This window comes from Rutidosis leptorrhynchoides, chromosome 5 (genome assembly GCF_046630445.1).
Source record: "Rutidosis leptorrhynchoides isolate AG116_Rl617_1_P2 chromosome 5, CSIRO_AGI_Rlap_v1, whole genome shotgun sequence".
In the NCBI taxonomy this organism is placed as follows: domain Eukaryota; kingdom Viridiplantae; phylum Streptophyta; class Magnoliopsida; order Asterales; family Asteraceae; genus Rutidosis; species Rutidosis leptorrhynchoides.
In genome coordinates this window covers 459523722-459595810 of record NC_092337.1, presented here as the reverse complement: position 1 = coordinate 459595810, position 72089 = coordinate 459523722, and positions in this window count along the sequence as shown.

The window sequence follows — 72089 nt, the reverse complement described above, 5'->3', positions numbered from 1 at the left end:
CTCATAACTTATGGTTTTGTGTCACCCACTTGCTAACCTTGTATTTGGAAAGCAACACGTCCAGTTTACTTGTCCCGTATATTACCTTTCGGTAAACTACCGTCCGGTTGTAAAGGAAAGCGTTGAACAAGCAACTGTTAAGGCAATGTCCCCTGACATGCTTTTAATTATGGTCTATAACGTGTCAGACGCAATTACTATCCTTGGTAGGAGCAATAGTAAAGTTCACCCTTATAATTTTTCGGTCTGGCACAAGGTCCTGTCTTTGACCATGCTATGCAACCACCGTTCTTACGGTTGACACCCGATTTAGTTCAGGTGACCTAATGAATTCCAGGTGAATTCCTAGGATTTTACGTTCAATGGTAATGAACGCATTGAAAATGGGTTTTCAGAAAACAAATCGGTTTATAATTTGATCAAAATATTTTCTCGTTCAGGCTCGAGTTTAGATATCATTGAATTCCATGAGTTTGAATTCTCAATCTTTAAGGTCAATCTCTAGGATTGAGTAATATCAGGCTTAAAAGCTGATTTTTAATCTTTAAGGAGATTATCCTTTCTGGGGATCTGATTCACGAGTCTTATCCAGCTAATTTGCACGGTGCCCTCCCCATTTTACAAGACAGATCCTCTCATGGTTAGGATAAGTCTGACCACTTGGCGACCCTGTTTAATGCTGAGGTCCGTGGATTTCCTGCTGATTTTAGTGATGACTTTTCTAGGTTTTTCGTCAACCTACAGCTGGTCTGGACGACAAATTCCTGACCTAAATCAAGAAGCGCGTTTTTTTTTCGGAAGACTATACTTCCTTTTAATGATGGAATTGATTCATCGTGTAGATCCATCTTTCTTACAGTGAATCAGGTAAAACTTTTTAGTTTAGTCCAAAGCAAAAGTATTTTCAGTTATTTGTACAAAAATATGTGATATATGTTTTGAATAACTTGGAGAATTTTCCCACACTTGGCTTTTATTTTCCTTTTTATTGTCCTCTATTCCATTTTAAATGAATTTTAACATTTTAGTTTGTTTCTCAATTTATGTCCTTTCTGAGGTAACAATAATTTCGGTGTTAACACCTAGTTTTATCGTTCATAAATATGTATAAACATGATTTTGAGTTCATTTAATTGAAAATTTTGAAAATTTTTACTAGAATTGGGTAGTCAGTATATAAGACTAGGGCTGTTCTTTATTATCAGAGAGCACTAGATTCTAATACAACTACTACTTTACTAGTATTTTTAAGAGTAATCAAGTTTTTATGATAAATTTTTTTTTAAAAAATCCGAAAGAATTTAACCCCTTCCCACACTTAAGATCTTGCAATGCCCTCATTTGCAAGAAATCAATAAAAATTTAAATTATTGAGGGTGATTTGTGTGAAAATGATTACATTTTACCAAAGTTTCCAAACATATTTGTGTTTGCTTGCTGAATGATAAATGGTGCACATCATTTGTTCTTTCCGTCTTGTTGTTATTTCACATATATTTTGCATCTTGTCGTCAAAATTAGTTGCTTTTGCTGAACTTAATGCCAGTCTTTGAAAATGCGTTGTTTTACCCTGTTGTGTACATAAGATAAACTGCAAACATATATACATATTTTTGAAGTTTGGTATATTACCCCACATTCAAAAATTATTAAAATCTAAGAATAAAAGTTAGAAAATTATAAAAACTATTACAATATTAACATAAGTATTAAACGTATCAACATTACAAATTACAAAATAAATAAAACTAAATAGACTAGGGATGATACTGATACCAGTAGGGGTTCCATGCATAACCATAGGTGCTATAAAATGCTTCGGCAGGGTTATACGTAGGATACGGTGGTTGCATCTCTATAGACCAGGGAGGGAATATGAGCTTTGGAGTAGGAATATAGTTTCTACCTATATGTTGGCAATAAGCTATGATTTGGTTTTGATGAACTTGCCAATCTTCAAATGCTCTCTGTCTAGCATTTTCGTACTCCTGTGCAGCTATAAACCTTTGCATTTCTTGCATTTCATTTCCCCCTCCTACATTACCTTGCTGTTGGTTTCTCTCAACCTATGGATGTCTACCATGGTATTGTACTGCGGCGTTATTTCGCCTCTTCAAAACTTTTGCACCATGGTATACATTTAAACCTATTGTATCGCGGGGTTCTGGTTCTTCGACTAATAATCCCCCCCGACTTATATCCACACCGAGATACTCAGCAATCAAAGTAATAAATATACCACCTCCTATTATGCTATGCGGTCTCATCCCCCTAACCATAGCTGATAAATAATAACCCACACAATAAGGTATACTTACAGCGCTTTGTGGGTCTCAAATACACATATGGTAGAACAAATCCTGTTCATTTACCTTTTCCTAGTTCTTACCTCTTTGTGTAATCGAATTAGCTAAAAACCTATGAATTACTCTTAATTCAGGTCTATCTATATCCAAATAAGAGTAATTTCCCCCTTTGAATCGGTGATGGCTTGTCATTTGACTCCATACACCGTGTGTATCAAAATTTTCATCTATCTTTCTACCATTTAGTATCAACCCTCTACAATCGGCAGATGCTAACTCCTCAGGCGTATATATACGTAAAGCCTGAGCCATGTCTAGTAAACACATGTGGCGCATCGAACCTCCTAACAAAAATCTAATAAAAGATCAATCGGTTAAACTAGCTACCCGATCATTTAATTCTATACTACATAACAATTCTTCACACCATACTTTATATACAGGTCTACGCATGGTGAATAAACGTACCCAGTCGTTAAAAGTAGAATTACCATACCTCTGTGCAAGTAATTTCCTAATTGGCCCGGCAAATTCTACAGCTTCTAATGGTCCCCATTCTATGACCCTAGGTACCTCAACAACTTTAGAATGAAGAGTATGCAAACCCCTTTGGTATTTTGGATAATCTATCGAAAGTCTGTCAAATCTCAGGTTCGGGTGCAAATCTTCCAAGTGCATATCAGAAAATGTCATGACTGGATGAGGTATATCTTGTTTGTAATAGTTATCCACCTCCTGTTGTTCCGTATTCTCAGCAGGAGCATTGCGAGCTTGGGATGAAGATTCACCCCTTTCAGTCTGCAAAACACATCAAACACAATTTTTGTGCATCCAAATATGCATTAGTGTCAGCAAAATCATCAATCAAAATAATTACAATGACATGATCAATTTATATCAAACTTAATCTCATTTTCATATTTTCATCAAATCTACACTTTTTCAAATAAGCATATACGAAAATGTTTGCCAAGTTCATAAGCATTCAACTCAAATAACATGTCAAAATAATCATTAGTAGCAATTAAATAAGTTTCAAATGGCATTATCTCTCAAAAATCAAGTTCATGAATTTTAGACTTGAAAAAGTCCACTTTAATTCTCAAAATCATGTTTAGGCTCAAAGTTTGGATCATTTAACTACCTAAACATGTTACACTACTTAATTTAGCAACAATTCATGACAAAAATCGGCCATAACCTGTTTATATCAAAAAAAGTCCCAAATTGCTCAAGAACACAAACCCTAGATTACTCAAAATTTGAAGTTTAAGGCTTCTAATCATGTTAAATAGCATCAATCTAGGTTATACAAGCATAATACATAAACAATTTAAGCATAATTACACTAAAAAGCATCAAAATCAAATTGGGTATAAAATTGCTCAAGAACACTAATTTTCAGATTAAATGGTGTTTAGGTGTAGAAATTTACCGTTTTTCTTGAGTAATTCCTTGATAGCATCCTTCTCAACATGATTTTAATAAAAAATTTGATGATTAACGGTTAAAAATTGTGATTTTGGGGGTGTTTTCTCGTGTATTTTCGGGTTTTATTTTCGCTGTATGTGTTTTTGTGGTGTGTGGACTGAGGATACTGGTCAGTTCGTCCAGCTTTTATTTTTTTCTGGATTTTGCAAGCTCCGCGAGTCGCGAGGTTTAAACCTTCAAACTACGCGAGTCGCGGAGTTTGTTTATTTTTTTTTTAACATCTTATACTAATTAAAACAATTAAGTAATTAATTTTAAAATTTTGTTTCCCTTGTTATTTAGGACGAGGTCATTTCGGATCGATGTCCTAGTCCGTCCTTCGACAAAATTTTAAAATTTGTCTTTTTGTAGCGATTGTTTTAAAAGCTAAGATTTTTGGGTTTTTTTAATGTTTTTGACATACTTTAATTCAATAAATTAAAAATAATGATAATAAAAGTTCTCGTCCCTCCTTCGGGTAAAGCAATTTCGGTTCAAAGACCTAGTCTTCAACTTACGACGAAGTTTAAAAATCATATTTTTAACTTAATGAGATAAAGTAAATTTTTGTTTTTAAATTCGCACCAAACTTAAAATAAAAATACATAAAATTTAAAATTAATATTAAAAATTCACACCAAACTTAAAATTTAAAATGCATAAAAATAAAATTCATATTTTAAAAATTAAAAATTCACACCAAACTTAATTTAAAAATTTATATTATAAATTCACACCAAACTTATATTAATTTTTCAAATATTTACAATTTTAAATATATTGTTTTTACAAAGTTTACAATATTAATTTAAGATTTATATATTAATTTTAAAAACATGGTAAAAATAAAATTAAAAATCTTTTTGGCTTTTTATCCCACTTTAATTAATCAAATATTATCAAAAATATGCGCCCCTCTTTTCGGTAAAGTAATTTCGGTTCCAAGACCTAATTTAACTCATGATGAATTTTTGAAATATTTTGGGTTGATTGATTAAAGATATTTATACCTTAAGAATAAACGTTAAATTTCGCAGTGATGTAATAAATTTTTGTATGATATCAACAATTTCGGTCGCCAAACCTAATTTTATTTAATACCAATTTAATACTTTATAGCGAACAAATTAGCGTTTATTATCAAAAGGTTAAAAATAAAAATAAATAAAAAATAAAAACTGTACAGACATACCTGTGAAATAGATTTCTTAGTTATATGATCTATCCCATTCATAAGATAGTCGGTTTAAATGGTTTTCCATGGCTACATAGGCGTAACCTCGAGCATTCAGTGTCTTTTCTTCTAAACATATGAACGGTCCGTCTCTGCATAAAGTAACAAATTCGGTGTTTGAATAGGTTTGATTATTTGAACATTTACCTCCATTTGACCATTTTCCGCATTTGTGACATCTTTCTAGGTGTCGTGCTCTTCTTTTTGCTGCGGATTTTGATTTCCCTTTACCAAATTGTAACTTATTATCTTCGCATCTGGATTCTTTTCTAACTCCGTCCATTCTTTCTCTGATTACTGATACTATTTCACTCGGAAGTGTGTCATTATTACGTTTAGTGATCAAAGCGTGTAGCATTAGACCATGGTTTAGTTCACAGGCAGTCTTCATTTTGTAAAAACCTAAAAAAAATAAAAATTCAGAATGGGGGGAGAAGACTAGTTCTTTAGGGTCTGCTAGGGAAAGACCATTCGGGTTCCATTTTCGAGAACTACATGAAAACAGACAATCTAACTCTAACAGAAATACATATTATCCTTTAAAGACTTGATTCTTCCCACACTTAGTTAGCTGTGGTATCAAAATTGTGATTAACTTCGTTGTCGACTTCCATCGGACTATCTATATAATGTTTAACTCTGTGACCATTAACTTTAAATTCAATCATATTTGAATTTATTAATTCTATCGTTCCGTATGGGAAAACTCTTTTGACTATGAATGGTCCAGACCATCTTGATTTCAATTTTCCAGGAAATAGCTTGAATCGTGAATTGAAAAGAAGAACTCTGTCTCCTTCTTTAAATTCTTTTGAACTTCTGATTCTTTTATCATGCCATTTCTTCGTTCTTTCCTTATAGATTAACGAATTATCGTATGCTTCATGTTTTAATTCTTGTAATTCGTTTAGTTGACTTAACCGTAGACGTCCGGCTTCATGTAAATCAAGATTACATGTCTTCAAAGCCCAAAATGCTTCGTGTTCAATTTCTACTGGAAGATGACATGCTTTTCCATAAACAAGTCTAAAAGGTGTGGTTCCAATTGGAGTTTTGTAGGCTGTTCTAAAAGCCCAGAGTGCATCCTCCAATTTAATGGACCATTCCTTTGGATTTGATCCTACGGTTTTCTCTAGAATACGTTTTAAAGCTCGGTTGGTATTTTCAACTTGTCCACTTGTTTGTGGATGATATGCGGTGGAGATTTTATGAGTTACTCCATATCTTTTAAGAACTTTCTCAAGTTGATTATTATAGAAATGAGTACCCCGATCACTTATTAAAGCTTTCGGTGTTCCAAACCTTGCAAAAAGACATTTTAAAAAGTTGACTACAACTCGTGCATCGTTAGTTGGGAGAGCTTGTGCTTCCGCCCATTTAGATACATAATCAATGGCTACGAGTATATATATAGATTATTATGAGATTTTGGAAATGGACCCATAAAGTCAATACCCCAAATGTCAAATACTTCACATACTTGGATGACATTTTGTGGCATTTCATCACGTTGACTTATTTTTCCGGTCCTTTAACAAGCATCACAGGATTTGCAAAGAAGGTGTGCGTCTTTGTAAATTGTAGGCCAATAGAATCCAGCATCATAAACTTTTCTTGCTGTTAATTGAGGCCCATAATGCCCTCCTGTTGGTCCTGTGTGACAATGGTTTAAAATTTTACTAGCTTCATCTCCAAATACACATCGGCGTATTATTCCATCGGGACAACTTTTAAACAGATGTGGATCTTCCCAAAAATAATGTTTTATATCACTGAAGAATTTCTTTCGTTTTTGGTACGATAATCCTTTTTCAAGGAATCCACAAACTAAGTAGTTTTTATAGTCTGCAAACCATGGAATTTCTTTATAATCTATCTTCAATAGATATTCATCAGGAAAGTTGTCTTGTATGGCCGATTCATTTAGAACTTCTAACTCAGGATTTTCAAGACGAGAAAGATGATCAGCGGCGAGATTTTCTGCTCCCTTTTTATCTCGGATTTCAATATCAAACTCTTGTAAGAGTAAGATCCAACGGATTAATCTTTGGTTTAGCATCTTGTTTTGAAAATAGGTATCTAAGAGCAAAATGGTCGGTATAGACCACCGTTTTTGCTAGAACGAGATATGATCGAAATTTGTCAAAAGCAAAGACAATAGCAAGGAGTTCTTTTTCAGTAGTTGTATAGTTCGTTTGTGCTCCTTGTAACGTCTTACTAGCATAATATATAGGTTGAAATCGTTTTTCAATCCTTTGTCCTAAAACGGCTCCCATTGCAAAATCACTTGCATCGCACATTAGTTCAAATGGTAGATTCCAATTTGGTGTTATCATGATCGGCGCATTAATGAGTTTCTCTTTAAGAATATTAAAAGATTTGATACACTCATCTGAAAAGATGAATGGAGCATCCTTTTCTAGGAGTTTATTCATAGGAGTGGCAATTTTAGAAAAATCTTTTATGAAACGTCGGTAAAAACCGGCATGCCCTAGAAAACTCCTAACTCCTCTAACATTGGTGGGATGTAGAAGTTTAGCAATTACATCTACTTTAGCTCTATCCACTTCAATTCCTTCTTTTGAAATTTTATGTCCAAGAACGATGCCCTCTTTAACCATGAAATGGCATTTCTCCCAATTAAGTACTAGATTTGACTGTTCGCATCTAATAAGCATTCGTTCAAGATTAGCTAGACATGTTTCAAATGTATCACCGAAGACTGAAAAGTCATCCATGAAAACTTCCATGCATTCTTCTATCATGTCGTGAAAAATCGCCATCATACACCTTTGAAAGGTTGCAGGGGCGTTACAAAGTCCAAATGGCATGCGTTTGTAAGCAAAAGTACCATAAGGGTACGTGAATGTGGTTTTCTCTTGATCTTCGGGTGCTATTGGAATTTGAAAATATCCGGAAAATCCATCTAGAAAATAATAGTAACTATTTCCGGCTAATCTTTCCAACATTTGATCTATAAAAGGTAAGGGAAAGTGATCTTTTCTGGTGGCGTCATTTAATTTTCTATAATCAATACACACACGCCATCCTGTTACAGTCCTAGTAGGAATAAGCTCATTTTTCTCATTTGTAATGACAGTCATGCCACCCTTCTTAGGCACGCATTGAACTGGGCTTACCCATGGACTATCAGAGATTGCATAAATTAGACCTGCATCTAGCAGTTTAATAATCTCTTTCTTAAATACATCTTGCATATTAGGATTTAGTCTTCGTTGGCGTTGCACATACGTTTTATGACCTTCTTCCATAAGGATTTTATGTGTGCAATACGAAGGACTTATTCCTTTAATATCATGAATCTTCCATGCAATGGCTGGTTTATGAACTTTCAACACAGAAATGAGTTGTGATTTCTCATTTTCAGTAAGAGAAGACGATATTGTTACAGGTAATTCAGATTCACCATGTAAATAAGCATATTCCAAATGGTTTGGAAGTGGCTTTAACTCTAATTTCGGAGGTTCTTCTATCGATGATTTGTATCGATATCTGTCTTCTTCTTTTAGCATTTGAATTTCTTCTGTTGTTAGTTCATATCCATTAGCTATAAGTGTAGCTAACATTTCAGCTTCATCAATTGGTTCATTACCTTCTCCTAAAGACCATTCTCCCGTTCCTTGTAATTCTGGAAATTCTTCTAATAATTCTGCATGTGCATCTATAGTTTGAATATAATAACATGTATCATCTGCAGATTGTGGTTGTTGCATTGCTCTATCAACTGAAAAGGTAACACTCCATCCTCTATACTTAGGGTCAGTTTCTTACCGAACACGTCTATCATTGCTTTAGCCGTGTTTAAGAATGGTCTTCCTAATATGAGAGGAACTTGAGAATCTTCTTCCATGTCCAGAACAACAAAATCTACTGGAAATACTAAAGTACCAACTTTAACTAGCATGTTCTCCATTATCCCTCTAGGATATTTTATTGATCTATCGGCTAGTTGTATGCTTATTCTGGTTGGTTTCAATTCTTCAAGGTCAAGTTTAGCGTATAGTGAATACGGCATTAAATTTATACTAGCACCTAAATCTGCCAATGCTTCTATTGAACTAAGACTACCCAGAAAACATGGAATTGTGAAACTTCCTGGATCAGATAGTTTTTCTGGTATCTTATTCAACAACACTGCTGAACAATTAGCGTTCATAGTAACAACCGAGAGTTCTTCCATTTTCTTTCTATTCGAGATTAGATCTTTCAAGAATTTAGCATATCTAGGCATTCCTGAAATCACATCAATGAAAGGAAGATTTACATTTATCTGTTTAAACATATCCAAGAATTTGGATTGCTCGGCTTCAAGTTTCTCTTTCTTCATTTTACTCGGGTAAGGAAGTGGTGGTTGGTATGGTTTAACATAAGGTTTAGCCTTAACTGTGTTATCTTCATTAACCTTCTCAACTACCGGTTCTTTTTCCTTATCTTGATTAGGTTGTGGTTCTTGTGGAGTAGGAATAGCTTCATCAGAAGTTACAGGTATTTCATGTGGTTTAAGTGTTGTACCACTTCTTGTGGTAATGGCTTTAGCTGTTTCATTCCGGAGGTTAGCATTTGTATCACTAGGTAGACTTCCCGGTTTTCTTTCACCTATTAACCTTGCTAGGTTACTTACTTCTTGTTCCAGATTTTGAATAGAAGCTTGTTGATTTCTAAATGCTTGAGCATTTTGTTCATTAGTTTGTTTCTGAGATGTGAAAAACTACGTTTGAGTTTCAACTAGCTTCGTCATCATATCTTCTAAATTCGGCTTTTTATCATCGGTTTGTTGTGGTGGTTTGTTTTGAAAATTAGGTCTTTACTGGTTGTAAGTATTATTGGATACTTGTTGATTGGTAGGACCTTGTTGGTTGTTGTATGGAATATTTCGGTTATAATTCTGGTTTTGATTGTAAATCGGTCTTGGCGGTTGATAATTATTCTGATAATTATTTCCAGGCCTTTGGTTTATGTATGAAATATTCTCTCTTTGTTCCATTGTTAATTCAATACTGAGACAATCTTTTGTCAAATGTGGTCCTCCACACTGCTCACAACTAATTCGTATTGAGTGAATATCCTTAGTCATCTTTTCCATTCGTCTCTCGACAGCATCTATCTTTGCGGAAATGGAATCTAAGTCATGGCTAGAATCGGCTCTAGCTGCTTTAGATGATCTAACGATATCTTTTTCTTGGTGCCACTCATGTGAGTGGGAAGCAGTGTTATCAATAATTTTGTAAGCATCAGTTTCGGTTTTCTTCATAATAGAACCACCAGCTGCTATATCTATGTCTTTCCTTGTAGTGATGTCGCATCCTTGGTAGAATATTTGTACTATTTGACAAGTGTCTAAACCACGTTGCGGACATCCTCTTAATAACTTTCCAAATCTTGTCCACGCCTTTTTCAACTAATACGTCCCATGTATCAATCGCCCCTTCAGGTAACGATTCCAACCAATCTTTGGCTTCTCCCTTTAAAGTCCAGGAAAATAACATGAGATATATCTGTTCATCCTCCACTTCTTGGATTTTAAATAGTGTGCAGATCCTATTAAAGGTACGTAGATGTTCATTTGGATCATCCTTCGGCGCACCACTAAATTGGCATTAATTAGTCACCATGTGTAGAATTTGTCCTTTGATTTCATAATCTGGCGCATCAATGTCTGGATGAGTAATTGCGTGATCTTGGCCAGTGCGTTTAGCTCTCATTCGGTCTTCCATACTTAAAGGTTCCAGGTTCTCCATAATTGAATTTGTTGAATCGGAATCACTAGAGGATTTTGATTTAATGGTTAGTTCCTCAACAATCTCTGTTTGAATGATTGGTGGTTCCGGAGGAAAATTTAATGGTTCAGGATCTATGAATCGTCCCTGAATATTCTCCGGATTCTCAATTATGAGGTCGGGTTCAAAAAATGGATTATCGGAAATTTGAACTGGAGTACTTGGTCGACTGGATGACGATTCTAAAGAAAAATCAACGGCGGTAATATTTGCTAAATGTCTTGATCTAGTTACAGGTGGTGAACGTACAAAAGGTGGTGAACGTCTTGCTCGGTGCATTCACTGAATATCCTATTAGTTTTTAAAAGGAAAGAAAAATTATAATAAGTTATCCAATCAATTGACTTTTCTGATTTTGCCCACGTTTCGAATAGCCAAAAGATGCAGCAGAGGGGCAGGATTCGTTTGGTCTCAATATAATTGAGGACTGTTTGGCTCCAATAACCCGGTCCACGTACAAATCCAATTATTACTACGAACCAGAAAATTTTGATGTCTATCAATTTAACCACTTAAAATAAATTTTCGTAATATTAAGAAATTTAGATAAGAAGTAGAATAAAAATGTATGTCCTAAAAACTAGAATAGCGAGAAATAAGAAAGAAAAAGAGTTCGTCGAAAAAGGTCGAAAAAGAAAAATGGTTGAAAAATAAAAGGTGACAGAAAAATAAAAGAAACTTATAAAACTTAAAAACACTTGACTAACCTAACCTTATTACTACAACTAACTTAAAATTATAATCGCAAATTGAGATTACTAATTGGAATGATAATTGATACATAGGTAAAAGTCGTCTAAAAATATTAATGCTTACAGGAAAAACTATATCCCAAATGGAATTAACTTAAAAAGAAACTAAAACTTAAAAAGGCGTCTCAAAATTCTAAAGTACCTAAATCTTAGTCTAAAGAAAAAAAAAAAAAACTTAAGGGATTTTATGGCAAAGCCTAAAAATCTATAAATAAAAATAACTATGGCGAAAACTAAGTTTAAAAATAAATATGAGCTAAAAATACAAATATTACGCTAAAACGATTAAAAAGGGACAAAATATAAAAATATACAAAAAGTTGTAAAAAGTACAATTTTTATAAAAATATTATTTTTATATTATTTATTTATTAAAACTATTAATTTTACAATTTAATTAAACTAATTTAACTAAAATATAAATTAAATAAAAAGTAAAATTAAAAATAAAATTAATTATAATAATAATAAGTATTTAGGGTTAATAATAATAATAATTAATAATTACTCCTAATTAAATGCAGATTAGGGTTTCTGTCGGTGTCAGGGTGTCTCCGCGAGTTGCGGTGCCCGAAGCAGAAAACTCCGCGAGTCGCGGGGTTCCAGAATTCAACTCAGGTACAGTTTTTAATTCGACGTTTTTTTTTTATATTTTCTGTTTTATATTTTTCTGTTTTAAAATCTAAATATTTATATAATAAAAACTTATATTTAAAAACTAAAATAAAAATAGAACTACTTTATAATTTTATAAATAAAAATCTTAAAACTAGATTTATATATATATTTTTTTTCGGTTTTTTTTATATGTTATAAATAAACACAAAATATTTAAATAAAACTTATATTTTTATAAAATACAAATAAAGAAACGTTACAAAACTTAAATATTTAACAAAATCTTAAAAATACTTATTTTTTTGTTTTTCTTTTTATATTTTCGAATATTTAAAACGTATTTTTATAAAAACGAATTTTAATAAAAGTAAACTAAAAATCTTTTTTTTTTTTATTTTTTTTATATTTAATTAGCGTTGCGCTTCCGGCTTTTAAGCTAAATTTTCCCCGGCAGCGGCGCCAAAAATACTTGATAGTTTGAGCAGAGTGTATATAATACTATTAAATTTTACAAGGAAATACTATTAAATACGATACAATTTTACACAAGATATTTATTTATTTAGAGAATGGATATACTTAAACCTTGCTACAACACTTATAGGCAGTGTACCTAATCGTACAATAGTGTAGTTTTTAGTAAGTCCGGTTCGTTCCACAAGGAAAATCTTTAAACAAAGCTTAACGCTATATTAGTTTACTTTTATAAAAATACAAATATATATATAAGTAATATTATTATTATAAAGGGGGGTTTTTACCGTTTAATGACCGGTTTGTCGATTTTAAAACTTTAGTCGCAGTTAAAACCAAATGTAAAATAATAAATAAATACAAGACTTAATTTAAAGCGTAAAGCAAATAACGATAATGAAATTGCGAATAATAAAAGTGCGATAAAATAAACTTGCGATAATTAAAAAGTACGATAATTAAAAGTGCAATTAAATACAATAACAATAAAAATGCGATAATTAGAAGTGCAATTAAATATAAAATAAAGGAAATTAAATATGAAATACAAGAATTATGCTTATTTAAACTTCCGTAATCATGATGTTTGACGTGTTGATTTTAGTTTTATGCCCATGGGTTAATTGTCCTTTGTCCTGGATTATTTAATATGTCCGTCTGGTTTTTGTCCATAACAGTCCATCAGTCATAAATATAAAGTGCGAGTGTCCTCGTCAAATTATCCTTATACCCGAAGTTAAATATTCCAACTAATTGGGGATTCGAATTGTAACAAGGTTTTAATACTTTGTTTAATGAATACACCAGGTTATCGACTGCGTGTAAACCAAGGTTTTACTACTTTGTTAACAATTACACCAATTACCCTTGAATGTAATTCACCCCTGTTTCAACAATTCTAGTGGCTATTAATCCATTCCCGTGTCCGGTTAAATGAACGATTATTCGTACATATAAATACCCCGCCCATCGTGTCCGATTGAGTGTATATGATTATTTATAGGGACGTCCAATTGTAAATCTTTATATTAAAATTAACAAACTATCATTTAGTTAAACAATTATAAAGCCCATTAATAGCCCATAGTCTAATTTCCACAAGTGTCGTTCTTTTGTTCAAACCCCAATTATGGTACAAAGCCCAATTACCCAATTTTAGTAATTAGCCCAACATCATGATTACTTCGGATTAAATAAGCATAATAATAACTTAGCTACGAGACATTAAATTAAAAAGGTTGAACATAACTTACAATGATTAAAAATAGCGTAGCGTTACACGGACAGAATTTCGACTTACACCTTTACAATATTCGCTAACATACCCTTATTATTAGGATTAAAATTAAAATTAAAATTAAAATATAAATATAAATATTTACGTATAGATATAGAGAGGATGGATATATGATATTGAAAATGATTAGAATTCGGTTGGCTTTATAGGGAATTGTGTTCAGGGGTACTCCGCGACTCGCGGCAATATTTGCCTTCAAACTCCGCGAGTCGCGGAGTTTGAAAATACAGCTCACCAACTTTGGAGTCTTTCTTGCCGACGGATTTTTATTATTTATATAATATATAAATAATTATAAGAATTATTTAAATATTATATTATATTTATGTGCATAGTTGACTTGTAATTTTTAGTCCGTTGCGTCGAGCGTTGAGAGTTGACTCTGGTCCCGGTTCCAGATTTTTGAACGTCCTTGCGTACAATTTAATATCTTGTACTTTGCGTTTTGAATCTTGTACTCTTGTAATTTCGAGACGTTTCTTATCAATAATTGGAACCTCTTTGATTGTATTTTGTACTTTTGAGTTTTTTGGTCGTTTGCGTCTTCAATTCGTCGAATCTGTCTTTTGTCTTCACCTTTTATTATTTAAACGAATATCACTTTTAAATAGAACAATTGCAACTAAAAGCTTGTCTTTCTTGGGGAATAATGCTATGAAATATATGTTTGTTTTTAGCATTATCAAAAATTCTGACACAACTGGAATATCGGTCACCTGCTTCTTTTATTTCTTAACATCAATCACGTAGGCTAAGAATGAATCACACCCTTTCGATAGCGCCTTCTGAGATTTCATTAGGGAAACCATAGGAAAGTTAAATCCACCGCGCTCCCCCAAGCTATTACTCGAGATCCATCGGCCAAACGGAAAGAAATCATGTTCTTATGGCACTTAATATTAGCCCTATTAGCTCTTAACCAATTCATCCCTATGACTACATCAAAGCTAGGTATAGGCATCAACAAACAGGTTAGAGGGAAAGGATGGCCATAAATCTCGATGGTAACTCCAGACACAGATGATGTGCATGAAACCGTTTTACCATCAGCTACTTCTATTCCCAAAAGTACATCTAACATTCTAATAGGCAACTTCATCTTATCACATAAGTCTAAGGTATAAAAGAACAATTCGCTCCCGAATCAAATAACACACGAGCTGGCAAGGAATTAACCAAGAACATACCGGTAATGACGTCATCGGTAGCAGTTGCAGCGTCTACCATTATCTGAAATGCCCTTGCCTTTGTTGTTGGAGGATTCTTTCTCTTCTGCCCGGCAGTAGAAGCAGAAGATCCCCTAGAAGTTTCTGACCTCACCCCTGACCCTGCCCCAGATCCAGATCTTGACGCAGAATGACAACTTGCTGATCTATGCCCTTCCTGATAACAACTCCAACAAACCTTGGCTTTAAAGGAACAAGCTGTTGCTCCATAACCTAACACTCCACATTTCAAACATCTTCTGGTCATTGGAGAACATGGGCTGGTATGAGTTGAATTACAAACATCACACCAAACAGTCTAACTAGAACCCGATCCGCTCATACCAGACTTACTCTTCTGTTTAAACCCGCCTGACTTCTTACCACGAAATCCCGATTGCTTACTTGATTGCTGAACAGACTGACCACCTGTTTGACCTTCTGATTTTCCCTCAAAAGATCCACTTCTAGAACTTTCTCTTTTCGCTGCATTGTGACACAGTAATCTGAGCCATCTCACGAGCCTGTGACAAAGTTGTTGCAAATCTTGCAACGGTTCTATATTCTGGCTTAATCACTCGCATAAAATGCTGAATTTTATCCTTTTCTGTCGGTACCCATTCATGGACAAACCTTAACTTAGATGTAAAATCTCTGAAAACCTCATCAATAGTCATACTTTCTGTCATCTTCATACGCAGAAACTCAGTTTTCAATCTTTCCAGCTCATACTCAGAACAATACTGCTCACGAACCTTAGCAGTAAATTCTCCCAGGTTATTTGGCTTATCTGGTCTTTGGACAAATATGCAGCAATAGAGTCCCACCATTCCATTGCTTCACCTTTGAGAAGCCTGCTAACAAATAACACCTTAGATTCAGGTTCACAAAAACATGCTTCTAATGCCCGCTCTACTTCTCTTAACCAATTAAGTGTAGTTGTAGGGTTTGGGTTCCCGCTATACTCGAGAGGTTTGCAGTCTAGAAACAGTTTATAGGTACACTTCTTCCTCGTCTCCGGAACTTGAAATGGATATATCATTTGATTCGAAAATGACTGGTTAAACTGGAATTGCATCTGAAGATGTTGATAGGGAGTTTGAGGAAACTGTTACTGGGAACTGCCTCCAGCTTGATTATAGAAGTTCGGGGGAAATGTTGTGTTCAACGCAGTGGAATTAGGATTCCATTGTGTCTGTTCTTGTTCTAGTACCTTAATTTTTTCCCTAGCTTCTTGTAACTGACTCTGGAGATCGATCACTTCTTGTGAGGCTTCTTCTTCTGAAGACACGTGTCCATCTTCATCGAGGGCTCTGAAAGTTCCAGTTCCAGGGGCAGTAGGGCCAGTAGCGTTATCTTCATTATCTGCCATGTCTGCACTACCACAACACTCACACCAAAGCTTAGTATAAATTCTGTTAGTACTAGCAACTAACACCAATCCTGCCCTAACACTCACTTAACCCATTCCCAGCATGTTATGTTTGAAATGACTCTACTAAGTTTGGGAACATGACATTTAGATCACAATGCACATGCTACCAAACTATGCTCTGATACCAACTTGTGACACCGCTAATTTTTTTTTAAACATGGCGGAAGCATTATAGTAAATAAATACAAAATAACTGGTAATTAACATTAATACGGTTCAACTGATGTCACGTGTCATTTCAACTAAATACATATTTAACTGGAAAGATCATATTCATATTGTATTTACAAAAAGCTTGGTTCAAAGTTAAATCTGGTCACAATGAGTCATTAAAAACAAACTAGGTCAACATCAGAGTTCAACTGGGTCAAACATAACACCTTCATGCCCGCCTTCTCCCCAAAAAAGCATTATCTACAAACGCTAACAACCTGAAGGGAGGAGATGAAGGAGAATTAGCACGAAGCTAAGTGAGTACAACTAACTACAGGTAATAGCATATAAAACTGTTATACTAATCATGTCACATAGTCTAACACATAAACATCACCCAGTAGTGCAGTTGATAGAGACTCCGGCGGTTCGGCCAAACCATTAACCACCAGTTGATCGGACTGAGGTTTACCGGAAGTTCCTCCTACATACCGTGTTGTATAAATCATCCACACGCGACGAACGCGTGATTCAAACATATACCACACGGATGCAAATAGGCTACCACATGAGGAACCCAACCCGCAGGTTGATCTCTCCTATCAAATTAGGCTACCACAAGATAGGGACGCACTGGGCTCCATCAACAACTAACAACTAACACAGAATCATCGCAGTACTAATTAAAGTAGTAGCATGTTAATTCTAACAAGCATGAAAATCATAGGATAACAAGCTACTCTATACTATTATTCTTACCAGCAAATGAGAAGGTGTTCAGCTGTCTAATCACTGAACCTTCTCTTTCTCCTTTTTTCCTAAGAAAGACGTATACACAAGTTACTTATAATGTCTCGATAACAACCTGACAACAAAACAATAACACCAAATACCAACATTTAAGCACTTAATGAGTGGTCTGCCAACTGTATGAGTAACACTCTCACTCGCACGTTTGAGAACACTCAATCATGTCGTTGATAACTTACTCGTACGTTTGGTCTATGACTTAACACCCATCAAAGAATTAGATGATCTGTAAAGTTCACCACACGAGTGACGAGTGACTCGTACGAGTCACATCCCAACCGTACGTATCATCTTAACCAAAACAATAGTTCCCCATAACTACTCACTCGTACGGTTCATAACACGGTTGACCACCCCAACCGTACGAGTGAAGGCTCACTCATGCGATTGATGAAGAACAGTAGCAGAAACTGTTTATATAGGTTTCAACTCGAAATACACAACATACAACATCAATACATACAGTAAATCAACACATACAATTATGTATTCACTATATGATAAGTCTACATCATAAACTCAATTAATAACGACACTCAATGAGTGCAAAACAAGACATACACTTTAAAATCCTTCTTCTGACCAAAATAAAGTTTGTCTAGTTTCTTAAACCTTATCATTGGAAATTATACCTCAAGACAATTCCAACGATAGTTTATTCATCGAAAATGGGGTTACGGTTTGAAAGTTTTGCCATTTTCAATTTTACCAAAAGCTGACAAGTGCTCAACCGCGTGGTTGAGCCCTCAACCGTACGGTTCAGCCCTCAACCGCGTGGTTGAGCCCTCAAACGCGTGCTCAACAACGTGGTTGAGCTATCAAAAGTGTGGGAGCTGAAGAACAGCTCCAGCTCGATGTTTTCGCATTTTTTGACCCCAAATCATGATTTTTGCAAGATCTAACACCAAAACCACTTCAAAAACAACGTATAAACTATATAGAAGCTATTTCTAACAACAATTGAGCATAAAACACTTAAGATCAAGAATCAAGCATCAAAATCACACTTTTACACAAGAACACAAAAATACCATTTTAACAAAGATTCAAGCATTAAAACTCGTGATTCTTACCTTAAAAGAATCAGTGGAAGATAAGAAACAAGATGGTGTGACTAATTCGAGCTCAAGAACACAATCTAACAATTAGGGTTTGGTTAGGTGAAGATGGAGGTACGGTGTGTGTGTGTGTAAAGTTCTGGAAAGTGCAAGAGAGAGACAAGCATAAGTCTTTTTTTTAGATTAAATCCCATACTGTGCAACACACGGGTATTTATCAGTTATCCGATATCTTTCGTACGTCATTAGGTGACCCAAACGAAGTACAAATTAAATAAACTAACCTGTTCTATGACCCTTGTCACAAATTGGTCCTAATCACATCATCAAATAATAATAAATGTTAAATTAAAATAAAAGCATATAATAAGACAACATAAACTTAAGGGCAAACTAGTAATCTTACAGCTAGGCCCGGTTGAGGATGTTACATCGATAAACTTGATAGACATGGAAAAGTTTTTATCATTCAAATTTTCTCTCCAGTAGCGATGAACTTGTAACAAGCTGAGGTAGTAAACCAGTTACAATGCTGAAATATCAGCTACAAAATGACCGGATAACCACCTCATTTAATCCCTATCCAAAGAGTTGTTTGAGGATTCGAGTAAAAACCCTGACTTTTAACCAAATCCATCTTTAGTTGTAGGGTTGACATCGAATGATTTTAGGTTTGTTAACCATATAACCATTCAAAATTGCAATTCTTACCTCGAGAGGAGAACCACTCGAAGATTTTTGCTTGGATCTTGGAGATTAACTTCGGACAACTTAGTATATTGTTACCAAACACGTAGTAATTTCAGTTTTTCCAGATAAAGTAACTTGTAATCCACACGACTGCTTGCCATATGGTCGAACCTGAAGTCGTATTGAGATTTGGATTAACAACTTTTGAGAGGTCTGAGAGGTTGGAGATTTATAGATTATCAAGATTACACAATTTATGAATTTGATTCCAAATTGTTGGGAAAAATAGAAATAATAATCTGATGAGTCAAAAGGGTTTTGCAGATTTTAGAGTCTGAAGGTTTAGAGTCTGAAGTTGCAGACTCTAGAATTGCTGGAGTAAACGTTTGAAGATTTCTTGAAGCAAAAGCCATAGAATATTCTGGAGATATGCTTGTTATTTAAGAAGATTTGTTTTGAAAATTTAATTTTATCTCCAGATGTTACTTCCTAGTTATTAGCAAATTTGGTTTGTTTTTAGTTTATCTTTTCCATATTTATAGCTAAGTAGTTTTGGAAACCAAATCTCCAGATTTGGTTTTTATCTGTATAAATAGGGACGTATGGTTCATTTGATAGATGTACTTTTTCACGATTAATATCATTTGTCTTCTATTCTATAATCGTGTTCTCTCATTCTCGGTATTATTAATTCTTATTTATTGTTTGAGTGAGAGTCTGGTGTTCATAGATCAAATACTGTGAACTAAAAACTGGTATCAGAGCGGGAAAGGTGTAAATCCTATCTCGGTGATCTTTAAAACGATCCATATTTTTCTTATCAGTACTATTACTACTCCAGATATGGCTCTAATTGAAAGGGATGGTGGTTCTAGCAAGTTTGAGGAAGATCTGAAAGCTGTTGAGATGATGGATAAGGACTCTACTTGCAATAAAGCTTCTGCCTATAAGGTACAAAACTTTGTGAATTATCTTGATAATGAAAAAGTGAGAATGTTTCAGTACTTGTTGCTTGACTTTAAGTGGTGTTTAGAAGATATTGATAGGTTAAGAACACAAATTTTTGATCTTAAAAATGTCATCAAAGACAAAGATGCTGAAATTAAAGACTTAAAAAAATGTGAGGTTGAACTTGACACCTATAAAATGGCATACACAGAAGAAACTAAAAGATTAAATATTGAATTAGGAAGATCAATTAAAAGGTCAAAACATTATGAATCAATTTGTAAATCCTGGTGTGTATCTTCCAAAAAGAATTCTGATGCTATTGCCAAACAAATTCCAAATGATGTCAAAGCTATACTAGGTGAAAACTACATATTAAATAATAATGTGGAAGTTGATCCAAGTGTATTTAAACCTGACATTTTACCAAACACATTTGTAAAATTTGATGGTGACAAAAAGATTTTAACTAATGCTTTTGTAAGATCTTTAGATCCTGTTGAACCTTCTGAGACTATAATACTTGAAAGCAGAAATCCACTAGAGTCTGAACTTTTGAAACCTTCAGACTCTAATAGTTTAGTCTCTCAAAATAATAGTGTATGTTCTGACCTAGAGTCTGACACCCAAGAGTCAAGTTGCAAGAGCAATTCTGAATCATCCTCTGTCACTGACACTTGTCCAGATCCAAAAAGGTTAACTAAAAGAAGGTCAAAGTCAAAACAAGCTAAGACTATTCAAAAACTCAAAAGGAAAATTTCAAAACTCAATGAAAAAATCAAGAGTCAAGAAAAACCTTCAGTTAAGAGAACATTTTGTTTTCCTAAGAAAATTGAGAAAGAATGGAAACCCAAAGTTTGTGAAAATAAAAGTGTCTTAAAATCTGTTAAGGACAAGTTGATTTGGATTAGAAACAAAGCTTTTGTTTGGAGAGTGAAGAGCACTCCAACTGAACCCACTGAAAAGTGGGTTCCCCTTAAAAACCAACTATTTGAGTAGCACCAACACCCTTATCAGTTATATTCTCCTCCACAACCTGATGCTCCCCCTCAATGTGAGCTCTCTTTGATTGCTCCCCCTCAACATTTGCAAAACCAGCATCTGCAGTACCTGCTCTCTTTGATTTCCTTCTTTAGTCAAATAAAGTTTTTTTTTAAATTTCGTTTTTAGGTTAAATTTTTTTTTTCTTTATTCTATTTCCTAAAATAAAAGGGTCAAATTTGGTATTAATGAAGGGAGTTAATGGTAACTTTTTAAATTTTTTTGTAAGGAGTATTAATTTGATAATGATTGTGTCAATCTTTTTGATAACTTTCTGTTATGATGCATTGGGTCAATCTTGGCCGTGCAGACCAACCTGCAGATTCTGAGCAATCAGAGTCAAAGTTGTTACCCAAGAATTGAATTGAATTGAATTGTACAAATTGCCATTCTCGAGTATCTTTTCCGTCCTACTCCGAAACCGGGTTTAGTTGGCTCGGTAATTTTACTCGACGTGTGGTTGTTTCGAAACAGGGAACAACTTTGAATACACAAGCCTGTAACCCGCAGATGAATCGCACACTAGAGCCTTATTGGGGCTAAAACCAGTAACGAGAGCCTTTTTGGTGATGTTCCACAAACAGAGCAGGCTGAAGACATGGGTGAGGAAATTCCACCTCACTCTAACCCATCTTCACCCACTGCTGCTGAGCAAATTATCCACTCAACCTACCTTATGAACCCACCAGTTCATACTGAGAATACCATCATATCTACAACCTTAGATTCTACAGCACTTGTGAATTCACCTCAAAAATTCACTAGGAAAAGTGCTGCACGTACTATTCCACCACATCTGCTAGAGGTTGGTGAGAAGAGTGCTTTAACCCAGCCTGAATCTAGTAGGTTAGTTACCTTGGATACCCACACTACAGTCGCTGAGAAAACCCACTCAGTTGACTTACATGAAGAAGTCCCAATCCTGGACTCAAATAAACAAATCCAACAACCTACTGCAATGACCAAGCCAACTGCTACCCCAGACTTAAGTCTGCCACTACTCACTCCAAATATTCCATCCTTACACTTACTTGCACAGGCTGTCAATATCACACTCATGTCACAGGGTGAGATACAGGCATCAAAATCTTCTATGTCTAAGGATCAGCTTTCTTTACAACAGGAAGGCTGTGAGGACATACCAACCCTACTCTTATCTTCTGGCACTACATCTCAGACTGAGGCACCAGTCACTATGCTTGGCCTACATCAGGCTTTGATCAAGTTGACTAAGGAATTTGATGACAAGCTCTCTGGTTTGCAGTCTAAGATTAATAATCTTAACTTTAATAATAATTTTGTTTCAAAAGATGAGCTGTTGGAGGTAAGGAGGTTGGTTGGGATTTGCAGGGGTTGTCTAGTGCAGGTGATTCAGGGTCTATTGCAGAAATTAATCACAGGTTGGCTGAGCTGGAGAAAAGGATGGTTGGTGTTGATGAACTGAGACAATGCTTTACTGGGTTTGCTTCTGATATTTGTTCCCTAAAAAAATCAACAAACTGAAATCTGGAAGGTCATATCTTCTCTGCCTTTAGATGATGTCAAAAAGGGGGAGAAAAGAAAGAGGTCAGATGATGCAGGTACTGCAGATGCTGGTTTTGCAAATGTTGAGGGGGAGTAATCAAAGAGAGCTCACATTGAGGGGGAGCATCAGGTTGTGGGGGAGAATATAACTGAGAAGGGTGTTGGTGCTACTCAAATGGTTGCTGTTAGTGGTATTGATATTCAGGGAAGTTCTAGTGCTGTTTTGGTTGCTGCTATGCAAGGAGATTAAGATTTAAATTGAATCAAATTGTTCGATTGGGTTTTTGTGAGTGGAAAGGCATAGTTGTGTGTATCCAGGAGTATACAGATGATCAAGTTATTGTGCAAGAAGTGTTGAAGAAAGTTTATATGCTGGTACATTTGGTATTTGAAGAAGGGTTTATAAGTTTTAAGGATTATGAGGTATTTTGTGGAATGTTTATGAAGGAGAGAAGAGCTAAGTGACATGTTGAAAGGTATGCTGTTCCTGAACATTTAGAGTTTGTTGATGATAAGTATGTTGAGTATTTGGATGCTTTGATGATCAAGACAAATGGAAATCAAAGGATGTTAATTATGTATGATCAGTTTGAAGGGGCTAGCATTGATATGTTGATCAGTTTACTGTCTAGATGTAAAACAAAGCAGACAACTCCTTTCAGGGTGCAGTTGTTAAAACACTTGCATAGCAAGCTGAGCATGTTGAAGAAAATTTCTCATATGAAGGGCAAGTGCAAGCTAATTGAAAGGGAGTATGCAAAGATGTTTGTTTAGGAGTACAGGTTGTTTTGACATCATCAGATAGGTGGAGATTGTTGGGAAAAATAGAAATAATAATCTGATGAGTCAAAAGTGTTTTGCAGATTTTAGAGTCTGAAGGTTTAGAGTCTGAAGTTGCAAATTCTAGAATTGCTGGAGTAAACGTTTGAAGATTTCTTGAAGCAAAAGCCATAGAATATTCTGGAGATATGCTTGTTATTTAAGAAGATTTGTTTTGAAAATTTGATTTTATCTCCAGAATTTACTTCCTAGTTATTAGCAAATTTGGTTTGTTTTTAGTTTATCTTTTCCATATTTATAGCTAAGTAGTTTTGGAAACCAAATCTCCAGATTTGGTTTTTATCTGTATAAATAGGGACGTATGATTCATTTGATAGATGTACTTTTTCACGATTAATATCATTTGTCTTCTATTCTATAATCGTGTTCTCTCATTCTCTGTATTATTAATTCTTATTTATTGTTTGAGTGAGAGTCTGGTGTTCATAGATCAAATACTGTGAACTAAAACAAATATCTAAAGATATTTAAAGGATGGAAGAATATGATTAAGGGTTTCGATGTTTTCATCACATACCGAGCACCTAATCGAATCTAAGTCAATACCTCGATTGTCGAGTTCGGATCTTAGAGGGAGTTTATTTTGTTTGGCATTCCATATAAAGATGCCAATTTTTTACGGTATTAAAGGGTTTAATATAGTAGGATCAAGAAGTGGGATGTTGGCTATTAAGAGTTCGGTGAGAATATTAGTGAGGAATTTGGAAGAGAAAATACCATGGTTATTGTATCTCCATATCCACTCGTCTTTAGAATTTTCTGTAGGGGTTAAGTTTTCCGGTTTGGATAATAGGTTGGAAAGATCAGAAGCAGACCACCACACCATTAGTCACTTAAAAAGCTAGTTTCCAAACCTTTATCTATGACTTTAACAAACATTAATGATGTTAAATCACATGAGGAATATTCATTTGAGTTCATAAATTAAGTTGAGATTCAAGGGACCAATGAGAGCGCGACACGTATCGCGAAAATCACATGTGATTGGAAAAAAATTCAAAAAAAATTTTTTGAAAAAATTTTTTTAAATTTTTTTCGAAATTTAAAAAAAAAAATTTTAATTTTTTTTTTTTTACAATCACATGTGATTTACCTGCACAATCACATGTGATTGAATTGTACAATCACATGTGATTGGATTTGCCATGCATAATCACATGTGATTAGGTTTACAATCACATGTGATTGACATGCATAATCACATATGATTTTTGGAAAAAAAAATTCGAAAAAAAAGTTTTCGGAAAAAAAATTTATAAAAAAAAATTTTTCGAATTTTTTTTTTTTCAATCACATGTGATTTTCACGCCACATGTCGCGTTCTCATTGGTCCCTTTGTTTTCAAGCAAATTTATGGATGCAAGTGATTACAACTCTAAATCACATTTCACCCGAATATTTTTTTGGAATATTTTCGTTGAGAGTGGAAATACACCCTAACTCGCTATTTTGACCATATATACTTTTAGTTACTTTTATCCAAAAAGAATTATTATTTGAGGGAATCTTCACCAAAATTTAATTAAAAGAGCTAAACAAGTTAGGGTGTCTTCAAGTTGGTTAGCATTGTGAATTGTGATTGAAGATGGAGATTAACATGATAAGAAAATGTGAAATTGAAGTAAAATTGATTAAAGAATATACCTAAAAAGTATGAAATTTTAAAGATAAACAATACTGCATATTTGGTGATCATATGCATAGTCACACATGAATTGCGCAAAATATACAAACAACGCGCAATTATATAGCTTGGCACGTTGTGATTGCACAGCTATAATATAACTGTGCATGATCCCAGAATAATTAATAAATTCATGTGCGATGCGCAATGATTCCGAATCATATAAGTAGATGACTTGAGCCCTCATTTGAAGGTTGTTGAACTTAAGCTTGTCGAAAGTATATTGCTATTACTTCTAAGTAAGTTCAAGATAACTTCACATCGAATTCAATGTATATTCAATATTCAAAATCGGAACATGATGATTGATGTTTTAAACTATGTTTTAAAATAAAAAATGACCATGACGTCTCTTAAATTTTAAAATAGTTTCCACATCATTGCACTCGTTTTAAATTTCATTATCATTGTCGAATTTATGATTGATCATTTGGGAATTGGGATATATTTTTGGATAGCCAAGCTAGTAAGACCACTTGTATTAGTTAAGACATTTCTTGTTCGTGTCACTTGTCTTTTGTATTTTTTTGGATGAGTAGGACGTATTTATTTTTTGAGTGGAGTAGTGTTGATGTTTCTTTTTTGTGTTAATTAGGAGTATTATGATGATGTGTTAAAATATACTAGTAATTGAATTTGAATTAAGTATTAAAAGAGGATAAAAATAATATTTTTAAATTAATAAAAAATAAAATAAACAAGTGACTCACGTTTCTTTTAGTGTCACTTTCTAATTGACATCTAAAAAACGCTTAAAGTGACACGGATACGAGAGGAATGAGGCGTTTCTTGGTGTTCACATGTGCAAGTGATCACTTGCCACGATACAAGTGGTGTAAATACGGAGTATGTTTTTACTGAAATGGATTTGGTAGAAATTGTTTTGCACCAGGATTAAAATATAAATAAATATGGAAACAAGAGGATGACTAGTCACGTGACCCCATAAAAGGGCAATGGTCACGCACCTATTTTCTTTCACTTTAATGCTGCCACCGAAACTAAACTACCGAAATACTCCATTGTATACACCCGTCTTGTGGGTCCCTTTTACTCTTCTCTTTCCAGTTTCGTGTGCTCAATCACGTGCAATCCCATCGCAAATCACGTACGTTCCTAGCTGTCTCTACAGAATATTTAGTATTTTAGTCCGATGTGGTTAGCAATGGCAATGGATTGGATATGGATCAGGTAAGGCCATATCCATATCTATATTTATTTAGTTTTTGTTTATCCATATCCGTATCCATATTCATTTAAATTTAGTTCATCTATCCGTATCCATATCCATTAGATTAAGCGATTTAATGGATATCCATTGGATATTTAAGAAATATTATAATATTTTCCTATATGCAATAAAAACAAAAACGTAATATAACAAATATTAATATAATATGATATAAAAAAATTATTCCATCACAATGCGTAATCTTTTATCGAAAAGTGTACACAATTTGTTAAAATTACTTATTAAACATAGATGGCGACAAATTTAATTGGTATAGATAATGTTTTATTGTGAGTATTCTTAGTAAATTTATTATATGGTTGCAAATAACATATATGTATAATTGTAAAGGCATTTGTAATAGTTATTGTACATGCATATATCTATATTTATGTATTTGTATATGCATTTCGAGTGTAAATGGATGTATCCATGGGTGAAATTTTTTATCCGTATCCATATTCATATCCATTTAGGTTCATCCATATCCGTATTCTTATTCATTTAAGATTATCCATATCCGCTTTAAGCGGATCGAATCGGATGGATGTCCATCGGATCGGATGATCATTGCCATCTCTACATGTGGTATAATCTAAACCCCTTCCCACAATGACTATTTTAACCTTTTTTCTTTATCATGGACCCGCACGATGCCTCGAACTATCCCGCCATGATCTTCCCTTGTAAAAAACAGTACACTTTTTATTTTCATTTAATTATTCTGTGTTTATCTTTTGTTGAAATTATATTTTATAGTCAAAGGATACGGAGTATTATGGTTATCTGACTTTTCATAAGACTTTGGGACGTAGAAAAATATGTATTAACAAACGTCTTTTGAATAATTAAAAAGGTCTCTCGAATGTAAAATTCACTCCTTATTTTTTATGTGTATATACAATACAACAATAGATAATAATTAAAATATGAATAATAAAATTGAATTACGAAAAGATTAAAAATAATCTTGAACAAAATGTCGGAATCCTGTATGTATCTTTAAGGGTTCAAAAGATTTGACGAAGATCCGGGTGCCATTAATGAAAGTTGGTTAATAAACGTTGACGGCTTAAAGATGAAGAGGTTAAGCATTAAACAGAATAACAAATTTCCCGCGAAAATCAATTGTAGAGGCCAACTTATGACGGTGGTGGATGACAGCTCATATGTGTGTAATTTTGACACCCTTTTTATTTTTACTTAAGCAGGAAAACAATTACAAATATGCGGCGTGGAACTTGCTTTTTGACCGACCGATAGTTCATTGGCGGTAAACACAAAACCAGAAAAGTGATATCATTATTATTATTATTTTATATATATATATATATATATATATATATATATATATATATATATATATATATATATATATATATATATATATATATATATATATATATAGGGGCAGGATCAATGGGGAAGTAACCAATCGGGGAAACGGGGGGAAGCAAAAAAAAAAAATTATTTTTTTTGAATTTTTTTTTCCGGCATCAAGATCACACGAAAATATGAACATTTAGAAGAGACACTTGGTGATGAATGTTATTATTTAGGCGGGAAAACGATCGACAAAAATAACATTCAAGATAATATTGTTCGTGAAGAATATGAATGTTTTTTTTCATGTTTTGTGAAGTAAAATTTAGCCCGATTTAGAGTTTAGGGTTTAGGGTTTGGTGTTTTGGGTTTATGGAATAAACCCAAAACACCAAACACTAAACCTAAATCTTAAATCCTAAACTCTAAACCGTTCGTGTTAAAAACTCAATCTAAATCCTAAATATAAACCCTAAATCTAAACCCTAAACCCTAAATTTCTAAACCCTAATATCTAAACCCCAATAGCTAAAACCTCAACATACGCTCGAAAAACACGATAATTGTTATATATTACTTCTTCGAGCGTTTTCCCGTCAAAATAAAAACATTTATCACAAAGTGTCTCTGCTAAATGTTCATATTTTCATCTCATCTATAATGTTCGTGAACAAAGTTTTTTCAAAAAACGAAAAAAAAAGTTTTTGCTTTCCCCCGATTGGTTACTTCCCTCTTGATCCTACCACTATATATATATATATATATATATATATATATATATATATATATATATATATATATATATATATATATAGTGGTAGGATCAAGAGGAAAGTAACCAAAGGGGGGGGGGGGGGAGCAAAAACTTTTTTTTTCGTTTATTGAAAAAACTTTGTTCCGAACATTATAGATGAGATGAAAATATGAACATTTAATAAAGACACTGTTAACACCTATTTCCTTACGAGATAAGGCTTAGTGTGCCAACATGACACTAGAAGTAATCTAGCTTTAGGTGGGCGAGTATTGCCGATTGATGTTTGCTCTTGGGAAATTATCCCTGCAGACCCGGTTCACAAGTATAGAAACTTGTGGGGTGGCTTAACCAATCTGTCGTCCGTAGAGTGTAGAATTGCTAGCCGGATGACTTCTAGTGAGAGAAAGTATTAGAGAGAGAAAGAGATGAAGTCTCTGCTCTCAAGTTTTTCAGAGTGTCTGAATTGTGTAAAATGACGACCCAATGGATCTATTTATAGTGACAGATCCACCGGATTGTTCGGGGACACGTGTCAGATGATGATATGTTCTGTTATTCGTAATCCGAAATTTATGCTGAAAGTGGCGTTCTCCGGCCAGGGCTTTACGCGCTAGGCGGCCTTCAGGGCTTACGCATGACGGAGCGACCTGTACAGCGGAGAACGCTGGAAGGATAATTCCACAAAACTGTTGTTTCCAGTCTTCCTTATGCTACTTTTATGCAACCATTATGCCTTTTATGCGTGTATACGATAGGATACACAATTAAGTCCCCCCAGTTTAATGACTTAAACTTTTGAAGAATGATTAAGTTGTTAAACTTCTGATAACACATCCCAACCAAGTCTTCACGTTTCCCTTTTTCATCGGGGAGCACGTTACAGGCATTAAGTAATAGGCAAAATTTACTGACTTCGTAATGATTGTTTTTACATGGCTATAATAGCCCACGCGCCTCTAGCTGTAAAAAGCGTTTCTTCGTATTCACCTTTTAATCGTGTCCATACACGTGTGTGGTTGAAAATAAAACCCCCAAAATCACCACCAAGCACAGCTGTCACAACTTTTTCCTTTTTAACCATCATAAACCCTAATTGAGGATTCACTTTTACAGCTTCCTTCTACAGTGTTCATCTTTTACCATCAATCAATACCTTCTTTACTTCCTGTTTTATTAAAACTTTAATGGCAGCCATAAAGGATGTTACAGCTATTCATAGCAGAGTAAATGAGAAATATTTAGGCGAGCTACTGCAACGTTTTCCTAGATTAACTGGTGTTGAACCAATAATTCCTGCAACTAATGCCAGAGCCTGCTCACCACCCCCTGGCAAGGTTGCTATTTGTGGCCATTCAATTTTCAACTTTTGTTTGCGACTGCCATTTACGCCATTCTTTTTAGAAGTTTGTAAGTTCTACGGTGTTTCCGTTGGTCAATTCGAACCAGCATCAATTCGAAAGATTCTTATTTTTGAAATGTATTTCCACGCAAGGAATATAGAGCCATCTATTCGTATATTTTGCCATTTGGTACGTATAGCATCCCACGAAAAAGGTTGGTTTACATTCAACAAAGTTCATGGATTTCTGAGACCTGCACTTGATCATCCCAGCAATGATTGGTACGCTTCATTTATCTTTATAAATGAAGATGCAATTGATGATAAATACTCAGCTGCTCGAGTTTGGCGTAAATACTTGCACACCGTATCAGTTACCTTTCCAAGACTAAAGAACAAGGAAAATATTTTTTTTAAGAAAATGAAAGCTGAACAGATCAACGACGTTAAATATGGGGAACACATGCTTTCGTTGCCATCTGTAAGCCAAGATTGGGATATCACACAAGGTTATGCCTGTGTTCTTGCTGGGAGGAAGAGTAAGTGCTTACTTTTGCTATATATGCTTAATAAGATGCTCCCCTTTATTTATCCAATTAACCACTGTGACTTTTAAACTTCTGCAGAAATTACTCCGCTTACCGCCATGCGATCGTAGTCTTACTCGCAACTTACCTTTACCACTCAGACAATTATTGACGATACTCCCATTCCTGAAGAGGATGCTGTAAGGGAGGAGGAAGATGAAGAAGAAGAAGTAGAAGACATAGGTATGAACCGAGTTGCTTCTAGGGAACGTCGTGCCTCGGGTAATGAGAATGATAACACTGAATTTAGTAAAATACCAGACCACAACCTGTATTTGTTTTCTTTTAGGCCCAGTACTGGTGGATATTATAATCCAGACCCTTCTTTATACATTATGCCACCCTTGAAATCTTGTGAAGCATATTGGAACCCTTTTATAAGTAACAATTTCCCTTTATCTCCAACAGCTAGTGCACCACGCCAAGACACTACATTAGTGACTCTTCCGCCTTCCGCCAAGAGAAGAAGAACTGGTCAAAATCCTCCGTCATCCGCTCAACAAGGAGCTGGCACTGGTTCTTCTCAGAAACAAATTACGCTTCCCAATCTTGACACAAATATACTTTCCTCCTTTTTAAAGGGACCACCACACTCTTACGAGGATTTCATGAATTTTTTGAACGCCATGGTGTGTCCTTCACTAGCCCAATTTTTTAGCAGCCTATTTGATGCAGATGCTAAGAAGGTTAAGGCACAAAGTATCATTCTTAACGTTGCTTCTGGGTTAAATGACCTTCAACGCCTATCTGAGTTGCAAAGCAATGAAATCACCACAAATAAGGAACTATCTGCTGAAAAAGAGAAAGTAGCCAAGACTGAACAAGTAGCTACATCCTTAAAGAGGGAATATGATATGATGAAGAGGCTTTATGATAATAGCAACAAACAGAAGGCGGATTATAAGGAACAAGTCAAAGAACTATCCTACAGAGAAAAGCAACACTTGAGCAAAATTGATGAACTAGTAAAGGAGAATGAAAAAACACTTGAGCAGAATAACGCTCTGAAAGAATAGCTTAAAGCTAAAGAGGAGAATGAAAGACATATGATAGCTGGGATCCCTGCTCTTGTAGAGCGTATCTTTAATTGTCAAGCTCTGTCTCACAGGATACGTGAGTTCATCCATCTTGCTAAGTCTGCTGAACGACTGAATTTTTTCAACTTTATGAAAAGAAAACTGCCAGAATTGCCAAATCCAATGCATGTTGTTATTGCATCGAAGATTAATGAAAACGCCATGAAAGAAGCTGATGCGACTGGTGCACTGATAGAAAATATGAAGTTTGCTGATCTTGAAAATCTTTGTAAAAAAATCAAATGTAACAATTGAAAGGGCCCGTACATATACATTATAAACGATTCACAATAGTTAATTTCATCGCGAGGTATTTGACCTCTATATGATACATTTTACAAATATTGCATTCGTTTCTAAAAGACAAACTTTCTTTACAATGAAAGTTGACGGCATGCATACCATTTCATAATACATCCAACTATAATTGACTTAATAATAATCTTGATGAATTTCAACGACTCGAATGCAACGTCTTTCAAAATATGCCATGAATGACTCCAAGTAATATCTCTAAAATGAGCAAATGCACAGCGGAAGATTTCTTTAACACCTGAGAATAAACATGCTTTAAAGTGTCAACCAAAAGGTTGGTGAGTTCATTAGTTTATCATAATCATTCATTTCCATTATTTTAATAGACCACAAGAATTTCATTTCCAGTTCTCATAAATATACGTCCTATGCATAGAGACAAAAATCATTCATATGGTGAACACCTGGTAACCGACATTAACAAGATGCATATAAGAATATCCCCTATCATTCCGGGAAATGCTTCGGACATGATAAAAACGAATTCGAAGTACTAAAGCATCCGGTACTTTGGATGGGGTTCGTTAGGCCCAATAGATCTATCTTTAGGATTCGCGTCAATTAGTAGATCGGTTTACTAATTCTTAGGTTACCAAGCAAAAGGGGCATATTCGGCTTCGATCATTCACCCATATAATGTAGTTTCAATTACTTGTGTCTATTTCGTAAAACATTTATAAAAATTGCGCATGTATTCTCAGCCCAAAAATATAAAGGGTAAAAAGGCAGATGAAACTCACCATACTGTATTTCGTAGTAAAAATACATATAACGTCATTGAACAAGTGCAAGATTGGCCTCGGATTCACGAACCTAAATTAATTATATATATTTATGTGTTGGTCAATATTTGTCTAACAAATTAGGTCAAGTCATAGTGTATCACAATCCTAAGGCTCGAGAATAATATGTAAAGGTCAACAAAAGTCAATTTGACTCAAAATAATTTCCAAAATCTATACATGATTAATATATAGTTTAAATATCGTAGTTTTATATTTTTAAATATTTTTAAAAGATTTATTAGAGTAAATAATATAATTCATTTATTAATAAATAAAATTTTATATTAAAATTTATATAATAAAATATACTTTTATATATATTAAGTAATAAAATTTATAGAGTTCATTTAATATCATAAAGATAATATGATAGGTATTATTAAAGTAATTTTATTACACGTAGTAAAATATGTTTGTATCACATATTTATTTGATAAAATAATATCTATAATAATAGTAAGTAAAAGTTATATTATTTTGTAGTAATAATTATTATTATTCTATTAATAAAAATATCAATATTTATAATTACTAAAAATGACATTATGATAAAATGATAATTCTAATTATGATAATTTTAATATTTACGATACTTTTTAATATTAAATTTAAAACAATAATTCTATTTAAAATGATAATAATAATGATATTTTATAATAACAATGACATTTCTATTAAAATGATAATTTTTATTAAAATGATAGTTTTTAATACTAACGATACTTTTAATAATAATAGTAATGATAAAAATAATAAGAACGATAATTTTATCTAAATCAGTATCTTATAATATTTTAATTTCATCATGATACTCATACTCATTATTTCCTAATCGTTTCGTTTAATAGCTTTTAATCGTCTTTTATATCGTGTTCATAATAATGATAATAATAGTAATCAAAATAATTAGGTGTTACTAATATTAGTTTTAATTACAATAATACTAATAATGATAATTACTATGATATTATTAACGATAATACTAATAACTATTTTAATGATAATAATTAATAATAATAATAATAATAATAACAATAACAATAACCATTTTTAAATAATGATATATATATTAATAATGATAATAATAATAATAATAATAATAATAATAATAATAATAATAATAATAATAATAATAATAATAATAATAATAATAATTAGATAATAATAATAATAATAATACTAATTATAACTTTAACGATAATAATGATAGTAATAATAATAAAAATAACAATTTTTAATGATAATTCTTTTTATTGATAATGATAATAGTAATAATAATATAAAACTAGAACGACGATAATAACGACGATAATAATAATTATTTTTAATAATAATAATACAAAAATTCAATTGACTATAACTTCAATTCCGTTCATCGAAACCATTCGATATCTAAATGAAAAGTTCTTAATTTTTCGCTAGCTTTCCAACGACATGCATATTCTATACCTTATCTCAACCGCATACGTAACTAATTCATGATTCAACATATCCTATCTAATGGCAATATCAAAAGTACAAGCATGCATAATCCTATATTCTCGAGCACTAGTCAGGGATACACTATTAATATATAAAAATTAAATTATGAGTACTCACGTATCAATATTGAGATTCAATATTGCAAGAAAAGTACGTAGACGCAACGGAGATGATAAACACTAGTTTGACTTACGAGCAATACTCCCGAACCATACCCATAACCTCCATAGCTATAACCCATAATTTCCTTAGCTCTATCCCGCTCGAAAAACAATTTCGAAATCACTCGGACAGCACTCCGTCGTAATATTTTATGTATACTAATAATATCTTGAAATAATACGGAGTAAATATATATATATATGTAAATCGGTTGAGAGAGTTTAGAGAAAATATTTTCAAGTTTCTATAAAATAATGAAACCTATTGAATTCTATTTATAATAGATTTTTGAATTATTAAAGTGAATTATTAAAGTATGAATTATTAAAGTGAATTATTAAAGTATGAATTATTAAAGTGAATTATTAAAGTATGAATTATTAAAGTGAATTATAAGTATGAATTATTAAAGTGAATTATTAAAGTATGAATTATTAAAGTGAATTATTAAAGTATGAATTATTAAAGTGAATTATTAAAGTTAAAGTAAAGTAAAAATAAAGTAAAGGTAAAGTTTAAGTATAGTAAAAGTATAAAACTATGTACGTATAATACGCGTATAAATATATATAATATTAATTTAAATTGTTATATATACTTAATAAAATAAAATATAAATATCGTTATCTTTATCATACTGGTTAAGTAATGAGTTGTCAAAAGTGGTTCTAGATATTTATAAAAGTTATATACGTTTTAATAATAAAGTTCTTTTTAAACTGAAAACATTTTTGTACGTTTGAAACTAAATCAAATAAATATGATAATTTTGTTTTCCAAAACTAAATATATTTAAGAATTATTTTGTTTAAAAGTTAAAATAATGGAAATCGTTATATCATAAAACGTTTTAGAAAAGTAGAATCATATATATTCATAATAGGTTTCAAGTTTTTTAATTACAGTCTGTTGGTGAAGCATGAGATAAAGTCCAAAGGTTAAATAAACGTATGAAATCATCTTAATGAAAAATGTCGAGTTACTTAACTTGTCGATATCCAACATCTAAGTTATTTACACTCCACGTTCTTACTTATAAATCACTTTACCATTTTTCGAATGTAGTCAAAAAGAATAGATTTCTTAAATCATAGTGGACCTCATAACATAGACCCGTAATCATATCACAATGTATCTGATAAATCAGTCATTTGATATTATCTTCTAATTCCGTTGATAACTATTAGAATATACTTTGAAACAAATACATTTATATAAAGTATTATACGCCTAATACTTTGTTAATGTTTTCAAATTATAATATATACACATATACATATATAATCATGTTCGTTCAATTTAATAGTTCATGAATCGTTGGAACTTGGTCGATGTTTAAATGAATGTATGGACACAGTTTAAAATTCTTGAGATTCAACTTAACAAACTTTGCTTATCGTGTCAGAATAATATAAAGATAAAGTTTAAATTTGGGTTGAAATTTCTGGGTTGTCACAACAATAGACGATGTACTGAATTATACTCCTCAAGATGAATGAAATACTATGTTTATATTCATATGCTTTGCATAACGTTTAATATTGTACTTGGTTGTAATTATTAGAAAGATGCTGTAATTTAGTAAGATTTTTGGAGTGAACAATGCACAAGATATTGATATTGTACTTTGCAACCGTTATGCTTGTAAATATTGAAATTATATTCTCCGTTATACGCTTTCCGTCATGAAACTCGTGAGGAAAAGTTATGAATTATTTTCGCCTTTAAATATTTTGCTGGACGCCATGGTCCGTTATCCGTTTTGCTCTACATTTTGTGTATATAAGTTGTGTCATGACATTTTTTGTAGATTCGTTTCATCGCTTCGATGCTTTAGTAAGTTCTACATGTCTCACTATCGATACAACCATTTTGAGTATGATTGCACTTCTATCACCGAAAGGCTATCTTTCTTTCTGCGGGTAGGGATGACACACAGCTATGTGACACCTGGGCTAAAAAACCCTTGGCCAGATAAAATTTATGAAAAATATTGCCATAAGAATAATTGCTATTATTCATATTCTTAAAGAAATTTTTACATTTATGACTATATCTCATGCATTTGACAGTTGATCAAGCTGTCCATGCATATAGTGCTACGCGTAAAATTTCTTTAAATTCATTGCATTCCAAGCTCTTTCGTATTGCTCGTCGGAAGGCGCAGCAAGCGTGTATGATCCATTCTGATTTACTTTTGTGACCTTATAAGGTCCTTCCCATTTTGGGGCTAGCTTTCCAAATTTGATTTGCCTGCTTGCCTCATTATCACGTAGCACCAGATCACCTACTTCAAACTGCACATGCTGCACTTTCTTATTGTAATATTTTGCCATTTTATGTTTGTGATCTGCTTGCCGGATGGCGGTCATCAACCTTCTTTCCTCCAACAAGTTGAGATTCTCCCTTAATGCTTCAGAATTAGCTTCAATATCAAATGCCATAATGCGTTTTGTTGGTACACATATTTCAGCCGGTATTACTGCCTCCGTACCATACACTAGGCTGAAAGGTATTTCCCCCGTGCTCCGCTTTGGAGTCGTCCGGTGTGCCAGAACACATTTGGCAGCTCATCCACCCAACCAGTTTGACTCAGCCCCAACCGTGCCTTAATGCCAGCAACGATTTCTTTGTTGGTAACCTTCACTTGTCCAATCGCTTGAGGATGAGCAACAAATGTAAAGTTTTGCTTTATGTCCAGCTCTTCACACCAACTCTGAAATGGATTTTCTGCAAATTGCTTGCCGTTATCACTGACTATTTCATTTGGCACCCCATAACGGCACACGATATCATGCCAGACAAACTTCTTGACATTTTCTCCTATGATTTTTGCTAAAGCCTTTGCTTCAACCCATTTCGTGAAAAAATCAATTGCTACCACCAAGAACTTAGCATTACCAGTGCTTCTATTGAATGACCCAACAATATCGATAGCCTACTTGCAGAACGGCCAAGCGGATGAAACTGGTATCAAGTCATACTTTGGAAGACGCTGAATTATACCATGCCTCTGAAAATTCTCACATGTTTTTATGATTTCTGCAACATCTCGATAAAGGGAAGGCCAAAAATACCTTTGTCGCATGATCCGTGATGCCACAGTACGGAAGCCGGAGTGTTGAGAACAAACTCCTTAGTGCATTTCTTTGACCACCTTTAATGCTTCATCATCGGTTAAACTCCTTAACAACGGACCATTGTAAGATTTTCGATAAAGGACACCATTAACAATTTCATAAATTGGTGTTGTCACTCTTATTCTTCTTGCTTCCGCCTTATCAACAGGTAACCATCCGTCATGCAAATACCTCAAATATGGAGTCATCCAAGTTTCCTTAGCACCTTCAACTATTTCCATAATTAGTTTTTCATGTATTGATTTCTCCTTAAGCTCTTCAACCAACACTCGTTTGTACAAATGGTCAAAGGTTAAAGTAGCTAGCTTGCTCAAGACGTCAGCCTTTTTGTTCTTATTTCGAGGGATTTGCATTAACCTCAAGATTATCAAAATTCTTTGAAATTGCCTCCACCAACTTTACATATTGCCTCATTGATGTATCCCTTGCATCAAACGTTCCATTAACCTGCTGGGCGACGATTTGAGAATCAACATATGCTCGTAAATTTGTTATGCCCATTTCTACTGCTATGCGGAGGCCGAAGAGTAATGCCTCATATTCTGCTTCATTGTTTGAAGCATAAAAACAAAATTTCAATGCATAGGTATACTCTTCTCCGTCTGAACTTGTTAAAACTAGTCCTGCACCTGTTCCCTCTTCACTAGATGCTCCATCAGTGTGTAACTCCCACACATGCTGTTGTGGTGCCATTTTGTTATCATACTCTACCTTTTCATTTGTTTTCAAGAGGAAATCTGCCAAAATTTGTCCTTTAAGTGCATTTCGGGGAGCAAAATTGATTTCATACTCCCCTAACTCGATGGCCCATTTTGCTAACCGGCCAGATGATTCTGAACGCAGGAGTATTTGCTTCAACGGCTGATCTGTTAACACTAAGATAGGATGACCTTGAAAATACCTTCGTAAACGCCGTGCAGTATGCACAAGGGCATAAACCATGCGGTGAAGTGGTGGATAATTTGTTTCACTAAGCTGCAATATTTTTCTAACAAAATATATGGGCATTTGCACGCCGTTCCGTTCTGCACTTAAGACAGAACTTATCGCTTCTTTTGAGACAGCTAAGTACAAAATTAAGGTCTCCCCTTCTTTTGGTGCTGTTAATGTAGGTAATGTTTTTAGCAACTGCTTGACCTCATGGAATGCATTTTCGGCTTCCTCCGTCCACACAAAATCTTTTTTATTTAAACATCCTTTTAACACCTTCATGAATGGAAGCGATTTTTCAGCTGCTCTGGACAAGAATCTTGTTAATGCTGCTAGATATCCATGCAATCGTTGAACATCTTTCTTGCTAGTTGGCGACTTCATATCTTCAATTGCTTGAATTTTCTTAGGATTAGCCTTAATACCACGTTCTGTGACAATATGACCTACGAATTTTCCCTCTTCTACACCAAACATGCACTTTTTGGGATTTAATTTCATATTGATTTTTCGTAGAGATGCAAAAGTCTCTTGTATATCTCTCAAAATCTTCTCTTCAGTATGACTTTTGATGACAATGTCATCAACATAAGCTTCTAAATTACGTCCAATTTGATCCTTAAACGCCATATCAATAAGTCGTTGATATGTTGCTCCTGCATTCTTTAAACCAAAAGGCATTTTCATGTAACAGAATATGCCTTCCGTCGTGTGAAAAGCCGTTTTGTCTTCATATTTTAAAGCCATTGGTATTTGATGATATCCCTTAGCTGCATCTAGGAAACATTTGAATCGATATCCTGCCAATGATTCAACCTTCCAATCAATTTCAGGTAAAGGATAATTATCCTTTGGGCATGCTTTATTGATATATGTGAAATCCACACACATCCGCCATGAGTTGTCCGGCTTCCTAACCATGACTGGATTGGCCACCCATGTTTGATATTTAACTTCTCGCAGGATTCCAGCATCTACCAAACTGCGTACCTCATCACGGAGGAATTTTCTTCTTTCTAGAGCCATGCCTCGCTTCTTTTGACAAACAGGATGTATGTTAGGATTCATATTTAATCTATGTTCTGCAACTTCCCTTGGAACACCGGTCATATCAGACGGTTGCCATGCAAAGATGTCTAAGTTTGCTGCCAAAAGGGTGTACAATTTTTCTTTGCATTCAGCGGACAATGTATGCCCGATTATGATTTTTTGATCTGGAAATTGTGGATTTGGCGAGACTGGCCCGTCATCATGTATTATTGGCTTAACTATTGATTTTGTTACTTGAGAACACTCAATTGACTTCTACCATTCTGCATATGACGTTGATACTCCGCCTGGCGTTGGAAACTTCATCATACCATGTACAGTTGATGTTACAGCTCCAAATGTCATTAAAGCAGTTCTTCCCAAAATTATGTTGTACTATGAATTTGCTTTAACCACCAGGAACTCAATGTTAGTTGTGCGTCTTAGGGGTGGCTTGCCCAAGGTTACTTCAAGCAGAATACTTCCTTCAGACCAAGACGGTTCACTTGTAAAACTTGCTAACGGCACATATGTTTCCTTCATTTTTTCTTGTATATCTTTGGGAAGCTGTATGAAGCAATGTTCATACATAATGTCTGCTCCAGCTCCCGTGTCAATATAAATGTTGCGTATTAAGCAATTAGTAACTCGTGCTTCTATAATCACTGGACCATCGGATGGATTTGTGTTAAACATAGAAGGAAATGATATTAATTGCTCTTTCCAATCTTCTAACACTTCCGCCTTCCTCCGTTGTCCAGCTTTCCATGGATGTATCATTCCTACTTCTATGGGTACCAATTCGTTACCCTCGCCTTCTTTGTCAGTATTGGTGAGATGATTCGTCTTAATAATGGATGGCGCCATTGTTAACACCTATTTCCTTATGAGATAAGGCTTAGTGTGCCAACACGATCCTAGAAGTAATCTAGCTTTACGTGGGCGAGTGTTGCCGATTGATGTTTGCTCTTGGGAAATTATCCCTGCAGACCCGGTTCACAAGTATAGAAACTTGTGGTGTGGCTTAACCAATCTGTCGTCCGTAGAGCGTAGAATTGCTAGCCGGATGACTTCTAGTAAGAGAAAGTGTTAGAGAGAGAAAGAGATGAAGTCTCTGCTCTCAAGTTTTTCAGAGTGTCTGAATTGTGTAAAATGACGACCCAAAGGGTCTATTTATAGTGACAGATCCACCGGATTGTTCGGGGACACGTGTCAGATGATGATACGTTCTGTTATTCATAATCTGAAATTTACGCTGAAAGTGGCGTTCTCCGGCCAGGGCGTTACGCGCTAGGCAGCCTTCAGGGCTTACGCATGACGGAGCAACCTGTACAGCGGAGAACGCTGGACGGATAATTCCACAAAACTGTTGTTTCCAGTCTTCCTTATGCTACTTTTATGCAACCATTATGCCTTTTATGCGTATATACGATAGGATACACCATTAGACACTTTGTGATAAATCAACAACGTGAGATTAAGATGAAATAAGAGTTAGATATGAATAAAAGAATTCGAGTATAAATGCACAAGTAGTCAAGTAAGTACTACTTCAAGTCTATATGCCGGTTGTAGTCTAGACTCACTAATGTACCCTACGACTCGGGATTGACACCAATGAACTCTAAATCCCTACAACCAACGCTCTGATACCATCTCTAGCGACCCGATAAAATCGTCATTGACGGCGCTGTCTACTTAGGTCCCGTTACGTGGTCATAAGTCTTTAAAACAACGTTTGACCAAAATATATCGCATTCATTTCATATGAAAAGATGTTTCAAAGTTTACAAAGTAGTTCAACGACTAATACGATACAACGTTTTTAAGTACAAATGAAACTTATGCGACACGATTTAATGTAAAGTCAAAAGACGCTCCATGTATGCAAGTATAATCAACATCCAAGCAAGTATCAAAATAGAGTGCGGAAGCATGTAACACATATCGTTCAAGGACCTGAGAAAAACATAGAAAATATGTCAACGAAAAACGTTGGTGAAATCATAGGTTTAGTAAGTGAGTACGTAAGTAAGTAAGTTGAACCACAAGATTTATAATGTTGGAGTAATAGTAAGATCATTCTAAAAATTGTTTTCACGAGCACTAATTATGAAGGCTTAACTAACGTTACCCCATCACATAGTGTTAGAACATACACTTATTCTCGAATATATATTTCATCCGTATAACGGTAGCGAACCGTCCGAATGAGGGTTTGTCAAACCCATATGGCCATACAACATAAGTTCTCGCTTACACCCGACAAGTGTAACTAATGATAATCGAATTGAGGATTTTTGTTCTAACTCGTACGTAGAATGTTTGTTTTTGTAATTGTGTTCACTTTGTAAAACGAAACGTTTATGTTTTCTCATCCCAAATGTAAGTTTAAAAGAGTAAAAGTGGGACTATGATCTCACCTTGAGTGCACGGGTAAATAGGTACTTCACAAAGTAAACGTGTACAAAGAACAAATGCTAGTCTTGACCCAAACGAGATGAAGTTGGTATGGATTCGAAGAGGAAGATGCAAGGATTCCGAATATGTAATTTGTTTTGAAGGACGCTTGCTAAATCGGATTTAAATGATGAATTTTTGTTTGAGGGTTTGAGAGCAAAAGGAGGTGGAAGTATTAAGTTGGGAGGTGATGAAATGAATGGAGGAGGAAAGGAGTTGACTAGTTGACCTAGTCATCTCTTTGGTCACTTGGCAACTTTGGTCCCTCAAGTTTAATTGCGGGTGCGTGAATTAACCGAACGAACATTTTAAAAACGCTAGAGCAAACGAGATATGTAATAATTAAATGACAAAAAATATTAAGAACGTTAGCTAACGGAGGATATGAATTTAGATAGCGAAGATATTATCAAAATAAAAAGAAGGGCGTTAAAATAATTTAAAGGAAAAATGCGGGATGTTACAAGATTGACCTTTTTTGCAGTTTTTTTTTTTTTTTTTTTTTTTTTTTTGCAGATTGACTTTTTTTCTGTGCATATTGACTTTTTTTTGCAGTATTTTTTTTGTGCAGATTGATTTTTTTTCTTTCACAAACTAAAACTCAATCTGCTCATAGATTGAAGCTCAATCTCTACATAGATTGAAGTTCAATCTATGAGTTTTATGTGTTCTCTACACACTGTAGTTCTTTAAGGATCCTTTCAATATATATATATATATATATATATATATATATATATATATATATATATATATATATATATATATATAAAGTATTTTATTTTTTCATGCTAGCTAATTTTTCAGAGTTATACATAGTGTATTTAGTACTCACACTACAAGAAAAAAGAGAACGGTCGACGAAATTTTTTGCGGTGATGAGATGTCGCCGGTAATAACCAACTAAACGACAAAATTTTCAGTCTTTTAACCAGAGTCGTAGGTCCACCAATCGATGATCGATCAATACCTTATTACTGGAAAACAAGTCCAATCGATGATCGATCAGTACCTTGTTCAAGCTTCAATTAGTACCTTATTACTAGAAAACAAGCCCAATCGATGATGAAGTTTGATTGTTTGAACGAAATAATTATGGCAATAAAAGTTATGTAAGATCGAAACTTGAACAAAGTTATGATAGGAATAAAAGCTTTGTACGAGTAAAGTGTAAACGGACAAATGAATAAGATTTTTTTGTTGATACTATCTGTGAGACCTAAGTACTTTCAATCATATGTATGGTACCTATCCAGGTGATACGGTGATCATTTTCGACTCTTTTCAACGATCATAAATTAACTCATAGAGACACTTTTCCGACGTATCAGAGAATTAAAGCCTGTTAATTAAATAAGTAACAGTTAAAATACACCCAGACCACTAATATAAAGGAATTCTCGTGAAACATAAGGCATCTAATAACATTTAGAAGGTGCCTATATTTTCTTTCAGCAATTCCATTTTGTTGTGGTGTATATGCACAAGATGTCTGATTAATAATACCTTTATTTTTAACACAAGTATTCATTTTATTGTTTAAGAACTCAGTCCCATTATCACTTCTAACATTTACTTTAAACTGATGTAATTAAAAGATTACAAAAACTTTCAACATGATCAAATACTTCTTATTTTGATTTTAACGGATATGTCCACAATTTTTTTGAAAAATCATCAACTATAGTTAAAAAATATATCTAAAAGCTTCTTTAATTTTAACTTTATATGGACTCCAGACATCTAAGTTCACCAAAGATGTCTCCGACGCAACTCTCCCGGCAATAAAAACTTTATCTATTTCTATTTTTGTTTTCTGGCGGGTTCGGTCTGGAGGGGGAAATTGTCCTCTAGTTTGTTTAGTTTTATGGCAGGCATCACATGGTTTATTAAAGTTATTATGATCCAAATTAAGTTTGGTCTTAAGTATATTTAAAACTTGATTAGCAGGATGACCAGGTCTGTTATGCTAAATTTTTTTCTGAATTTTAAAACTAGCAGAAACATCAGGCATAAAGTGCTTACCATTAACACACTCATTAAAGAGGTAAAGACCATCCGTTTCACTACAAGTCTCCATCAACATTCCTATTTTTAATTAAATCTTGTATATATCACATATTAAAATCAAAACTAACAAGCAAATGATTGTCTCTAATCAATTTTTTTACAGATAATAAACTAACACAATATTGAGATATAACAAGAACATCAAAGAACTCAATGTTGTTAGATTGTCAATAGTACAATTAGGATGATTTGAAGATAAATTTAGATAAAACAACATTAATACTCCATCCGTCTCAAATCTATTGTCCCCAGACAAAAAACGCACAGTTTAAGAAAAAGTACCTATCACATGTAAGTTTATGTTTACTTTTCAGTCTTACCCCTTACTTTTTATTTATCTTTTTGTCCTACATGAATAAAGTATGACACGAAAGACCTTTATCACATGATTCTTATCTATTTATGGAAGTGGACAATTAATTTGGTACATCCAAAAATAGAATACTAGAGTACAGATTTGAGACGAAGAGAGTAACATCACTTAAACTGTGTGATGAAGAAACCATATGTTGATTAGCCCATGAGTCAATAATCCAACCTTTTAAATTAATTTTTAATTTTTGAAAATAGTTTGCAGTGAAAAAATTATCAAAGTTAGAGTTAGAAAATATATTATTATTTTGATAATTACCTGACATATTAGCATTCATATGATGTGGCATAGATTTTTCATTAACCAAGTTTAGCAACTTCATGATTTGATCACTAGTTGATTGCGCAGAATAACCACTAGTATCACTCTTATCAGACACAAAATTATTAATATTAAACCTAGGTGATCCTTGATTAAATGGATTTTTAATATATTCACGAGACTACCCAATGATCTCATAGGTGGATTTTTATACTTCTTCTTGAAATTATTGTCGCGACTATTATTATTGAATTTACCAACAAAAACAGAATACTGATTCTTAACAATATTATTAGAAGAATGTAATATGTGAGATTCATACCTGGATATTAGTGAGAAAACAGTTTTGACAATAGGAACATGATCAAATGTAACTATATGACTACTAATAGGAACATATATTTCATCTAAGCCCATTAAAATTGCATAATTTTAAAAAATGATTATGTTGTTGAAGATTTTTTGAAGCTTTAACAGTATCATCAATTTTATCATTCAATCAAACTATCTTTACATGACATTTAGTTTATGATAATAATCAGATAAAGACTGACCATTTTGATTACAAGAATTTATTTGTTGATATAAGTTGAGTCACATAAGCATCAAATTTATCATATGTTACTTAAAGTTCTTGTCAAAGAACTTACAGCAGTTTTAGAAAAGATTTCACCATTATAAACATCTTTAGTTATCCAAGAAAGAACCACAAAATTACATATATCCCATTGACTCAACTGCTTCCCTCATTTTACTTTTTATTAATTTAAAAATCCAAAAACATTGTATTTTATCGTTATAAAAACTTTGACTTGCTGATCATTAAATCGCAACCCCCAATTTGTTTACTTGTTTTATTTTTGTTTACTAGTTTCTTAATTATAATTTAGTTACAATCTCGATTACATCTAATACTGTCCTGGGGACCAACTTTGGATTTACCAATTTCTTTACTACTATACGAATAGGTACACTTGTCCAACTGTGTTTTAGTCTCTAAACTGATACTTTTTCCATTGATAAATTATAAACCTGATTTAACACATCAGGTGTTTCTGAGAGTCCGAGTTTATATTCCGAGAAAGAGTGAGGTCACCGCATAATGGTTGTGGGATGATTATTTTAGTGAGACGTCAAAGTGTTTGCCCCATACATTTAAAAGACGTTCTCGTATGCAATGTCCGGATAGCACAATGTATAACTAATTTCTCTAGTAATGATATTCCCATGCATTTAGTTATTTTACAGAACGTTATGATAATTTCAGCAGGCCGACTTTTACTACTTTACAAAAAGGTACTTCAGCTCTACGCCAATGAGTGTACATGAGGAGAAACATGGTATCAAAGGTATGCTCAGGAGTATCGTTTGTATGCATTAGTAGTGGTGGAATTGTTCCGTTGCTTTAAAAGCACAATGCACATGGAGCGATCACAAAAACCTACCATTATACTTGTAGCAGTTGCTTATATGACTTATGAATTTGAAATGCTTTTTTGGGATAACGGGTTCTAACATTGAAATAAAAATTTTGAATCTATCTCCCATATTTGATAAACTTAAGAAAAGTACGGCCCCATCCGCACCATTTGAGGTAAATATATCCCGAATGGGTGACTCTTGCCAAAGCATTTTCGTTTCTAACAGATGAGCCAAAGATTAAGTTAACCATATTTCAAGCTAGTGCTTGAAAGGATATAGAGAGGGCATTTGGGGTTTTTGTAGGTCGTCTTCATATTTTAATACTCGACGCACGTACTATGTCAGTAAACACGATGTGAAGAGTAATAAAGTGTTGTGTCAACCTTGTGTTGTAGCTCATGTGGATAGTTGCCTACCTCCCTTAGCTAAAGGTCATGGGTTCGACTCCCTTAGCTTAGGCTAAAATTCACCTTTGAAAATAACAAAATGACTTTTTTGGGGTCCAAACTATTTCGAATGAAAGCAAGCCTTCAGGAAGTCTTGCTCATAGCTTCTTTATCTATTCATCGTGCAAAAGTGGGTCCAGTATTTAACGAAAGTTTTTTTAGCATGCTTGTCACATAATTTGGCCCGAGTATGTGGCCAACATAAAGTGTTCAAAATTGTGTTTTGCGGCCATGAATTATTATCGAAACGAAACTATAGTCAAATATATTTTCATACAATATGAAATTTTAATATAGAAATAATTATAGAGTTATGAATTGAGAGATATTAAAAAGTGTCACAAAATAATCGAACCATTAAACCAAGATGTTACTAAACGTGTAAGGATTTGTGGCTAGTAGAGATATATTTACCCTAAAAATATTCTGAATGAACCTAAATAACGTATTACATAAAAAACAAGTATCTAAATGGTTTTTGAATATGCATAAAAGTTCAAATGCAAAGGTAATAATTATCGTAAAATCTGAAAGTTTCAAATTCACCTTTAGAAATAGCAAAACAACTTTTTCAGCGTCAAAAATATTTCGAATGGAAGCAAACCTTCAGGAAGTCTTTCTCATAGCGTCATTATCTATTCATCGTGCGAAAGTGAGTCCAATTTTCAACCGAAGTTTTTTTAGCATGCTTGTCACATAATTTGTTCCGATTATATGGTCAACGTAATGTGCTCAAAAATGTGTTTTGCTACCATGAATTATTATCGAAACGAAACTATAGTCAAATATATTTTCATTGAATATGAATTTTTTAAAATAGAAACTTTTATAGAGTTATGAATTGAGAGATATCAAAAGTTTCACAAAATAATCGAACCATTAAACTAAGATGTTACTAAACGTGTAAGGATTTGTGGCTAGTAGGGATATATTAACCCCAAAAATATTCTCAATGAACCTAAATAAAGTGTTACATAAAAAACAAGTATCAAAATGGTATTTAAATATGCATAAGAGTTCAAATGCAAAGGTAATAATTATCGTAAAATCTGAAAGTTCATAATTCACCTTTAGAAATAGCAAAATGTATTTTTTGGCGTCGAAACTACTTCAAATGGAAGCAAGCGTTCGGGAAGTCTTGTTCATAGCGTCGTTATGTATTCGTCGTGCGAAAGTGGGTCCAGTTTTCTACCGAAGTTTTTTTAGCATGATTACCACATAATTTGGCCCGATTATGTGGCCAACGTAATGTACTCAAAAATGTGTTTTGCGGCCATGAATTACTATCCAAATGAAAAAATAGTCAAATATACTTTCATACAATATGAAATTTTAATATAGAAACAATTATACAGTTATTAATTGAGAGATATCAAAAAGTGTCACAAAATAATCGATTCATTTAACCAAGATGTTACTAAACGTGTAAAGATTTGTGGCTAGTAAGGATATATTAACCACAAAAGTATTCTGAATGAACCTAAATAAAGTATTACATAAAAAACAAGTATCAAAATGGTATTTAAATATGCATAAGAGTTCAAATGCAAAGGTAATAATTATCGTAAAATCTGAAAGTTCAAAATTCATCTTTAGAAATAGAAAAACGACTTTTTTGGCGTCAAAACTATATCGAGTGGAAGCAAGCCTTCAGGAAGTCTTTCTCATAGCGTTGTTATGTATTCATCGTGCAAAAGTGGGTCTAGTTTTCAACCGAAGTTTTTTTAGCATGTGATGTTATGCGAGGTGTATATAAAATAGCTTTATATTTTACAAGGAAATACTATTAAATACGATACAATTTTACACAAGATATTTATTTATTTATAGAATGGATATACTTAAACCTTGTTACAACACTTATAGGCAGTGTACCTAATCGTACAGTAGTGTAGTTTTTAGTAAGTCCGGTTCGTTCCACAGGGAAAATCTTTAAACAAAGCTTAACGCTATATTAGTTTACTTTTATAAAAATACAAATATATATATAAGTAATATTATTATTATAAAGGGGGGTTTTTACCGTTTAATGACCGGTTTGTCGATTTTAAAACTTTAGTCGCAGTTAAAACAAAATGTAAAATATTAAATAAATAAAAGACTTAATTTAAAGCATAAAGTAAATAACGATAATGAAATTGCGAATAATAAAAGTGCGATAAAATAAACTTGCGATAATTAAAAAGTACGATAATTAAAAGTGCAATTAAATACAATAACAATAAAAATGCGATAATTAGAAGTGCAATTAAATATAAAATAAAGGAAATTAAATATGAAATAAAAGAATTATGCTTATTTAAACTTCCGTAATCATGATGTTTGACGTGTTGATTTTAGTTTTATGCCCATGGGTTAATTGTCCTTTGTCCTGGATTATTTAATATGTCCGTCTGGTTTTTGTCCATAACAGTCCATCAGTCATAAATATAAAGTGCGAGTATCCTCGTCAAATTATCCTTATACCCGAAGTCAAATATTCCAACTAATTGGGGACTTAAACTGTAACAAGGTTTTAATACTTTGTTTAATAATTACACCAGGTTATCGACTGCGTGTAACCCAAGGTTTTAATACTCTGTTATCAATTATGCCAAGTGTCCTTGTACATAATTTCACCCCCTGTCTTAATAATTCTAGTGGCTATTAATCCATTCCCGTGTCCGGTTAAATGAACGATTATTCGTACATACAAATATCCCGCCCATCGTGTCCGATCGAGTGTATATGGTTATTTATAGGGACGTTCAATTGTAAATCTTTATATTAAAATTAACAAACTATCATTTAGTTAAACAAATATAAAGCCCATTAATAGCCCATAGTCTAATTTCCACAAGTGTCGTTCTTTTGTCCAAACCCCAATTATGGTACAAAGCCTAATTACCCAATTTTAGTAATTAGCCCAACATCATTATTACTTCGTTTTAAATAAGCATAATAATAACTTAGCTACGAGACATTAATGTAAAAAGGTTGAACATAACTTACAATGATTAAAAATAGCGTAGTGTTACACGAACAGAATATCGACTTACACCCTTACAACATTCGCTAACATACCCTTATTATTAGGATTATAATTAAAATTAAAATTAAAATATAAATTATAAATATAAATATTACGTATAGATAGATGGATGGATATATATTTTGATTTTTTTTTGATCAAACTGCGTTTGCTTTTATAGGCGGTTTCAGAATTTGGGGCTCCGCGACTCGCGGCAATTTTTGCCTTCAAACTCCGCGAGTCGCGGAGTTTGATTTTCCAGCTCACCAACTTTGGAGTCTTTCTTTGCCGACGAATTTTTAATATATTATAATATTTAAATAATTATAAGAATTATTTAAATATTATATTATATTTATGTGCATAGTTGACTCGTAATTTTTAGTCCGTTGCTTCGAGCGTTGAGAGTTGACTCTGGTCCCGGTTCCGGATTTTCGAACGTCCTTGCGTACAATTTAATATCTTGTACTTTGCGTTTTGAATCTTGTACTCTTGTAATTTTGAGACGTTTCTTATCAATAATTGGAACCTCTTTGATTGTATTTTGTACTTTTGAGCTTTTTGGTCGTTTGCGTCTTCAATTCGTCGAATCTGTCTTTTGTCTTCACCTTTTATTATTTAAACGAATATCACTTGTAAATAGAACAATTGCAACTAAAAGCTTGTCTTTCTTGAGGAATAATGCTATGAAATATATGTTCGTTTTTAGCATTATCAAATATTCCCACACTTGAGCGTTGCTTGTCCTCAAACAATATAGTCTTGAAATACTAGAATCACTTCTTTATTCTTCACACTTTGTACATCAGTGATTTCTATACGGCGGTATAAACAATGGTAGTAACGATATGGTTTACAGTCCCACATGACTATAAAAATTTAGATCCATTAAGGAAATTGGATCTTTATGAAAACATTTGATCTTTTGAAAATTAAATCTAGTTTTTACCCTAGATAAGTTTTCAGGAATAACCCTTCACCAGTGTTTGCAAATTATTTTTGTAGGTTTGGTGGGTTTCATATTTGAAAATTTTAGCTCAAAACTTATGGTTTTGTGTCACCCACTTGCTAACCTTGTATTAGGAAAGCAACACGTCCAGTTTACTTGTCCCGTATATTACCTTTCGGTAAACTACCGTCCGATTGTAAAGGAAAGCGTTGAACAAGCAACTATTAAGGCAATATCCCCTGACATGCTTTTAATTATGGTCTATAACGTGTCAGACGCAATTACTATCCTTGGTAGGAGCAATAGTAAAGCTCACCCTTATGATTTTTCGATCTGGCACAAGGTCCTGTCTTTGACCATGCTATGCAACCACCGTTCTTACGGTTGACACCCGATTTGGTTCAGGTGACCTAATGAATTCCAGGTGAATTCCTAGGATTTTACGTTCAATGGTAATGAACGCATTGAAAATTGGTTTTTAGAAAACAAATCGGTTTGTAATTTTGATCAAAATATTTTCTCGTTCAGGCTCGAGTTTAGATATCATTGAATTCCATGAGTTTGTAATTCTCAATCTTTAAGGTCAATCTCAAGGGTTGAGTAATATCAGGCTTAAAAGCTGATTTTTGATCTTTTAAGGAGATTATCCTTTCTGGGGATCTGATTCATTAGTCTTATCCAGCTAATTTGCACGGTGCCCCCCCATTGTACGAGATAAATCCTTCTCATGGTTAGGATAAATCTGACCACTTGGCGACCCTGTTTAATGCTGAGGTCTGTAGATTTCCTGCTGATTTTAGTGGTGACTTTTCTAGATTTTTCATCAACCTACAGCTGGTCTGGACGACAACTTCTTGACCTAAATCAAGAAGCGCGTTTCTTTTTCGGAAGACTTTACTTCCTTTTAATGATGAAATTGATTCATCATGTAGATCCATCTCTTCTTTTCTTTCATCGGGTAAAACAGTTTAGTTTAGTCCAAAGCAAAAGTATTTTCAGTTATTTGTTACAGAAATATGTGACATATGTTTAAGATAACTTGGTAATTTTTCCCACACTTGGCTTTTATTTTCCTTTTTATTGTCCTCTATTCCATTTTAAATGAATTCTAACATTTTGGTTTGTTTCTCAATTTATGTCCTTTCCAAGGTAACAATAATTTCAGTGTTAACACCTAGTTTTATCGTTCATAAATATGTATAAACATGATTTTGAGTTCATTTAATTGAAAATTTTGAAAAATTTTACTAGAATTGGGTAGTCAGTATATAAGACTAGGGCTGTTCTTTATTATTAGAGAGCACTAGATTCTAATACAACTACTGCTTTACTAGTATTTTTAATGGTAACCAAGTGTATAAAGTAAAAATTTTAAAATCCGAAAGAATTTAACCCCTTCCCACACTTAAGATCTTGCAATGCCCTCATTTGCAAGAAATGAATAACAATTTAAATTATTGAGGGTGGTTTGTGTGAAAATGATTAAATTTTACCAAAGTTTCCAAACATATTGGCGTTTGTTTGCTGAATGATAAATGGTGCATATCATTTGTTCATTCCGTCTTGTTGTTATATCACATTTATTTTGCATCTTGTCGTCAAAATTAGTTGCTTTTGCTGAACTTAATGCCAGTTTTTGAAAATGCGTTGTTTTACCCTGTTGTGTACATAAGATAAACTGCAAACATATATACATATTTTTGAAGTTTGGTATATTACCCCACATTCAAAAATTATTAAAATCTAATAATAAAAGTTAGAAAATTATAAAAACTATTACAATATTAACATAAGTATTAAATGTATCAACATTACAAATTATAAAATAAATAAAACTAAGTAGACTAGGGATGATACTGATACCAGTAGAGGTTCCATGCATAACCATAGGTGTTATAGAATGCTTCGGCTGGGTTATACGTAGGATACGGTGGTTGGATCTCTATAGACCAGGGAGAAAATACGGGCGATTGAGTAGGAATATAGTTTCTACCTATTTGTTGGCAATAAGCTATGATTTGGTTTTGATGAACTTGCTAATCTTCAAATGCTCGATGTCTAGCATTTTCGTACTCTTGTGAAGCTATAAACCTTTGCATTTCTGTCATTTCATTTCCCCCTCCCACATTACCTGGCTGTTGGTTTTTCTCAACCTGTGGATGTCTACCATTATATCGTACTGCGGCGTTATTTCGCCTCTTCAAAACCTTCGCACCATGGTATACATTTAAACCTATTGTATCGCTGGGTTCTGGTTCTCCGACTAATAATCCCCCCCGACTTATATCCACACCGAGATATTTAGCAATCAAAGTAATAAATATACCACCTCCTATTATGCTATGCGGTCTCATCCCCCTAACCATAGCTGATAAATAATAACCCACACAATAAGGTATACTTACAGCGCTTTGTGGGTCTCGAATACACATATGGTAAAACAAATCCTGTTCATTTACCTTTTCCTTATTCTTACCTCTTTGTGTAATCGAATTAGCTAAAAACCTATGAATTACTCTTAACTCTGCTCTATCTATATCCAAATAAGAGTAATTTCCCCCTTTAAATCGGTGATGGCTAGTCATTTGACTCCATACACCATGCGTATCAAAATTTTCGTCTATCTTTCTACCATTTAGTATCAACCCTCTACAATCGGCAGATGCTAACTCCTCAGGCGTATATATACGTAAAGCCTGAGCCATGTCTAGTAAAGACATGTGGTGCATCGAACCTCCTAACAAAAATCTAATAAAAGATAGATCGGTTAAACTAGCTACCCGATCATTTAATTCTATACTACATAAAAATTCTTCACACCATACTTTATATACAGGTCTACGCATGTTGAATAACCGTACCCAATCGTTAAAAGTAGAATTACCATACCTCTGTGCAAGTAATTCCCTAATTGGCCCGGCCAATTCTACAGCTTCTAATGGTCCTCATTCTATGACCCTAGGTACTTCAACAGCTTTAGAATGAAGAGTATGCAAACCCCTTTGGTATTTTGGATAATCTATCCAAAGTCTGTCAAATCTCAGGTTCGGGTGCAAATCTTCCAAGTGCATATCAGAAAATGTCATGACTGAATGAGGTATATCTTGTTTGTAGTAGTTATCCACCTCCTGTTGTTCCGCATTCTCAGCAGGAGCATTGCGAGCTTGGGATGAAGATTCACCCCTTTCAGTCTGCAAAACACATCAAACACAATTTTTGTGCATCCAAATATGCATTAGTGTCAGCAAAATCATCAATCAAAATAATTACAATGACATGATCAATTTATATCAAACTTAAGCTCATTTTTATATTTTCATCAAATCTATAGTTTTTCAAATAAGCATATACGAAAATGTTCGCCAAGTTCATAAGCATTCAACTCAAATAACATGTCAAAATAATCATTACTAGCAATTAAACAAGTTTCAAATGGCATTATCTCTTAAAAATCAAGTTCATGAATTTTAGACTTGAAAAAGTCCACTTTAATTCTCAAAATCATGTTTAGGCTCAAAGTTTGGATCATTTAACTACCTAAACATGTTACACTACTTAATTTAGCAACAATTCATGATAAAAATTGGCCATAACCTGTTTATATTAAAAAGCCCCAAATTTGCTCAAGAACACAAACCCTAGATTACTCAAAATTTGAAGTTTAAGGCTTCTAATCATGTTAAATAGCATCAATCTAGGTTATTCAAGCATAATACATAAACAATTTAAACATAATTACACTAAAAAGCATCAAAATCAAATTGGGTATAAAATTGCTCAAGAACACTAATTTTCGGATTAAATGGTGTTTAGGTGTAGAAATTTACCGTTTTTCTTGAGTAATTCCTTGATAGCATCCTTCTTAACATGATTTTAGTAAAAGATTTGATGATTAACGGTCAAAAATTGCGAATTTGGTGTGTGTTTTTCGGGTTTTTTCGAGTTTATTTCGCAGTTTATGTGGTGTGGGGATGGGGACTGATCAGTTCAGCTCGTTTTATTTTTTTTTCTGGGTTTTGGATCCTCCGCGACTTGCGGTGTTTTTACCCTTCAAACTCCGCGAGTCGCGGAGTTTGTACTTTTTTTTTTTTAACATCTTATACTAATTAAAACAATTAAGTAATTAATTTTAAAATTTTGTTTCCCTTGTTATTTAGGACGAGGTCGTTTCGGATCGATGTCCTAGTCCGTCCTTCGACAAAATTTTAAAATTTGTCTTTTTGTAGCGATTGTTTTAAAAGCTAAGATTTTTGGGTTTTTTTTTTAATGTTTTTGGCATACTTTAATTCAATAAGATTAAAAATAATGATAATAAAAGTTCTCGTCCCTTCCTCGGGTAAAGCAATTTCGGTTCAACGACCTAGTCTTCAACTTACGAAGAATTTTAAAAATCATATTTTTAACTTAATGAGATAAAGTAAATTTTTTTATTTTTAAATTCACACCAAACTTAAAATAAAAATACATAAAATTCAAAATTAATATTAAAAATTCACACCAAACTTAAAATTTGAAATGCATAAAATTAAAAATTCTTATTTTAAAAATTAAAAATTCACACCAAACTTAATTTAAAAATTCATATTATAAAATCACACCAAACTTATATTATATATTTCAAATATTTACAATTTTAAATATATTGTTTTTACAAAGTTTACAATATTAATTTAAGATTTATATATTAATTTTAAAAACATGGTAAAAATAATTTTAAAAATCCTTTTTGGCTTTTTATCCCACTTTAATCAATCAAATATTATCAAAAATATGCGCTCTCTTTTCGGTAAAGTAATTTCGGTTCCATGACCTAATTTAACTCATGACGAATTTTTGAAATATTTTGGGTTGATTGATTAAAGATATTTATACCTTAAGAATAAACGTTAAATTTCACTGTGATGTAATAAATTTTTGAACGATATCAATAATTTCGGTCGCCAAACCTAATTTTATTCAATACCAATTTAATACTTTATATCGAACAAATTAGCGTTTATTATCAAAAGGTTAAAAGTAAAAATAAAAATAAAAACTGTACAGACTTACCTGTGAGATAGTATTCTTAGTTATACGATCTATCCCACTCATAAGATAGTCGGTTTAATTGGTTTTCCATAGCTACATAGGCGTAACCTCGAGCATTCAGTGTTTTTTCTTCTAAACATATGAACGGTCCGTCTCTGCATAAAGTAACAAATTCGGTATTTGAATAGGTTTGATTATTTGAACATTTACCTCCATGTGACCATTTTCCGCTTTTGTGACATCTTTCTAGGTGTCGTGCTCTTCTTTTCGCTGCGGATTTTGATTTTCCTTTACCAAATTGTAACTTATTATCTTCGCATCTGGATTCTTTTCTTACTCCGTCCAATCTTTCTTTGATTACTGATACTATTTCACTCGGCAGTGTGTCATTATTATGTTTAGTGATCAAAGCGTGTAGCATTAGACCATGGTTTAGTTCACAGGCAGTCTTCATTTCCTAAAAAAAATAAAAATTCAGAATGGGGGGAGAAGACTAGTTCTTTAGGGTCTGCTAGGGAAAGACCATTCGGGTTCCATTTTCGAGAACTACACGAAAACAGACAATCTAACTCTAACAGAAATACATATTATCCTTTAAAGACTTGATTCTCCCCACACTTAGTTAGCTGTGGTATCGAAATTGTGATTAACTTCATTGTCGAATTCCATCGGACTATCTATGTAGTGTTTAACTCTGTGACCATTAACTTTAAATTCAATCCCATTTGAATTTATTAATTCTATCGTTCCGTATGGGAAAACTCTTTTGACTATGAATGGTCCAGACCATCTTGTTTTCAATTTTTCAGGAAATAGCTTGAATCGTGAATTGAAAAGAAGAACTCTGTCTCCTTCTTTAAATTCTTTTAAACTTCTGATTCTTTTATCATGCCATTTCTTCGTTCTTTCTTTATAGATTAATGAATTTTCGTATGCTTCATGTCTTAATTCTTCTAATTCATTTAGTTGACTTAATCGTAGACGTCCAGCTTCATGTATATCAAGATTACATGTCTTCAAAGCCCAAAATGCTTTGTGTTCAATTTCTACTGGAAGATGACATGCTTTTCCATAAATGAGTCTAAAAGGTGTGGTTCCAATTGGAGTTTTGTAGGCTGTTCTAAAAGCCCAGAGTGCATCCTCCAATTTAATGGACCATTCCTTCGGATTTGATCCTACGGTTTTCTCTAGAATACGTTTTAAAGCTCAGTTGGTATTTTCAACTTGTCCACTTGTTTGTGGATGATAAGCAGTGGAGATTTTATGAGTTACTCCATATCTTTTAAGAACTTTCTCAAGTTGATTATTACAGAAATGAGTTCCTCGATCACTTATTAAAGCTTTCGGTGTTCTAAACCTTGCAAAAAGACGTTTTAAAAAGTTGACTACAACTCGTGCATCGTTAGTTGGGAGAGCTTGTGCTTCCGCCCATTTAGATACATAATCAATGGCAACGAGAATATAGAGATTATTATGAGATTTTGGAAATGGACCCATAAAGTTAATACCCCAAATGTCAAATACTTCACATACTTGGATGACATTTTGTGGCATTTTCATCACGTTGACTTATTTTTCCGGCCCTTTGACATGCATCACAGGATTTGCAAAGAAGGTGTGCGTCTTTGTAAATTGTAGGCCAATAGAATCCAACTTCAAAAACTTTTCTTGCTGTTAATTGAGGCCCATAATGCCCTCCTGTTGGTCCTGTGTGACAATGGTTTAAAATTTTACTAGCTTCATCTCCGAATACACATCGGCGTATTATTCCATCTGGACAAATTTTAAATAGATGTGGATCTTCCCAGAAATAGTGTTTTATATCACTGAAGAATTTCTTTCGTTTTTGGTACGATAATCCTTTTTCAAGGAATCCACAAACTAAGTAGTTTGCATAGTCTGCAAACTATGGGATTTCATTATAATCTATCTTCAATAGATATTCATCAGGAAAGTTGTCTTGTATGGCCAATTCATTTAGAACTTCTAATTCGGGATTTTCAAGACGAGAAAGATGATCAGCGGCGAGATCCAACGGATTTCAATATCGAACTCTTGTAAGAGTAAGATCCAACGGATTAATCTTGGTTTAGCATCTTGTTTCGAAAATAGGTATCTAAGAGCAGAATGGTCGGTATAGACCACCGTTTTAGCTAGAACGAGATATGATCGAAATTTGTCAAAAGCAAAGACAATAGCAAGGAGTTCTTTTTCAGTAGTTGTATAATTTGTTTGTGCTCCTTGTAACGTCTTACTAGCATAATATATAGGTTGAAATTGTTTTTCAATCCTTTGTCCTAAAACGGCTCCCATTGCAAAATCACTTGCATCGCACATTAGTTCAAATGGTAGATTCTAATTTGGTGTTATCATGATCGGCGCATTAGTGAGTTTCTCTTTAAGAATATTAAAAGATTTGATACATTCATCTGAAAAGATGAATGGAGCATCCTTTTCTAGGAGTTTATTCATAGGAGTGGCAATTTTAGAAAAATCTTTTATGAAATGTTGGTAAAAACCGGCATACCCTAGAAAACTCCTAACTCCTCTAACATTGGTGGGATGTGGAAGTTTAGCTCTATCCACTTCAATTCCTTCCTTCTAAATTTTATGACCAAGAACGATGCCTTCTTTAACCATGAAATGGCATTTCTCCCAATTAAGAACTAGATTTGATTGTTCGCATCTAATCAGCATTCGTTCAAGATTAGCTAGACATGTTTCAAATGTATCACCGAAGACTGAAAAGTCATCCATGAAAACTTCCATGCATTCTTCTATCATGTCGTGAAAAATCGCCATCATGCACCTTTGAAAGGTTGCAGGGGCGTTGCAAAGTCCAAATGGCATGCGTTTGTAAGCAAAAGTACCATAAGGGCACGTGAACGTGGTTTTCTCTTGATCCTCGGGTGCTATTGGAATTTGAAAATATCCGGAAAATCCATCTAGAAAACAATAGTAACTATTTCCGGCTAGCCTTTCCAACATTTGATCAATGAAAGGTAAGGGAAAGTGATCTTTTCTGGTGGTGTCATTTAATTTTCTATAATCAATACATACACGCCATCCTGTTACAGTCCTAGTAGGAATAAGCTCATTTTTCTCATTTGTAATGACAGTCATGCCACCCTTCTTAGGCACGCATTGAACTGGGCTTACCCATGGACTATCAGAGATTGGATAAATTAAACCTGCATCTAGCAGTTTAATAATTTCTTTCTTAACTACATCTTGCATATTCGGATTTAGTCTTCGTTGGCGTTGCACATACGTTTTATGACCTTCTTCCATAAGGATTTTATGTGTGCAATACGAAGGACTTATTCCTTTAATATCATGAATCTTCCATGCAATAGCTGGTTTATGAGCTTTCAACACAGAAATGAGTTGTGATTTCTCATTTTCAGTAAGAGAAGATGATATTATTACAGGTAATTCAGATTCACCATGTAAATAAGCGTATTCTAAATGGTTTGGAAGTGGCTTTAACTCTAATTTCGGTGGTTCTTCTATCGATGATTTATATCGATATCTGTCTTCTTCTTTTAGCATTTGAATTTCTTCTGTTGTTGTTTCATATCCATTAGCTATTAGTGTAGCTAACATTTCAGCTTCATCAATTTGTTCAGTACTTTCTCCTAAAGAACATTCTCCTGTTCCTTGTAATTCTGGAAATTCTTCTAACAATTCTGCATGTGAATCTATAGTTTGAATATAATAACATGTATCATCTGCAGATTGCGGTTGTTGCATTGCTCAATCAACTGAAAAGGTAACACTCCATCCTCTATACTTAGGGTCAGTTTCTTACCGAACACGTCTATCATTGCTTTAGCCATGTTTAAGAATGGTCTTCCTAATATGAGAGGAACTTGAGAATCTTCTTCCATGTCCAGAACAACAAAATCTACTGGAAATACTAAAGTACCAACTTTGACTAGCATGTTCTCCATTATCCCTCTAGGATATTTTATTGATCTATCGGCTAGTTGTATGCTTATTCTTGTTAGTTTCAATTCTCCAAGGTCTAGTTTAGCGTATAGTGAATACGGCATTAGATTTATACTAGCACCTAAGTCTGCTAATGCTTCTATTGAACTAAGACTACCCAGAAAATATGGAATTGTGAAACTTCCTGGATCAGATAGTTTTTCTGGTATCTTATTCAACAGCACTGCTGAACAATTAGCATTCATAGTAACGGCCGAGAGTTCTTCCATTTTCTTTCTATTCGAGATTAGATCTTTCAAGAATTTAGCATATCTAGGCATTCCTGAAATCACATCAATGAAAGGAAGATTTACATTTATCTGTTTAAACATATCCAAGAATTTGGATTGCTCGGCTTCAAGTTTCTCTTTCTTCATTTTACTCGGGTAAAAAAGTGGTGGTTGGTATGGTTTAACATAAGGTTTAGCCTTAACTGTGTTATCTTCATTAACCTTCTCAACTACCGGTTCTGTTTCCTTATCTTGTTCAGGTTGGGGTTCTTGTGGAGTAGGAATAGCTTCATCAGAAGTTACAGGTATTTCAGGTGGTTTAAGTGTTGTACCACTTCTTGTGGTAATGGCTTTAGCTGTTTCATTCCGGGGGTTAGCATTTGTATCACTAGGTAAACTTCCCGGTTTTCTTTCACCTATTAACCTTGCTAGGTTACTTACTTCTTGTTCCAAGTTTTGAATAGAAGCTTGTTAATTTCTAAATGCTTGAGCATTTTGTTCATTTGTTTGTTTCTGAGATGTGAAAAACTGCGTTTGAGTTTCAACTAGCTTCGTCATCATATCTTCTAAATTTGGCTTTTTATCATCGGTTTGTGGTTTATTTTGAAAATTAGGTCTTTGCTGGTTGTAAGTATTATTGGATACTTGTTGATTGCTAGGACCTTGTTGGTTGTTGTATGGAATATTTCGGTTATAATTCTGGTTTTGATTGTAAATAGGTCTTGGCGGTTGATAATTATTCTGATAATTATTTCCAGGCCTTTGGTTTATGTATGAAATATTCTCTCTTTGTTCCATTGTTAATTCAATACTGAGACAATCTTTTGTCAAATGTGGTCCTCCACACTGCTCACAACTAATTCGTATTGAGTGAATATCCTTAGTCATCTTTTCCATTCGTCTCTCGACAGCATCTATCTTTGCGGAAATGGAATCTAAGTCATGGCTAGAATCGGCTCTAGCTGCTTTAGATGATCTAACGATATCTTTTTCTTGGTGCCACTCATGTGAGTGGGAAGCAGTGTTATCAATAATTTTGTAAGCATCAGTTTCTGTTTTCTTCATAATAGAACCACCAGCTGCTATATCGATGTCTTTCCTTGTAGTGATGTCGCATCCTTGGTAGAATATTTTTACTATTTGACAGGTATCTAAACCATGTTGCGGACATCCTCTTAATAACTTTCCAAATCTTGTCCACGCCTCATATAGAGTTTCATTTGGCTTCTGTGTGAACGTAACAATTTCTCCTTGAAGTCTTACGGCTTTAGATGCCGGAAAGAATTGTTTAAGAAATTTTTCAACTAAAACGTCCCATGTATCAATCGCCCCTTCAGGTAACGATTCCAACCAATCTTTGGCTTCTCCCTTTAAAGTCCAGGGAAATAACATGAGATATATCTGTTCATCCTCAACTTCTCTTATTTTAAATAGAGTGCAGATCCTATTAAAGGTACGAAGATGTTCATTCGGATCTTCCTTCGGCGCACCACTAAATTGGCATTGATTAGTCACCATGTGTAGAATTTGTCCTTTGATTTCATAATCTGGCGCATTAATGTCAGGATGAGTAATTGCGTGACCTTGGCCAGTGCGTTTAGCTCTCATTCGGTCTTCCATACTTAAAGGTTCCAGATTCTCCATAATTGAATTTGTTGAATCGGAATCACTAGAGGATTCTGATTTAATGGTTTGTTCCTCAACAATCTCTGTTTGAATAATTGGTGGTTCCGGAGGAAAGTTTAGTGGTTCAGGATCTATGAATCGTCCCTGAATATTCTCTGGATTCTCAATTGTGAGGTCGGGTTCAAAAAAAATGGATTATCGGAAATTTGAACTGGAGTACTTGGTCGACTGGATGACGATTCTAAAGAAAAATCAACGACGGTAATATTTGCTAAATGTCTTGATCTAGTTACAGGTGGTGAATGTACAAAAGGTGGTGAACGTCTTGCTCGGTGCATTCACTGAATATCCTATTAGTTTTTAAAAAGGAAAGAAAAATTATATAAGTTATCCAATTAATAGACTTTTCTGATTTTTCCCACATTTCGAATAGCCAAAAGATGCAGCAGAGGGGCAGGATTCGTTTGGTCTCAATATAATTGAGGACTGTTTGGCTCCAATAACCCGGTCCACGTACAAATCCAACTATTACTACGAACCATAAAATTTTGATGTCTATCAATTTAACCACTTAAAATAAATTTTAGTAATTTTAAGAAATTTAGATAAGAAGTAGAATAAAAATCTATGTCCTAAAACTAGAATAGCGAGAAATAAGAAAGAAAAAGAGTGTGTCGGAAAAGGTCGAAAAATAAAAATAAGAAAGAAAAAGAGTAACTTATAGAACTTAAAAACACTCGACTAACCCAACTTTATTACTATCACTAACTTAAAATTATAATCGCAAATTGAGATTACTAATTGGAATGATAATTGATAAATAGGTAAAAGGCGTCTAAAAATATTAAAGCTTACAAGTAAAACTATATCCCAAATGGAAATATCTTAAAAAGAGGTACTAAAACTTAAAAAGGCGTCGCAAAATTCTAAAGCACCTAAATCTTAGTCTAAAGAAAAAGTACTTAAGGGATTTTACGGCAAAGCCTAAAAATCTAGAAATAAAAATATAACTATGGCAAAAACTAAGTTTAAAACTAAAAACTAGCGAAAAATACAAATATTACGCTAAAACAATTAAAAAGGGAAAAAATATAAAAATATACTAAAAGTTGTGAAAATTACAATTTTTATAAAAATATTATTTTTATATTATTTATTTATTAAAACTATTAATTTTACATTAATTAAACTAATTTAACTAAATATATAAATTAAATAAAAAGAAACTTAAAACTAATTATAATAATAAGTAATTTAGGGTTAATAATAATAATAATTAATAATTACTCCGTAATTAATGCTGATTAGAGTTCCTGTGTGGCCCGTGTCAGACGGCTCCGCGAGTTGCGGTATTCGAAGCTGCAAACTCTGCGAGTCGCGGGGTTCTTAAATTCAACTCTGGTACAGTTTTTAATTCGACGCGTTTTTTTTATTTTTTATTTTTTATGTTTTAATAAGAACAAAATATTTAAATAAAACTTATATTTTTATAAAATAAAAATAAAGAAACTTTACAAAACTTAAATATTTAACAAATTCTTAAAAATATTTATATTTTTGTTTTCTTTTTATGTTTTCGAATAATTAAAAACGTATTTTTACAAAAGTGAATTTTAATAAAAGTAAACTAAAAATAAAAATCTTTTTTTTATTTATTTATTTAGCGTTGCGCTTCCGGCTTTTAAGTTTGATTGTCCCCGGCAGCGGCGCCAAAAATATACTTGATGTTATGCGAGGTGTATATAAAATAGCTTTATATTTTACAAGGAAATACTATTAAATACGATACAATTTTACACAAGATATTTATTTATTTATAGAATGGATATACTTAAACCTTGCTACAACACTTATAGGCAGTGTACCTAATCGTACAGTAGTGTAGTTTTTAGTAAGTCCGGTTCGTTCCACAGGGAAAATCTTTAAACAAAGCTTAACGCTATATTAGTTTACTTTTATAAAAATACAAATATATATATATATAAGTAATATTATTATTATAAAGGGGGGTTTTTACCGTTTAATGACCGGTTTGTCGATTTTAAAACTTTAGTCGCAGTTAAAACAAAATGTAAAATATTAAATAAATAAAAGACTTAATTTAAAGCATAAAGTAAATAACGATAATGAAATTGCGAATAATAAAAGTGCGATAAAATAAACTTGCGATAATTAAAAAGTACGATAATTAAAAGTGCAATTAAATACAATAACAATAAAAATGCGATAATTAGAAGTGCAATTAAATATAAAATAAAGGAAATTAAATATGAAATAAAAGAATTATGCTTATTTAAACTTCCGTAATCATGATGTTTGACGTGTTGATTTTAGTTTTATGCCCATGGGTTAATTGTCCTTTGTCCTGGATTATTTAATATGTCCGTCTGGTTTTTGTCCATAACAGTCCATCAGTCATAAATATAAAGTGCGAGTATCCTCGTCAAATTATCCTTATACCCGAAGTCAAATATTCCAACTAATTGGGGACTTAAACTGTAACAAGGTTTTAATACTTTGTTTAATAATTACACCAGGTTATCGACTGCGTGTAACCCAAGGTTTTAATACTCTGTTATCAATTATGCCAAGTGTCCTTGTACATAATTTCACCCCTGTTTTAATAATTCTAGTGGCTATTAATCCATTTCCGTGTCAGGTTAAATGAACGATTATTCGTACATATAAATATCCCGCCCATCGTGTCCGATCGAGTGTATATAGTTATTTATAGGGACGTCCAATTGTAAATCTTTATATTAAAATTAACAAACTATCATTTAGTTAAACAAATATAAAGCCCATTAATAGCCCATAGTCTAATTTCCACAAGTGTCGTTCTTTTGTCCAAACCCCAATTATGGTACAAAGCCTAATTACCCAATTTTAGTAATTAGCCCAACATCATGATTACTTCGTTTTAAATAAGCATAATAATAACTTAGCTACGAGACATTAATATAAAAAGGTTGAACATAACTTACAATGATTAAAAATAGCGTAGCGTTACACGGACAAAATTTCGACTTACACCCTTACAACATTCGCTAACATACCCTTATTATTAGGATTTTAATTAAAATTAAAATTAAAATATAAATTATAAATATAAATATTACGTATAGATAGATGGATGGATATATATTTTGATTTTTTTTGATCAAACTGCGTTTGCTTTTATAGGCGGTTTCAGAATTTGGGGCTCCGCGACTCGCGGCAATTTTTGCCTTCAAACTCCGTGAGTCGCGGAGTTTGATTTTCCAGCTCACCAACTTTGGAGTCTTTCTTTGCCGACGAATTTTTAATATATTATAATATTAAAATAATTATAAGAATTATTTAAATATTATATTATATTTATGTGCATAGTTGACTCGTAATTTTTAGTCCGTTGCGTCGAGCGTTGAGAGTTAACTCTGGTCCCGGTTCCGGATTTTCGAACGTCCTTGCGTACAATTTAATATCTTGTACTTTGCGTTTTGAATCTTGTACTCTTGTAATTTCGAGACGTTTCTTATCAATAATTGGAACCTCTTTGATTGTATTTTGTACTTTTGAGCTTTTTGGTCGTTTGCGTCTTCAATTCGTCGAATCTGTCTTTTGTCTTCACCTTTTATTATTTAAACGAATATCACTTGTAAATAGAACAATTGCAACTAAAAGCTTGTCTTTCTTGAGGAATAATGCTATGAAATATATGTTCGTTTTTAGCATTATCAGCATGCTTGCCCCATAATTTGGCCCGATTATGTGGCCAACGTTATGTGCTCAAAAATGTGTTTTGCGACCATGAATTAGTATCGAAACGAAACAATAGTCAAATATATTTTCATATAATATGAAATTTTAATATAGAAACAATTATAGAGTTATGAATTGAGAGATATCAAAAAGTGTCACAAAATAATCGAACCATCAAATCAAGATGTCACTAAACATGTAAGGATTTGTGGCTAGTGGGGATATATTAACCCAAAAATATTCTCAATGTTCTTTAATAAAGTGTTAAATAAAAACAAGTATATAAATGGTATTTAAATATGTATAAGAGTTCAAATGCGAAGGTAATAATTTTTGTAAATTCTGAAAGTTAAAAATTCACCTTTAGAAATAGCAAAATGACATTTTTGGCGTCAAAAATATTTCGAATGGAAGCAATCCTTCAAGAAGTCTTGCTCATAGCATCGTAATCTATGCATCGTGCAAAAGTGGGTCTAGTATTCAATGAAAGTATTTTTAGCATGCTTGCCACATAATTTGGCCCGATTATGTGGCCAACGTAATGTGCTCAAAATTGTGTTTTGCGGCCATGAATTATTATCGAAACGAAACTATAGACAAATATATTTTCATACAATATGAAATTTTAATATAGAAACAAATATAGAGTTATGAATTGAGAGATATCAAAAAGTGTCACAAAATAATCGAACCATTAAACTAAGATATAACTAAACGTGTAAAGATTTGTGGCTAGTAAGGATATATTAACCCCAAAAATATTCGCAATGAATCTAAATAAAGTGTTACATAAAAAACAAGTATCAAAATTGGTATTTAAATATGCATAAAAGTTCAAATGCGAAGGTAATTATTATCGTAAAATCAGAAAGTTCAAAATTCACCTTTAGAAATAGCAAAACGACTTTTTCGGCGTCAAAACTATTCTGACTTGAAGCAAGCCTTCAGAAAGTCTTTCTCATAACATCGTTATCTATTCATCGTGCGAAAAGGGGTCCAATTTTCAACCGAAGTTTTTTTCGCTTGCTTACCACATAATTTGGCCCGATTATGTGGCAACGTAATGTGCTCAAAAATGTGTTTAGCAGCCATGAATTATTATCGAAACGAAACTATAGTCAAATGTATTTTCATTCAATATGAGATTTTAAAATAAAAACAATTATAAAGTTATGAATTAAGAGATATCAAAAAGTGTCACAAAATAATCGAACCATTAATCCAAGATGTCACTAAACGTGTAAGGATTTGTGGTTAGTGGGGATATATTAACCCCAAAAATATTCTCAATGTACCTAAATAAAGTATTACATAAAAAACAAGTATCAAAATGGTATTTAAATATGCATAAGAATTCAAAGGCAAAGGTAATAATTATCGTAAAATCTGAAAGTTCATAATTCACCTTTAGAAATAGTAAAACGACTTTTTCGTCGTCGAAACTATTTCAAATGGAAGCAAGCGTTCAGGAAGTCTTGTTCATAGCGTCGCTATGTATTCGTCGTGCGAAAGTGGGTCCAGTTTTCTACCGAAGTTTTTTTAGCATGCTTACCACATAATTTAGCCCGATTATGTGGCCAACGTAATATGCTCAAAAATATGTTTTGCGGCCATGAATTAATATATAAATGAAAAAATAGTCAAATATACTTTCATACAATATGAAATTATAATATAGAAACAATTATACAGTTATCAGTTGAGAGATATCAAAAAGTATCACAAAATAATCGATTCATTTAACCATGATGTTACTGAACGTGTAAAGATTTGTGGCTAGTAAGGACATATTAACCACAAAAATATTCTCAATGAACCTAAATAAAGTGTTACATAAAAAACAAGTATCAAAACGGTATTTAAATATGCATAAGAGTTCAAATGCGAAGGTAATAATTATTCTAAAATCTGAAAGTTCAAAATTCATCTTTAGAAATAGCAAAACGACTTTTTTGGCGTCAACACTATATCGAATGGAAGCAAGCCTTTAGGAAGTCTTGCTCATAGCATTGTAATGTATTCATTGTGCGAAAGTGGGTCCAGTTTTCAACTGAAGTTTTTTTAGCTTGCTTGCCCCATAATTTTTCCCGATTATGTGGCCAACGTTATGTGCTCAAAAATGTGTTTTGAAACCATGAATTAGTATCGAAATGAAACAATAGTCAAATATATTTTCATACAATATGAAATTTTAATATAGAAACAATTATAGAGTTATGAATTGAGAGATATCAAAAAGTGTCACAAAATAATCGAACCATCAAACCAAGATGTCACTAAACGTAAGGATTTGTGACTAGTGGGGATATATTAACCCAAAAATATTCTCAATGTTCCTTAATAAAGTGTTAAATAAAAACAAGTATATAAATGATATTTAAATATGCATAAGAGTTCAAATGCAAAGGTAATAATTTTTGTAAATTCTGAAAGTTAAAAATTCACCTTTAGAAATAGCAAAATGACATTTTTGGCGTCAAAAATATTTCGAATGGAAGCAATCCTTCAAGAAGTCTTGCTTATAGCGTCGTTAACTATTCATTGAGCGAAAGTGGGTCCAGTTTTCAAGCGAAGTATTTTTAGCACGCTTGCCACATAATTTGGCCCGATTATGTGGCCAACGTAATGTGCTCAAAATTGTGTTTTGCAGCCATGAATTATTATCGAAACGAAACTATAGACAAATATGTTTTCATACAATATGAAATTTTAATATAGAAACAAATATAGAGTTATGAATTGAGAGATATCAAAAAGTGTCACAAAATAATAGAACCATTAAATTAAGATTTAACTAAACGTGTAAAGATTTGTGGCTAGTAAGGATATATTAACCCCAAAAATATTCTCAATGAATCTAAATAAGGTGTTACATAAAAAACAAGTATAAAAAATGGTATTTAAATATGCATAAAAGTTCAAATGCGAAGGTAATTATTATCGTAAACTCAGAAAGTCCAAAATTCACCTTTAAAAATAGCAAAATGATTTTTTCGGCGTTAAAAATATTCTGACTTGAAGCAAGCCTTCAGGAAGTCTTTCTTATAACGTCGTTATCTATTCATCGTGCGAAAAGGGGTCCAATTTTCAACCGAAGTTTTTTTCGCATGCTTGCCATATAATTTGGCCCGATTATGTGGCAACGTAATGTGCTCAAAAATGTGTTTAGCGGCCATGAATTATTATCGAAACGAAACTATAGTCAAATGTATTTTCATTCAATATGAAATTTTAAAATAAAAACAATTATAAAGTTATGAATTAAGAGATATCAAAAAGTGTCCCAAAATAATCGACCAATTAATCCAAGATGTCACTAAACGTGTAAGGATTTGTAGTTAGTGGGGATATATTAACCCCAAAAATATTCTCAATGTACCTAAATAAAGTATTACATAAAAAACAAGTATCAAAATGGTATTTAAATATGCATAAGAATTCAAAGGCAAAGGTAATAATTATCGTAAAATCTGAAAGTTCATAATTCACCTTTAGAAATAGCAAAACGACTTTTTCGGCAAACTATTTCAAATGGAAGCATGCATTCAGGAAGTCTTGTTCATAGCGTTGTTATGTATTCGTCGTGCGAAAGTGGGTCCAGTTTTCTATCGAAGTTTTTGTAGCATACTTACCACATAATTTAGCCCGATTATGTGGCCAACGTAATGTGCTCAAAAATGTGTTTTGCGGCCATGAATTATTATTGAAACGAAAAAATTGTCAAATATACTTTCATACAATATGAAATTATAATATTTAAACGATTATACAGTTTTGAATTGAGAGATATCAAAAAGTGTCACAAAATAATCGATTCATTTAACCAATATGTTACTAAACGTGTAAAGATTTGTGGCTAGTAAGGACATATTAACCACAAAAATATTCTCAATGAACCTAAATAAAGTGTTACATAAAAAACAAGTATCAAAACGGTATTTAAATATGCATAAGAGTTCAAATGCGAAGGTAATAATTATCGTAAAATCTGAAAGTTCAAAATTCATCTTTAGAAATAGCAAAACGACTTTTTTGGCGTCAACACTATATCGAATGGAAGCAAGCCTTCAGGAAGTCTTGCTCATAGCGTTGTTATGTATTCATCGTGTGAAAGTGGGTCCAGTTTTCAACTGAAGTTTTTTTAGCTTGCTTGCCCCATAATTTGGCCCGATTATGTGGCCAACGTTATGTGCTCAAAAATGTATTTTGCGACCATGAATTATTATCGAAACGAAACAATAGTCAAATATATTTTCATACAATATGAAATTTTAATATAAAAACAATTATAGAGTTATGAATTGAGAGATATCAAAAAGTGTCACAAAATAATCGAACCATAAAACCAAGATGTCACTAAACGTGTATGGATTTGTGGCTAGTGGGGATATATTAACCCAAAAATATTCTCAATGTACCTTAATAAAGTGTTAAATAAAAAGCAAGTATATAAATAAAAATAGTCAAATATACTTTCATACAATATGAAATTTTAATATAGAAACAATTATACGGTTATGAATTGAGAGATATCAAAACGTGTCACAAAATAATCGATTCATTTAACCAAGATGTTACTAAACGTGTAAAGATTTGTGGCTAGTAAGGATATATTAACCACAAAAATATTCTCAATGAACCTAAATAAAGTGTTACATAAAACACAAGTATCAAAATGGTATTTAAATATGCACAAGAGTTCAAATGCAAAGGTAATAATTATCGTAAAATCTGAAAGTTCAAAATTCATCTTTAGAAATAGCAAAACGACTTTTTTAGCATCAAAACTATATCGAATGGAAGCAAGCCTTCAAGTCTTGCTCATAGCGTTGTTATGTATTCATCGTGCGAAAGTGGGTCCACTTTTCAACTGAAGTTTTTTTAGCATGCTTGCCCCATAATTTGGCTCGATTATGCGGCCAACATTATGTTCTCAAAAATGTGTTTTGCGACCATGTATTATTATCGAAACGAAACAATAGTCAAATATATTTTCATACAATATGAAATTTTAATATAGAAACAATTATAGAGTTATGAATTGAGAGATATCAAAAAGTGTCACAAAATAATCGAATCATCAAACCAAGATGTCACTAAACGTGTAAGGATTTGTGGCTAGTGGGGATATATTAACCCAAAAATATTCTCAATATTCCTTAATAAAGTGTTAAATAAAAAACAAGTATATAAATGGTATTTAAATATGCATAAGAGTTCAAATGCGAAGGTAATAATTTTTGTAAATTCTGAAAGTTAAAAATTCACCTTTAGAAATAGCAAAATGATATTTTGGCATCAAAAATATTTCGAATGGAAGCAATCCTTCAAGAAGTCTTGCTCATAGCGTCGTTATCTATTCATTGTGCGAAAGTGGGTCCAATTTTCAAGCGATGTATTTTTAGCATGCTTGCCACATAACTTGGCCCGATTATGTTGCCAACGTAATGTGCTCAAAATTATGTTTTGCGGCCATGAATTATTATCGAAACGAAATTATAGTCAAATATATTTTCATACAATATGAAATTTTAATATAGAAACAATTATAGAGTTATGAATTGAGAGATATCAAAAAGTGTCACAAAATAATCGAACCAATAAACTAAGATTTAACTAAACGTGTAAAGATTTGTGGCTAGTAAGGTTATATTAACCCCACAAATATTCTCAATGAACCTAAATAAAGTGTTACATAAAAAACAAGTATCAAAATGGTATTTAAATATGCATAAGAGTTCAAATACAAAGATAATAATTATCGTAAAATCTGAAAGTTAAAAATTCATCTTTAGAAATAGCAAAACGACTTTTTTGGCGTCAAAACTATATAGAATGGAAGCAAGCCTTCAGGAAGTCTGGCTCATAGCGTTGTTATGTATTCATCGTGCGAAAGTGGGTCCAGTTTTCAACTGAAGTTTTTTTAGCATGCTTGCCCCATAATTTGGCCCGATTATGTGGCCAACGTTATGTGCTCAAAAATGTGTTTTGCGACCATGAATTATTATCGAAATGAAACAATAGTCCAATATATTTTCATACAATATGAAATTTTCATATAGAAACAATTATAGAGTTACGAATTGAGAGATAACAAAAAGTGTCACAAAATAATCGAACCATTAAACTAAGATCTCACTAAATGTGTAAGGATTTGTGTCTAGTGGAGATATATTAACCCAAAAATATTCTCAATGTACCTTAATAAAGTGTTAAATAAAAAACAAGTATATAAATGGTATTTAAATATGCATAAGAGTTCACATGCGAAGGTAATAATTTTTGAAAAATCTGAAAGTTAAAAATTCACCATAAGAAATAGCAAAATGACATTTTTGGCGTCAAAAATATTTCGAATGGAAGTAATCCTTCAGGAAATCTTGCTCATAGCGTCGTTATCTATTAATTGTGCGAAAGTGGGTCCAGTTTTGAAACGAAGTATTTTTAGCATGCTTGCCACATAATTTGGCCCGATTATGTGGCCTACATAATGTGCTCAAAATTGTGTTTTGCGCGATGAATTATTATCGAAACGAAACTATAGTCAAATATATTTTCATACAATATGAAATTTTAATATAGAAACAATTATAGAGTTATGAATTGAGAGATATCAAAAAGTGTCACAAAATAATCGAACCATTAAACCAAGATGTCAATAAACGTGCAAGGATTTGTGGTTAGTGGGGATATATTAACCCCAAAAATATTCTCAATATACCTAAATAAAGTGTTACATAAAAAAAAAGTATCAAAATGGTATTTAAATATGCATAAGAGTTCCAATGCAGAGGTAATTATTATCATAAAATCAGAAAGTTCAAAATTCACCTTTAGAAATAGCAAAATGACTTTTTCGGCGACAAAACTATTCCGAATGGAAGCAAGCCTTTAGGAAGTCTTTTTCATAGCGTCCATATCTATTCATCGTGTGAAAAGGGGTCCAATTTTCAACCGAAGTTTTTTTTGCATGCTTGCCACATAATTTGG